The 72,089-nt window shown below is 42.4% G+C and overlaps 3 protein-coding genes and 2 long non-coding RNA genes across 5 annotated transcripts; 2 read left to right on the forward strand and 3 right to left on the reverse strand.

Moving 5' to 3' along the window:
- Positions 1–10,849: 10,849 nt before the first annotated feature.
- LOC117557900 lies at positions 10,850–13,024 on the forward strand. Its single transcript, XR_004570764.1, has 5 exons — positions 10,850–11,030; positions 11,190–11,264; positions 11,973–12,092; positions 12,553–12,631; positions 12,822–13,024. It is a non-coding gene; the product is annotated as an uncharacterized LOC117557900 (long non-coding RNA).
- Positions 13,025–18,114: 5,090 nt separating this feature from the next.
- On the reverse strand, positions 18,115–33,655 carry LOC117557891. The gene is made up of 2 exons (XM_034233884.1): positions 32,950–33,655; positions 18,115–18,894 (listed from the first exon to the last, which is right to left on the reverse strand). Exon 1 carries the CDS (start codon positions 33,643–33,645, stop codon positions 32,977–32,979), a length of 669 nt encoding a protein of 222 aa, XP_034089775.1. The 5' UTR covers positions 33,646–33,655; the 3' UTR covers positions 18,115–18,894; positions 32,950–32,976.
- A 7,457-nt stretch (positions 33,656–41,112) lies between these two features.
- Positions 41,113–47,789, reverse strand: LOC117557887 (low choriolytic enzyme-like). Its single transcript, XM_034233878.1, has 10 exons — positions 47,738–47,789; positions 44,109–44,200; positions 43,955–44,024; positions 43,331–43,394; positions 43,086–43,241; positions 42,062–42,182; positions 41,797–41,975; positions 41,543–41,624; positions 41,305–41,429; positions 41,113–41,223 (listed from the first exon to the last, which is right to left on the reverse strand). Coding segments are annotated over exons 1-10 (912 nt in total). The 5' UTR covers positions 47,759–47,789; the 3' UTR covers positions 41,113–41,221.
- Positions 47,790–49,712: 1,923 nt separating this feature from the next.
- On the forward strand, positions 49,713–50,583 carry LOC117557869. Its single transcript, XR_004570761.1, has 4 exons — positions 49,713–49,788; positions 49,888–50,005; positions 50,219–50,297; positions 50,498–50,583. It is a non-coding gene; the product is annotated as an uncharacterized LOC117557869 (long non-coding RNA).
- Positions 50,584–52,854: 2,271 nt separating this feature from the next.
- LOC117557895 (low choriolytic enzyme-like) lies at positions 52,855–56,317 on the reverse strand. The gene is made up of 9 exons (XM_034233895.1): positions 56,234–56,317; positions 56,080–56,149; positions 55,456–55,519; positions 55,211–55,366; positions 54,187–54,307; positions 53,922–54,100; positions 53,238–53,319; positions 53,000–53,156; positions 52,855–52,950 (listed from the first exon to the last, which is right to left on the reverse strand). Exons 2-9 carry the CDS (start codon positions 56,146–56,148, stop codon positions 52,855–52,857), a joined length of 924 nt encoding a protein of 307 aa, XP_034089786.1. The 5' UTR covers position 56,149; positions 56,234–56,317.
- Between the last annotated feature and the right edge of the window lie 15,772 nt (positions 56,318–72,089).

Below are 72,089 nucleotides of genomic sequence, written 5' to 3' on the forward strand. Positions count from 1 at the left end.
TTGAACCCCATCATACTGACCGCCGGCTGCCGTGTGTTCGTAAGTATCAATGATGCTCAATTTAGAAAAATGAGTCCAATTGTGTATAATTACAAGTGGTTAGTGGTTTATAAGTGGTTAGTGGCTTTTAAGTTGTTGAAGTATAAATTATAGCTTAATATAGCCAGACATCATAAGAATAAACAGTGATAAACATGTGCAAAAGTATGTTATTCCTTTGTCTGTAATTATTTTACCAACAAAGTAGCTATTTTACTTGCCCCCTCAAGACATAGGTATTGAGGGGGCATTGCATACCTATTGCAAATAACCATATATTTACAGCAATTACTGACAGATATGTCACATTACTACAGGCTTGATGGTGTTGTGTTTATTTATTTTTCAAATGTGTGCTTCGACTTTAATAGCAGCACCAGCTTTCTTTTATTAATGCATTCATAGATATGAGCTTCTGATCTACTGAGAAAGAAAAAGGTTAACATAAGAAATAGTTTGAAGAGATATCTGCTCACAAGCTTATAACTTAGTGATATACTATGTTTAGAAAATCAAGTCATTATTTTCAGCATGTAACCTTAGTGTAAATGTATTGATCTTATTTATTTTCTTCCTTTCCAGGCACAGTCCACTTCTATTTCATTCACCAGTCTTCTCGATGGTGGACTGAACTACTGCAACCTCTACAACCTGCTGTCAGGTGAGTTCAGGATCACTTGTCAACATGTCTCCACCATGCATGCTTAACCTTTTGTTTCTCCACAAAACAGTAAGAAAATCCAGTTATTTTTTAAAGTACATTTGTTAAATATGGGTTTCTATTATCATGCACACGTTAATAAACTTTAAATTTAGAGACATTAATGGTTTATCAAGGTCTATGAATATTAAGCATAATTAATATAACAAAATGTCTGATTGCAGCGAGCGGCCTCATCTCATCCCCCAGACTTCATGGAGATGACCAATGAATGGGCTTGCCTGGGCTACGGGCTCGCCTCTTGTAAAGCCTGACAATCCTTAATTGTTAAAATAATAAAAAATTAAACATTCATGTCATGATTTTTTGACATTATAATTGGAAAGTGGTTTTCCCTAGTGTCTCTAACTAATATGTGAAATATTCAGTGAATACCTCAGAATTCAGAATAAAAAATGAAAGGCAGTGAAACTTCAATAAATGTAATTCTCTGTGATCTGTGTGTCCGTTCGTATTCTTTTCTCCTGCAACTTGGCATGGTGAGGGATCCATCCATTGAACAATAATCTAGTTTGATCTTCTCTACTTCAGCCAAGTTTGCCCAAATGAACTTTTCCAAATAGCTATACAATAACAGGAATATTATTGTTTGTTTAAAAACAATAGAGTTTTAACAGGCGGTGTAATAAACCTCTCTTCCTGTCTCCCATGGCTTCCAACTCTTCAGTTTTGTTCATTTATTCGTAAGTTATGTTTCTCTGGTGAGAGGTCTACGTCTTTCATGCCAAGATTTTTTGAAAAATCCATAAAAAATAAAGCGCGGTCTGCAATGTGTTGACAAGGTAACGCTAGCCATTACTCTAGAGCAGGGGTTCTCAAAGTTTTGATGAGTGAGGGCCAATTTAGGTACCCAATATTGGATTGAAGAAAAAACGGAACACAAAATAATTCCAAAACAAATCCTTTCTTTATTGTACTAACCAATTACCGCAACTCGTGAGATGCCTAGTTGCCATGCAACCAGTAGTCTAGCAAACTTTCCACAAGCTGTCATTCATAATTTAGAAATGACAACCCAGGGGGCGCAGTTTTACCATTCTTAACCCTCTGGAGTCTAAAGGTATTTTCTCGATTTTTAGATGTTTTCTTAAATCACCTTTTAAATGTATTTCTTCTAACATGGCACCCCATGTGTTAAATATCAAAATGTTCAGGACAATCTCTGGTATTGCTATATATGCATATTGCTCACCTTAGAGCACTGTTTGATGAGATAAGTAGCTCAAAAGCTTAAAATGTGAAATCCAATTTTGGAAAATCTTCAAAACTCTTGTGAAAACACAAATTTACTCATGTGATCACATTGTTTTGGTGTTTTAGATTTGGTTACCAAAGTCCTAGGATCACAAAAGCAGTGCAATATTTGAATTACACTGTATATAAATGTGTTATTCATGTCTAAAATGAAAAACATTAAATTCAAATTTTGAGTAAAATATGTTTATCACTCTACTTTCACCAAAGCAGGGACTGCGATACATTAGGACTGAATAATGACTTCATATTACATACCAAGGTTCATGTGATGTGTACAAATACAAATTGAGCATTCAACCTTTTTTTTTCAACCAACAATTTAATATAAATATGTTTTTTTCAACCAACTATTTATATAAATATAAGAAACTGGAAAATCTCACTATTTACAATATTGAACATCAGAACTTTCAACCAACTATTCATTATAAATGTCAAGACAGTGTCAAGGTCTTTGTCTGTCTTCCAAGACAGTGGGTCTGGCTGCTGTGTAGGTGGGGGTGATGGTGCATGGGCTGCTGTGTAGGTGGGGTGTACAAGTGCTATACGAGACCTCCACGAGACCTCCTTGCTGGCTGGGTTGAAGGTGATGGCTGTGGTGGAGCCTTTGTGCTGAGGTGTATCTTGACCTGGTGGCAGCCACATGGAGGTGGAGGCTGTGTGAGTGATGGTCTGCTGCCTTGGTGGTGATGGCTCTGGTGAAGGCCCTTGAGCCACAGTAGATCTTGACCTGGGGGCCGGCACAGATGGATGAACGCTGGATAAACGCCGCCTGTGTAGGACAATAATTACAACACATTTTATTGAAATAAAGTTCAAGTAAAATGTTGCTCAAGCACAAATAACAATGCACACATCAAATAAAGTTTGGGAGGTTGCAGAAGGAGTCTCTCACCACACACACACACACACACACACACACCACACACACACCCACACACACCACACAACACACACACACACACACACACACACACACACACACACACACACACACACACACACACACACACACACACACACACACACACACACACACACACACACACACACACTTCCAGTTACTTTACATTCAGTATAAAATCACAGACACACATATACATAGGCTACATCTGATTACAAAGTCTCATCTGTACAGGACGGTAAAATAATAACAGGCACACATATAAATACATCTATGACAAAGTCTCATCTGTACAGAACAGTATGATAAAATAATCGATGGCAAAAACTGTCACTGTAAATGTCTCCGTTGTGGGACGAATAAATGATTAATTTAAATCATCTACACATGTAATCTCACTTTTACACACCAAAATAACGTTAACACAGAGTAAACATTTGCTAATGGAGAGTCTATTTTGTCCAATAAAAAGTTAATGACTATCGATAAAAAATATATATCAATAAACCTATTGTTCATTTTCGCGGTATTCCCCACACATTACCAGTACACTATTACTGTAATATTTACACTTACCCATGTCCAAATGGATCCTTGTTGTTGTCTTTGTATTCTTCTTCTTCTTCAGAAGAGTCGAAGACTTCAGGTTCTGAGGCTCTATCTTCACTGCTGCTAGCGAAAAAAAACTCTAGCGAAGTCGGCAACTGTAACGTTTTTTTAGCCATTTTATCTGTCTCTCTCTCTCTCTCTCTCCTAAAGGAAACTGATGGGAGACACGTGGTTTATGTTTTTTTTACATGGTGGGTAGGCCCTTAGTGATTTCTCGATGTCCATTGGTCATTTCAGACCATGATGGCTGCCGGCCGAGATTTCCTTGACGGACACACAAATCCACCAATCCCACACAGTGTAAAGTCAAGCTGCTTTGAGCGGCCATATTGGCTGCTGTGCCCTGGTTACAGTCTCACAGGAGATACCGCTGGAAAGCTACTCATTCTAATTATTACTAGATACAACCATGGAGGATTAAAATATAACGCATGCATTTCAGCGTGTCACATTAACTATCGCGGCCGCCAGAAACATTTCCGAAGGCCGCCATTGGCCCGCGGGCCGCACTTTGAGAACCCCTGCTCTAGAGTCTAGACTCTGGAGCTATTTCAGTCCAAACCACTTTAGTCAAAGAAAATGTATTTAAATCTGCAGTAAGCAACATCTGCTGTATGGCTTTGTCTTGACAGATTCCCGCCTTTCCAGATGCATACATGCATGCCTAAGGCTAAAAGAGCAGCAGCAAAATGACCCCCATAGGGTACAGAACAAAGCAGGCATCAATGACAACAGAAACAACATTAGGGCCCAATCCCAAACCACTCCCTCGACCCTACCCCTCCGTGATGGAGTGAACTCCGTCTGTAGCCACACTCGCAGCTCAACGAGGCTCCCTCCTGTCAGATGGAGGGAGTAAATACAGCAGCAAGCTTTGGGACGGCCTCCCCTCTTTCCGGCAGAAACAGGAAATGCCGTAACTGTATGTAACAACGGTTTCAAATCAGCATCTCTTAGACAACAAGTTTAAATTAATAACTCAAATAAAACTCCAAACATCTTTCATTGTGTTTCAAAGCTCTTTTAGTTTTAAACCTGATGTTTATAAGCTTCTTAGTTTTTGCAACGGTCTGTAAATATCACAACTTTATAATAAAATGCACACATTTACCTTTTTCTAGACTAAACACAGGTATGATCCTAAGTTAAAAACATATGAGGTTATCATGAGATTGTTAACATCGCAATTTATCAGTGGATGTTTGCTGTAACTACTTGTAAACAGCGTGTTTCCTGACGGACACACACAGCGTGACTCCGGTCAGGTAGAGACCGGTCTCAAGTCAGCACCGCTGCAGACTCGCTGTTTGAGGGCTTGATAGCCCACTCCCCCTCCACACTCGTTGCTTTGGAACAGCCCTCAATATGGCGGACCCTCAGCGTGAATGCGCAAACGGAGGGGTAGGGTGTAGGGGTAGGGTGTAGGGGGCGGTTTGGGAATGGGCCTTAATGTGTCAAATACAGCATGAAAGAAGGAGGAGCTGGGGTGTAGGTAGTTTACTTAGTAGCCTGCAGAGGAAACAGCCATTGTTTGAGGTTTTTGAGACCCTACAACAGGGGTGGGGAACCTTTTTCCTCTCAAGGGCCATTTCAATTTTTACAATATCCTCAGAGGGCCGTACAAATTATTGACCTCTGCTTAAAAAAACTAAAATCACAGCCCATTCATTTCAGGCTGTGCAAAGAAAAAGCAACCTCTTAATCCAGATATCTGCATGCACGTGCACGGTGTGGCATGACCACCAAAACAGAAAGATATGGACACAAGATGTGTGCAAATGTATTTAGTTTTCTATCCATGTGAACATGATTTAAGTGGGGGGGGGGGGGGGGGACTAACCTTCTCTAGGGGGGTCCGGGGGGCATGCTCCCTAGGGAAGAGTATTTTTTAAATGTTGAAGTTAAAAGCATCAATCTGGTGCACTTTGAGAGCAACATTAGGAGATCTATGGATACATCTCTCAACACCCAGATGAAACAGAACTGTAAGCAGATTTATTTTTCTTTATGAATATTTACAAATCACTCTCCTTTCAAACTGTATTCTTCTTTATTAATAACAACTTATTTTACTGTCATATAGTATTTTGTACCTGTTTACTTTATTCTCTTATTTTTTGATAACTATAATGATCATATAAAGATGTGCCTTTACCTCACTGGTTGGAGAAAAAGCGTCTTGTATTCGTTAGCATAGCTAGCTAACCAGATGCTAATAACAACAAAGTTATTGACTGTATGATCAGTGTGACAGATGAACAGATCACCACTGGGCTTTCAACTAAAGACACAGCCACGCAGGAACTGCAGCATGTGTACGGCTCCTTATGGTAACTGCAGTTTCTGAAGTGCCGGAGCGGCGTTCTGGTGCTCTCCGTCAGAACTGCACCCGTCAGTCGAGACATATACCACGTGATGACACGCTGGGCTCGTGTTGTGTTCAAGGATCCCGACCTTGGCCAGGAAAAACAGGCACTCGCTTGTTTAATTTTTTTGCGGTCTAGATTTCTTACATTTTTTTCTTTTTTGCTTGTTTTTATAAATTACCTCGAGGGCCGTACCAAATGGTCTCGCGGGCCTTATACGGCCCGGAGGCCGGAGGTTCCCCACCCCTGCCCTACAAGGACCCCCAACACAAACAGCTCCTAGTGCAAACAACAATCACTCCAACAAGGGAGTTGTTCATCTTTGGTCTGTCATTTGTACTATATTGTAACATCTTAGTACATTTCCATTTTATGTCCAGCTATGGAAATTAAATTGCAGAGCACATCCCGATCAAACCTAGGTTAACCCTGTTACCCCCAAGTGTACAGTTTTGGGATCAACTCTGTCGGTTGTTTTGCCCCTATATTGAAAAGTACCTCACCTACAAACATTATGACAGTATATATAATATCGTTTTTTTCTCTTGTGTATGATTTTATTATCTGTGCACTGCGCATGAACCTATATGGAGCACGTGTGTACGTATGGCTCAAATCACAAGATTTTCCAATTTCAAGGACCAGAAGTCATCATAGTCATTCACAGATCAGAGGACTCCTGTTAGCCATACATGTTGGTCACAGTGACCACATGGAGAACAAATGACATGCATGAAATTATCACATTCTTCAACAACAGCAAAAAGTGGCTGATGGCCATTCACAAAGCAGGTGACTATTCAGTTTTGTAAATGACCTAAGTAAGTGTATCATAAAAATAAAGTTGTTTTTTTTTACACACATACCTACATTAATATCCAAGTCTGGCAGGGGAGATGGCATATGATGAGTCCTGGTTGGTCAGGGCTACTCTTAACTGTGAAGCTCGCTTAAAATGTTTTTATCGTTACCCTAATGCTGTCCAAAACACAACATGTGGTCTTCGTTCTGCGATGTATGGCCATCATTGACGAAGAGCTCAGTGTGCTGCAGTCTGGTTATGGAAACTGATTCATCCATAGCCTATATTTAATTACATTTTAATGTATGCCACTTACCACCCTGACAAAAAGCTCCCTGTTGCTTGCTTTGACCTCCTACATCAAGTTAACAGGTTAATTATAATACATTCATGTGAAAACTTGAAAAAGCATGTGTTTCAAGGGTTTTTGAGCAGAGCAAATACATGTTTGAATATTTTGTAATGCTCAATGTTTTATTATTGCAAACCATGAAGTTTCTCAATGATTAATAACTAGTGCTCAATGAAAAGAGAAATAATATATAACCTTTGAATGTGGTGATCGGGTGAAATCCCTGGCCTCGGTTAGTGTGACCTGAATATATGGGGCCAAATCGAAAAAAGGGACAACAATTATTGATTTTTTTAGTGATCAATAATATTCTTGAATTGGCTCACTTTAGCAGCCAAAGAGTAAATACAACCATGTATTTCTTGCTTTTGATGCCAGAATCATACCCTGAGAGCAGTGGCGGCGCCAGAGATTTTCTCTAGGGGGTGCTGTGGGGTAGCTTGACGTTTCATAGAGGGTGCTTAAACATGTAGGGTTTCCCATTAATGCACCAGCGCTACAGTTGAATTCTCTACTGCAACACTCCCCACGCACACACACACAGTGCACCCGCGACTGTTACAATGAAGGCTCGATAATCAGCTCACGGCATATAGGCAGGGGTAAAGTGCTATTTTTACAAGTGGGGAGCGGACCTCACCTCCTCTAGGAGGGTCCTCACCTCCTCTAGGGGGTCCGGGGCTAGCTCCCCCGGGAAGATTTTTTGTTAAATATTGAAGTTAAAAGCATCAATCTGGTGCACTTTGAGAGCAACATTAAGAGATCTATGGATACATCTCTCATCACCCATATGAAACAGAACTGTAAACAGATTTTCTATTTCTTTATAGACATTTTACAAATCACTCCCCTTTTAAATCAAACCGTTTGAGACCCACTGAGATAACTAGACTAAAGTTAACTATCTAAACACTGAGAGAGTCCTTTACTTCACCTGAGTTGAGGTTACCTGAGACTCTCCGTCTGACAGGAGAGAGTTCTCTCTCCACCTTGTTGTTGAAAAAGCTCCTTATATCCATTAGCTTGGCTAGCTAGCACCAGATGCTAACCACAACGATCTCCGGTAGATACCCACTGGTGCGCGAGGCGAGCTCTCTCGCGCACGCACGCACACAAAATGGCTCGTGCCACACACACACACACACAGAGCAGGGCTTGAATGAAACACAGAGACCCAGAAGTAAGCTACTTGTACTCACGAGGCCTATTATGTGCAGAATCCCTCTCGCTTTCAGTTGGTTTTGATTGAGTGTCCACACGTGGACGTTTAAGGACTAACAAACGATCAATCCATTTTTCACTTTGCTGTTAGCAAATCATTTGGCGCTCTAGCTAACAGGAAGTCACTCAAGTGTCACAAAGTAATTTAGCCTATGGGTAGGTCAAAAATCGAATGGGTGCTGGCCATTGGCCTAATCATATCACCTGTGTTGGCTTTATGTTTTTGGTCAAAAATGTGTTTGTTTCACATATGCATTGATGTAATCAATAATATTTCTAATTTAATTTAATGAAAATAATAATATTTTTTTTTTTTAAAAACACATATTTATTGGGGGTGCTTAGGGGGTGCTTTGGCAATCCTGGGGGGTGCTTCAGCACCCCCTAGCTCCCCCCTGGCGCCGCCCCTGCCTGAGAGAACAAAACTAAAGAAGTGAGAGCATGGCTGAGAGATGAAGAGAGGTTTATAAATCTATTTATGCAGATACTATTGTTTCTTCCAAACCAAAAGAAAAGTAAAAGTAATGTTGCGAAAGAAAGGAGATCTGTGTGATCAAACAAAATTATTTTACAAGGGATGCATCCATCTCAATGCAAGACACAGGAAAACCGACCCGTAATGACATTTCAAGATGTTATTGTTTTTTCTTTCCTATAGGCAGAGGTATACATAATAAATCAATACTAGTTGCATACAGCCCACCTGGACAAAACAACAAACTAATTCAAAGGATTCAAAGCTTCTTAGGCTTTGCAGGTGGTGAGTCCGTAGCCCAGACGAGACCATTCATTGATCATCTCCATGAAGCCTGGTGAGGCTCACTGCACACACACAAAACAAATGGATGTAAATTAGATCATCGAACACTCGTGCTTAACACTCAGTGGTATTTATGCAATCATTATGTATCTGAAGATAGATATTAATAAAGCAGAGCATTCTTATACATTATGATAATTACTCTTCCAAGAATCTTAAATCTATCAACCCTTAGATGCACGAGTGACTGGACCCTACACTCTTCCATAAGAGGGTCAAAATTTACCCGTATTAGAATGGTTTTTTTTGGTCACACTTGTTTAATAATTAGTATTATATTTTGGTTCACACAAGAAATATTTAATATTGAATTTTTCACTATTTATAATTTTAAACGTTTTTTTACATTTAAAAAAAAAACATTTGAACATATTGATAATTGAAAAGCACTCACTCACACACACCACACACACACACACCACACACACACACACACACACACACACACACACACACACACACACACACACACACACACACACACACACACACACCAATATCAATTTGATGACATCAAATATTTTCTGAGGTACAAAATTAAGATAATCAGACCGATAAGACCGATCTCACTCATCAGTACTCGGCCCCTCCTCTTCATCATCTACATCCTCCTCTCAGTCCCCCCCCCCCCCCCCCATCAATCCATGCCGGTTGATCAAGTTTGATAGTCCTATACTCCCCACCCTAACCTTCCATTATATCGTAAAGCGATTTTGAGTCCTTGAAAAGCCCTTTAAAAATATAATGTATTATTATTATTATACTGACAGGTAGGGATTTGGGCCCCATGAAATATATCACATTGGTTACTTTCAATGACACATGAAAATAAACATTTGGAAGCTTGTCACAATTCTGTTGCATTTGCCCCTGAAATTAGACTTTATAAAATGTTAAATGTCAGACTCATCATGAGTTAAGGTCCTTGTAATTGATTTGTTCATGGGTATGACTTATGTGTCTTGTGGTGATTATGTGACAGAACAGCCCTGATTGTCTTTAATTCCACAATGCCTCTCATTTAAAATCCTGCAAACCCTTGAGCAGTATCGCAATTCCACAAAATACACATTTTTATGCCTGGGGAATTTAGTGACAGTTGCTCTATATGAGAATGAAATAAAATTAAAGATAAATAAATACAAACTATTTATATACAGAGAAGTAAAATAAGTTAATGTAAAATGTCCAATAATCACATTTTTATAAATGAAACATGCCCCTGACATAACATTTTACCAACATTTGTGAAGAAAGTTTAGAAGTCAGCTTTCCTTTATTAGTAAGTAATACTTTTTAAGATTAAGGGCCGATTTCATCAATCTGGACACAATGTCCTGATTAGTCTTAATATTGTTAAACCTTAGTACGAACACTTTTGCTTGGAGCTACTTAGTCAGAAAGTAGAGGTGTTGATGTTACATGTTATTAAATGCAATCTTGAAGATGAGACAGCCACAACATGTCATGTTTCAGAGCAACCACAATCAAAAAGGATTTACATGTGGCTCCATGGCTAAGGGGAAAGGAGTATTGTGTATAAATGTACTGTATGTATCAGGAAAGAAGAAATATATTTTTCTGAAACTTTTCGAATCTCTTAACACAGATATAAAGACGTGAAAAAGTTGATTTTGCATAATAGGTGACCTTTAAGACAATGGTCACAAGACACAAAGTATAGGCCATTAACAAAATCAATTTCAAGGGTCCTTTGCTTGACAAGCCTGATTTTTAGTATAAATTAGCTGGCAAGTAGACCAGTCAGCATCCAGCTCTCTCAGAAACACCACTGCTCTCCAGGAGGAAGAAACCTGCTCCGTATCAACATGAAGACTCTGCTGCTGGCCTCTGCTCTCTTTGCAGGACTCTTTGTCTCTCTGGCTGCCGTCCCTGTTCCTATTCCTGCTCCTTATCATGCCTTCTGCAAAACAATGTGGTGAGTTGGGATGCTGATCTGGTTCTGAGATGTTACATGTGTTGTGTGTGTTTCATCATGAGCTGAGACAATATTTTGGTGTCAGGAAAGTAAAAAAACAGAAACTGGATAAAAAGTTGCAACATGTTACTCTGAATTGTTGTTGTTTTTTTGCTCCAGGCTCTTTGCAGGACCTTGTACTGATATCAAGACCATGTTAGTCACACAGATTCTAGCCTCCAGCCTGAGTATACGGTAAGAGCCGCTGTGCTGTTGATGATGTTTTAGAGCAGGGGTGTCCAAACCGCGGCCCGGGGGCCAAATGCGGCCCGCAGGCCATTTTGAATCGGCCCTCAGCTAATTAAAAAGTGTAATGACATATGGCCCACAATGAGCATTAGTAGTAGTAGTAGTAGAACCTTTATTTATCCAGGAAAATCAATTAAGAACAAATTCTTATTTACAATGCATTGTTCTTGTTTTATATTGTACTTCTTAAATATACATGTAAACATGTATTATACAGTATTCATGTGTTAATACAACAAATAACATTTTCTATCAAATCTAAGTTGATGAGAAAAAGCCCAATAACTTATTTACATAACAAGCTTGAAATAGACGCTTCCTATTTCCTCTTATTATAAGCAATCTGAGGCTTCCATTTTAACGAATGAACTGAATGTATCAAACCGTATGGAGATCTGTGATTTAAGCTGTTTTTTCAAGTATCAAGCATGAATTACCTACATTTGATTGATTTTGCTAACTTACAACTTAACTGATAAGGCAATATACCTCTAGTGAGCGGCCCAGCCCTTCTTATATTTTTCTGTATGTGGCCCTTGGAGAAAAGGGTTTGGACCCCCCATTTTTAGACGGTTAAGACAAAATAACAGACACCAATTCTATTATCTTCATGTATTTAATAATGTTTAGTGTAATGCTATGTTTCTGTTTCAGCTTGTGTCAGTCTTCCCTGGTTTTGTCAAAGCCAACCACACGTCCCCGAAGACCCCCGAAGGAGAGACCATCATCATCTCATTTTACCCCACCATAGTGACTGGAGGCTGTCGCATGAGTGTAAGTATCAATGATGCTCAATATTATAGCGTTAAAACAAATGCAATAAATGGTTCACTGTAAAATTGTGACTTTTTTTTTTTCATTTAACAAAACGATTTGCTTGGTGTGTATTATCTGCCCAAAAAATAACTTTCTTGTTGTCTCCTGGGAGATAAACATTGGGATTATTACCTCTGCAGCCCATTTACATGCACAAAAACCTATATAACTCACCACAGGAAAGGGAAAACTCCCAAAAGCATAATAAGGCCTCTGTAACCGATGATCTGCTGATCTACTGTATTTGAGAAACAGAAATTCACAAGAAAATAATAATTTGAGTAGAATTGTACTCACAAACTGTCAACAAACTATTATTATTGAAGGGTTAATCTATATTTGAAACCAAAACTAAGGCCATCAGTCACTGTGAGTAACTTTCGGACAAATCTATGTTGTGTATTTCCTTACTCACCAGGCACTGTCCAAATCTAATGGATTCACCAGTCTTTTCGATGGTGAACAGAACTACTGCAACCTCTACAATCTGGTGTCAGGTGAGTTCAGGATCACTCCTCAACATGAACTGTCTCCCCCATGCATCCTTTTCTCTTTGATTCTTTTAAAGCTTGACACCATTCAGGATGATACATTGTCATGCTTGCACTTTTTAAAATGTATATCTGTTTAATGAATGTCATTGAGTATAATGAATGTAATTAATTTGTGTTTGTTTGTGTCTTGTAGCGAGCGGCCTCATGAAAGAACCAGGCTTCATGCAGATAATCAATGAATGGGCTTGCATGAGCTACAGACTTGCCACCTGTAGCTAAGCTTGCTTCACCAAATCATGTTGGGATTTGATATATTTGATTTGGAAATGGTTTTTTTTCACCTTACTTATGCATGCACCCTTAAGAAAAAAGACCAATAAAATATATTGCAACTGATTTTGCTTCTTACTCCTTTTTTATTTTCAGAACAAGTATAGGAATCTGTTATTTGTCCCACAGTTAGGAAATGTGCATTATTACATGAAATTACCAGTGCAAATAAAAGTAATAGATAAGATGAGTACGCTAACATTTTGAATAGAGAGAAAAACAGGTAAATAAAATAACATAAAATAAGAACATACACTGAACAAAAATATAAACGCAACACTTTTGTTTTTGTTCCCATTTTTTATGAGATGAACTCAAAGATCTAAAACATTTTCTATATACACAAAATAACCATTTCTCTCAAATCTTGTTCACAAATCTGAAAAAATCTGTGATAGTGAGCACTTCTCCTTTGCCGAGATAATCCATCCCACCTCACAGGTGTGGCATATCAAGATGCTGATTAGACAGCATGATTATTGCACAGGTGTGCCTTAGAATGGCCACAATAAAAGGCCACTCTGAAACGTGCATTTTTGCTTTATTGGGGGGGTCCGAAAACCAGGCAGTATCTGGTGTGAGGGGTAGGGTTAGGGTAATGTTGTGAATCGAGTGGCCTGTGTTCGTCGTCCATTACATACGCCTGCCCATACCCCACCACCACCATGGGCCACTCGATGGATCCTCACAATCCTTCATCAGTTTATCAGGGGAGTAGAGATACTGTCAGACATTGTGAAGGAAATTATTTACAGAAATCTCCTGTATAATTTAAACGTTAGTCCCTGCACAACACTGTATTTCCCTGTGTGATGGTGAACATCTCTTTCTCTCTCCCCTGACTTCTAGTTTAGGGAATATTGTTTGCCTCCAGTGCATTAGGTCCAGCGTTTTTGTGCAAAGAGCTTTTTAATAATCATAGTTAATCATACCCTGGTTTGAATATGCCAAGCAGTACACATTTCATTGGTCACTATAATTTCATGTGAGATAAGATCACAACAAACTATTCATATTCTCGTTTTGGCTGTCTTTACCGGGTCACAGAGTGAAACAAAATTGAATATTCTGGCAGATACAAACCAGGCTAGGATCTATCTGTGATTTCTTAACAGTTTTTGGGAGAAGAAAAAACGTTGGCCTCTCGCTCGAGGGAAAAATCATATCATGAGAGCAATTGAATAAAACCTTAAGAGGTAGAAGGCAAGGGAGACAGGACTGCGCACTCTCCAGTTTTTTCCTCAAACCCAAAAGAAAAGCAAAAAGATTTTCTTAGAGAAAAGTGACTTATAGATAAAACTATTTTTTGTTCAAGGTGTGGCTCCCATGTTCAGTTGCAAAAAAGAAACGAAGCATAATGAAATGGTAACATTTTATTGTTTTACCCTACAGTCAGAGGTATGTATAATATATAAAATAATAGTTATATACTTGGGCAAAACAACATTTACAAATTCAAAGGACTCTCAGTTGGTTCGGCTTCACAGGTGGCGAGTTTGTAGCCCTTGCAATTCCATTCAGTGGTTATCTCCATGAAGCCCGGTTCTAACGGGAGGCCGCTCGCTGCAAAAAAATAAAATAGACCAAATTAGATCATTCTAATCAATAATGTCTTTAAATGTTAGATTAAAAAAGTTGAATTATACCAATATATACATTTGTGAAAGCATGCATGGGGGAGAGTCTTCATGTTGATAAGTGATCCTGAACTCACCTGACAGCAGGTTGTGGAGGTTGCAGAAGTTCTGTCCATCATCAAGAAGACCGGAGAGTCCAATAGAAGTGGACTGTGCCTGGTAAGTAAGCAAATAAGATGGTTACATTTACATTGAGGTTTACAACTATCATGACTTTGTCAGTGTTTTTTGACACATTAACAACAAATAAACAATACCTTGTCAAAAGATTTTGTCTATTTTCCACATAAATGATTTTCTTCTGTCAACCGATTTCTTTGTCTTTTTCAAATTTTTCTGTAGCTTACGGAGCCCCCGTACGTCCCTCTGAGCTGAGTTATTGACAGATTCGAATCTCGCAAAGTCTTTGCGATATCTCGCAAAGGTTTGTGCGAGATCTCGCAAAACATTTTATTTTTTTTTCAAATGTTTTTTGTCTTCTCCATGTCCCCTAGGGGGCTCCGTAGTAGCTCATCAATTAAAATGCATGCATAAAAAGAAGCTGGGGTTCTTTAATTATGAGCGCACAAAGTGAAATATCACCTTCTATAACAAGCATGTGAAGCCTGCAGTTACAATGAACAAAAATATAAACGCAACACTTTTGTTTTTGCTCCCATTTTTCATGAGATGAACTCAAAGATCTAAAACATTTTCTATATACACAAAATAACCATTTCTCTCAAATATTGTTCACAAATCTGAAAATCTGGGTTAGGGTTAGGGTAATGTTGTGAATCGAGTGGCCTGTGTTCGTCGTCCATAACATACGCCTGCCCATACCATAACCCCACCATGGGCCACTCGATTCACAACATTTACCCCAACCCTACCCCTCACACCAGATACTGACTGGTTTTCGGACCCCCCCAATAAAGCAAATGCACGTTTCAGAGTGGCCTTTTATTGTGGCCAGCCTAAGGCACACCTGTGCAATAATCATGCTGTCTAATCAGCATCTTGATATGCCACACCTGTAAGGTGGGATGGATTATCTCGGCAAGGAGAAGTGCTCACTTTCACACTGGACTCATTGGGGTACTACCCCTTGATCATATCATGCAAGCATTCATCCACTGAGAACTTCTATAAACGTAGCCGGCCCCGGGGCAGCCCCTACCTGAATGCGCTCGCATCTCACCGTATAAAAGGAGGCCTCGCCTCCTGACTGTCATCCTTTTCTCTTCAGCAAGCAGGATTGAACAACCTGAGCAGTAAGACGAGAAAAGAAAGAAAGAAGAAAAGCACTGGACTCACCACTCGAACACCGGACCTGTCCGACATGCCCCTGGCCTAATCGCGGGGGCTGATCCGCCACCGCCTGTGCTTCCAGTGCCTGGGGCCGGACCACGCCGAGGACGGCCTAAGCCTGTCGCCGGCCTGGCAACCACTGCCGGATGATCCCTCGTTTGGCCGCCGACATCGTGGGGATCATTTTTCCGGTGAAGTTTGGCCCGCCGGAGGAGGCGGAGGTACAGGACCTCGAGGTGGTGGAGATGGGTGAACAGGATGACGAGGGTGCCATTCGTGTTCGCCATCCCGAGGGACCGGGTGGGCCACGTTCACGGAGGAGGAAGACAAGGACGCCTCGTTGTCTGGTACTTTCGGGTCCGGCGGCCAGGAGGGTCCAGCACAGGTCTGCGTGTCTGGACTTTCCGGCAGTGATGACCCTGGCGGCGGAGCGTGTGGGCCCTACCGCTCCCCCCACCACTGCCACCCGAGGCCAGTAAGCCGCCTTCGACAGGGGTTTTTACGCCCGGTGCATCGGGCACAGCCAGCCTTCGTCTCACCCCCGTTGCCAGATATCAGGCAGTGTGTGGAGGCGACGTGGCGGCAAGCCATTGACGAGGAACGCCCCAATAGCAAGCCATAAATTAAAAAATTAATTTATATAGCGCTTCTCATCTGCCAAGACAAATCTCGAAGCGCTTCACAACAAAGGACACTGATACAATTTGAGAGATTAAAAAATAAAATAATAAATAAAATAAAAGTTGGAGATAGCGATAGATAGAAATGGCAGTACTCCAGGTGTATGTTAGCAGATTTAGACTTAAACCTTTTGTCTCCTGCAGCAGAAAGGTGAATAATCTCAGCAGTTCAAGTTTAGCCATTCATCACGGCGTTATTTATTATAGGCACACATCTCAAGAAGCTTGAGGACAGAGAGAGAAGGGGCGTGACTTCCAACGGTCTTATACCCCAGGTAGTGACATCACAATCATGTGGTACAGCCCTAACCAATGAACACAGTTAGTAGTCGCAGCTACTTACATAAACAATATATGGTACACAGTAATACATGGAGTCATACACTATACATGTTATATCTCAACACTCCCACTTATGAATTATGTGCTTACTAGTGCTGTAGCGACTCGACGTCGACGCGCCGACTTCAAAATATCGTCGACGACATATTTCCGCGTCGACGCGTCGCTACCACACACGTGGGTCACCCAAAGCAACAAGCAGTTCGCAATCGCACTTCAAACACAATGGAGACTGAAACGGCTACCTCCTCCTCCTCACAGGATTGCGCACGAAGCCCCCAAACGAAAACATCTCGCCCTAGGTCTTCAAAAGCATGGGAATATTTTAAAGTTAGTCCAAAACGCAAAGATATTTATATATTTATATCTCACTGAGACTGCTGCATAGCCTAGGCAGAAGCAGCAGCTAGCTGTGGTGGCTACCATTAGCAGCTAGCATTTGCTCTCCGATTTTTACATAAAATGGAATTATGGATTATAAATTCAATCATTTTTTTATACATAGACGTTAAAAACCTATGGATTAACCGATTCAGCGCGTTTTTCTCATTTTAATGCCATTGAACACGTCTTTTGATCAGATTGACAACTACGGTGGTGAGACGATCTCCCTAGAAGCTCTGTGAAGGTACGTGTTGTGATGACTGTATTTGCTTCCCCTGTCGCGAGTCCGGATCACTCAGTGATGATACTATATACCTACATAATCTGTGGAGTCTCAACTTTAATTGGATATATTGTATGTGCAGCTACGATAAGTAATAAGGGTACTTTTATCTTGAGTTCTGTGCCAATGTCCGTTAGCATTTTTCGCTCAGGGGTCATTTAGATGCTTCTTATGAGACTTGTGTTTTGTTTTGGTAAACGTGGTTTGTATCGTCAATTAGCTGAGATTATTTCCGTTAATCTGGTATAACACATTAATAGGTTCTTAAATATTAAGATCCCCTGAGACACAGTATCGTGAAAAAATTTTTTTTTACATTACGTTTTTTTTATGAATTGAACAACAGAAAAATAATCGTTAGATTAGTCGACTAATCGATCAAATAATCGCCCGATTAATCGTTTTCAAAATAATCGCTTCCCCCCAGCACTAGTGCTTACTGTTTACCTGTTCATATCTAATCAATAGGGATGCTCCGATCGATCGGTCACCGATCGATATCGGCCGATATTCACTCTCTACCGATCGATCGGTGCCCTCTAAACATGCCGATCGCGAGAGCCGATCGCATGACGTAAAATGATGACGTGAAATACATAACACTTTTTTTCTCTGGACGCGGCAAAATAAACTGACAAAATGGCTTCACCAGTCTGGCAATATTTCAAGGTGTCCGAAACGGACATTAAAATAGCGGTATGCAACGAGTGTGCAGCAGAAATCCCCCGTGGTGGAACAAAACAACGACAATTTAATACCACAAATTTTATTCGACATTTGAGAGTTCATCACATTCAAAATATACGGCGAGTATGAAAGGCAAGCCCGCGCTAAGTCAGTAAAACCTCCGTCATCCACTCAGTTGACAGTGAGTGAAACATTTAAACGGCAGGAACCCTATAGCAGGGACAGCAAGAAGTCAAAAGAAATAACAGAAAAGGTAATGGAATTCATTGGACTTGATCAGCAGCCTCTTTCTGTAGTGGAGGATGCCGGGTTCCGACAACTTATTACCACCTTGGATCCACGCTATATCCTTCCAGGGCGTAAATATTTCACAGACGTATGTATGCCTGCCGCAATTATACCAAACAGTTTATACACACACATAGACAGCATTTTAAAGGACAATGTCACATCAGTTAGTTTTACCAGTGACATCTGGAGCTCGAGTGCATGTCCCATGTCCATGTTAAGTTTAACTGCGCACTTCATTGATCAGGACTTCAAACCACACAACGTTGTTCTTCAGTGTCAAGAATTCCCAGGGTCACACACAGCGGAGGCTCTGGCTGCTGCATTCCGTGAGATGTTCCGATCCTGGGGAATTCCCACATAAAAGGTCCACGTTATTCTAAGGGATAACGCAAAAAACATGGTAAAGGCCATGAAGGATGCAGATTTACCCAGCCTACCCTGTATGGCACACACACTCCAGCTCGTTGTGAACGAGGGAGTATTGTCACAGCGAAGCATTTCTGACATGACAGCTGCAGGGAGATGGATCGTCGGTCATTTTAAACATTCACTATTAGCATACTCACGACTCCAAACTATTCAGCACCAACTTGGCCAACCTACAAAAAGACTACAACAAGATGTAGCCACAAGGTGGAATAGTACTTTGTATATGCTGCAGAGTTTACTTGAACAGAAACGGGCACTATCTGCTTATGCAGCTGACTATGACCTGCCTTCAACGCTCGCCAGCCATCAGTGGAAATTGATTGAAAATATGTCTTCCCTCCTCACACCATTCAAAGAGCTAATGCAACAGATCAGCTCATCAACTGCATCTGTTATACCATCCATTAGAGCTCTTACGCGTCTCCTTGAGACAACAACAGCTGAGACGGACCATGGCGTGAAAACCTCAAAAGCCACCTTGTGGAAGCGATCCAGAGGCGATTCGGTGACATGGTCTCAGCGCCTGTATGCAATTGCCACACTTCTGGATCCGAGGTGAGAAAACAAATAGACCTAGGCCTACTTCGTAAATATGTATGTTATGCAGGCCAAATTACATAAAAATAAGTATGCTATTGGTAAAAGGAATGCTATAGGTTCAATTTTCTTAGAATTAATTTTTTTTTAAAAACACTTAAGAGTTGTGCAATGTAGGCTATATATGGCTATAAACCTGCAAATAACCTAACCTGCAGAAATACATAAAATAATAATAAATAATAATCTTTTTTTCTGTTTCCTTTTTTTGGTTAAAAAGGTACAAAGACCGATATTTCCCAGACGCACTCAAGCCACAGCTACGTGTTCTGCTTTTGGGTATCCTGGCCACCCGTTCAGACTCCAGCCCAGAACAGCATGAGAAACGTTCGGAGGCGAGCGGCTCCGAGCCCCCGGAGAAAATGACCCCGAGTTGGCACTTTGCAGGCTATGTATGAGGAATTACTGCATGGAGATGTGGAACATGGTGCTTGGCAGCAACGACAGCAGTCAATACGCATCGCAGATGAATCTCTACTTGTCAGAGCCACTTCTCCCACGAAGCGGACAGCCGCTTGCTTTTTGGCAAGACAATAAAAGCCGCTTCCCTGCCCTCGCAGAAGCTGCACGAGCCTACCTCAGCGCGCCGTGCACAAGTGTAGATAGCGAGCGACTTTTCAGCACAGCAGCGAATGTTGTAGATGAAAAGAGGAACAGGCTAACTTCCAAAAATGCGGAGATGCTTATATTCATCAACAAGAACTTGCCGTTGATGCGCATGAAGTAGGCCTAAAGAATAGCCACGTCAGGTTGTAAAAACATGTAGGCCTACATGTTGAGGAGGAATGTTTTATATTATTTGGCTATAGTCTTTCGTTGTTTCCATTTAAATATTGTCTACATTTGAAGTAGGCTTATTTTTTGAAAGGCCCTGTATTTTGTTCCATCTATTGAAATGTATTTGTTGTTCCTTCTATTGGCATTGATTTGTATTGCCTTTATATAGGCTATAATGGTTTCTTTTGATTTAAAAAAAGTGTTGCGCAGTGCACATTTAGTTTTTATTCCATAGGAAGGCTAACATATTTGCTATAGAGGCCTACTGCACTTTAGCCGAGCATATGGCTATTATTATTAGTTTCTTCAAAATCTACATGCCCTGAGAATGGAATGTTGGATATGTTCGTTGCCTTCCGATAAATAAACAGTTGTCAATTCATGCTTTCTCAGGTCTTAATTATATTTCTGCAATGCTGTGTTAAGAATAGTTACTTTTATTGCTCTAAATAGTAGTGCTGTGGGGAAACGATTATTTTGAAAACGATTAATCGGGCGATTATTTGATCGATTAATCGGGGCGATTATTTGATCGATTAGTCGACTAATCTAACGATTATTTTTCTGTTGTTCAATTCATAAAAAACGTAATGTAAAAAAAAAAATGTTCACGATACTGTGTCTCAGGGGATCTTAATATTTAAGAACCTATTAATGTGTTATACCAGATTAACGGAAATAATCTCAGCTAACTGACGATACAAACCATGTTTACCAAAACAAAACACAAGTCTCATAAGAAGCATCTAAATGACCCCTGAGCGAAAAATGCTAACGGACATTGGCACAGAACTCAAGATAAAAGTACCCTTATTACTTATCGTAGCTGCACATACAATATATCCGATTAAAGCTGAGACTCCACAGATTATGTAGGTATATAGTATCATCACTGAGTGATCCGGACTCGCGACAGGAGAAGCAAATACAGTCATCACAACACGTACCTTCACAGAGCTTCTAGGGAGATCGTCTCACCACCGTAGCTGTCAATCTGATCAAAAGACGTGTTCAATGGCATTAAAATGAGAAAAAACGCAGCTGAATCGGTTAATCCATAGGTTTTTAACGTCTATGTATAAAAAAAATGATTGAATTTATAATCCATAATTCCATTTTATGTAAAAATCGGAGAGCAAATGCTAGCTGCTAATGGTAGCCACCACAGCTAGCTGCTGCTTCTGCTAGGCTATGCAGCAGTCTCAGTGAGATATAAATATATAAATATCTTTGCGTTTTGGACTAACTTTAAAATATTCCCATGCTTTTGAAGACCTAGGGCGAGATGTTTTCGTTTGGGGGCTTCGTGCGCAATCCTGTGAGGAGGAGGTGGTAGCCGTTTCAGTTTCCATTGTGTTTGAAGTGCGATTGCGAACTGCTTGTTGCTTTGGGTGACCCACGTGTGTGTAGCGACGCGGAAATATGTCGTCGACGATATTTTGAGTCGACGCGTCGCTACAGCACTACTAAATAGTAAATATATAATGTATGCTACAGAGTTTCCGTCAGAAAGCTCTCCCGGATCTCCGCCCGGTGACACACACTTCAAGTTAGACCTAACACACGTAGTCTAGCTATTTTATCTACCTTTGGAACAACCTAAACTAATTATAAATATATTTATTCTTCACTGTCGGGTCACTACTGGATCAGTGAGCTGCACGAGATACGGGCTGTCAGAAGAGAGAGAAGAGGGGGAGAGAGGAAACGAGAGCGCAATTTTGCTCATTTCTCCCGTGTTATTATTATATATTTATATACAGTCTATGGATATATTATCCAAAGTTATTAGTTAATGTAAACTTGAATAATGTACTTCATTTGAATGTAATAATTATGTTGTCTGTTTGTGGAAGCGCCAGTGAATGAGCCCCATTAACTGAGTTTTAAACATCACTTTAAAATGGAAGATCCCGCCCGCTCACTCGATTGGTATCGGCCGATACTGATTCCGGCGATCGGCCCCAAAATTGGCGATCGGAGCATCTCTACTAATCAACAAAACAAAAACATGGTACAAATGATTTAAATGTGGGCTTCTTCCACACATTTTACACACCAAACATGATCCCTTCAAATTTCCTCAGCTTCAGTTTGGATACAGGCTTGGTCATCACATCTGCAACCATTTCGTCTGTAGGACAATAAAGCAGTGTCATCTTTCCCTGCCTTATGGTGGACCTAATGAAGTGGTACTTAATATCCACGTGTTTACACCTTTGTCTACACACAGGATTTTTAGCAAGGGCTATTGTCCCCTGATTGTCCTCGTTTACAACTGTTTTCTTATACACGTATGTGTCTATCCCTTCCAGTAGCTGCTCCAAGTAAATACACTCCTGTATTGTTAGAGCTAGAGCCATATACTCAGCTTCACATGTGGAAAGCGCTACTGTAGGCGGTTTCTTGGTTTTCCAAGAGACTAGTGAGCTGTCCTTACTCATGCTCACACAATACCCTGTCATACTGCGTCTATCTGTTTTATCTGCAGCCCAATCAGCCTCACTATAAGCCTGTAGGCCTAGTTTCTCGCTGCTCTTTCTGAAACAAAGCTGTTTGTCTGCAGTACCCCTGAGATAACGCAAAACGTGTTTTACTGTAACCCAATGTTCATCTGTCGGTTCAGCAAAATATTGTGATAACTTGCTTACCACGAAACATAGGTCTGGACGTGTACAGGTAGTCAAATAAATTAGGCTACCAACAGTAGGGCTGTGCGATTATGGCAAAAATCATAATCACGACTATTTGGGTCAATAATTGATATCACGATTATTTTGACGATTATTCATTGACCATTTATTGAACTTTAAAACAAATAATATTTTACCAATAAACAAGATCAACAAATATGTTGGAGCACACTTCCAAAAACATACTAAACATATATTATTAATATGATAAATAAAATAAATTAGACCAAAATAAATGAAATCAAACATGTTGCAGTGCACTGTCACAACCTACTGAAAACTCCTTAACATATAGCCAACATGTTGGTTCAACATATTCAACATATTCCACTCAGTTAAACGTTGAAGGCTGGCCAACCGTCATGGTCCAGAAGTAACAGGAAATAATGTTGAACTACAATTTAAGACCAAATAAAATGTTTTGGCCACCATGGCAAATGCTGGTAGGGCTGCTCATGTCATCTCTTAAAGATTTTTTGCAAGAAAACACCAGCCTGTTTACATGGTCTGGTTTTCAGAGATGAGCGCAGGCAGGTGACAATATTGCCACCTGTACTGAAGACCCTCAGCCACGCCCCGACACAGGGGGTGACGCCGGCCAATCACAAAGCTTTGATGCATTCAAGTGCATTATTCTGGCACAGGAAGATTATGTTACAGGACATTAACGATAAAACAGAATATTGTTGTTCTATTTTTAGACACATCTCGCGATCGACTGGTTGGGCACCCCTGGGCTAGACCATAGGTCCGTTGTGGTGGCAAAGTAGTCAGCTGAAGCCACATCTCTCTCAACTTCCCCACGGCATTTGTCACATAATACCGAATGAAATAATACCGAGACAGCATCGCGTAACGCTTGTCCAACGTGTTGACAAGTTGCTTAAAGCCCTGGTTGCTAACAGTGCTAACTGGGCACATATCTTTAGCGATGTGAAATGTAATGGCACCTGTAATATCTCTGTGAGCTCGTCGCGTAGGCCGTTGCTCTGTACAATGCGTCCTGAATCGATGACTGTGATGATGTTGTGGATGAAGTCGAGCGGCATCTGCTTTTTGTTGTATTATTGCCCAGTCGTATTGCACTTTGTGGTTGTATTTCAGATCATTAAAGAGATTGGTTGTGTTAGCGTGTGGTGCCAACACAACCTGGTAAATCCTGCACTGTAGGCCTACTTTATTTTGCTCCACGTCGGACTCCTGAAAGCCAAAGTACTTCCAAATAGTGGAAATAGTTGTACCCTTCTTTTTAACGAGTTGCTGCTCTTGTTCTGAAATCTGCGCTTGCGCTGAACACTCACAACACATGTCACTACTACGTGGCCGAGTGGGCTTTTAGGGAGGGGTGAAGCGCACCCAGCTAAATAATCGTATTTTGTCAATTATGCTGTTTTCATAATCGTCGCAAGCCATAATCGCGAATAAAATACGATTAATTGCACAGCCCTAACCAACAGCCTCTGTATTTCTTCACATCCACCATTTTAGGTGCATCTTCAGTGTAATCTAACTTTTGGTCACAAGGTGTGTCCCTTACCCCATTGGTTCCCAAACGGTGTGCCGCGGCACACTAGTGTGCCGTGAGGCAAGTCCGGGTGTGCCGTGGGATTTTGTGACAACCATACATTATTATTGCAATATACAACTACACAAAAATAATTATTTTTTAATTTACTATCAGTACTTTGTAGGTTTATATGTACGTAATGTGCGCGACTTGCGCATCCACATCTCCACGTGCAGTGCTGCATAAACATGGCTGAGTCAGCGATAACTTTCGAGGGGTGGAGGTATGCCCATTATTTTGAGTTCGTCCGAAGAATAGACAGGAATGTGACGATGAGGTGCAAACTGTGTCCAGGCCAGAAGCTGTTATCCACTGCTGGAAACACCACGTGGTCAAACCTTAACACACACCTGCAAAGAACACATGCTAAGGTGAAGCTACCGCACACGCTATTTGTTGTTTGTTTATATCACGTAGTCTGTTCTTCTTCTCTGTCTTCCGGTTGTTGCCTGTTTTGAATGACAAATACACACTACCGCCGCCTGCTGGTAAGGAAAGTTATTGCCACTCACGCATGCGCAGTTCGTACGTGCTCGGCGAGTAAAGTAACGAGTTACTTTACATAGATAGTAACAAAGTAGTGTAATATATTACTTTTTAATAGCCCTAACCCTTTTTAAAAGTAATATATTAAAACAAATTAGTAACGACCCCATCTCTGGAGTTGGCGTTATCTACTCTGGTTTACATGAAGAACAACAGGAGGTCACGGCTCTCTGTTGAACAGGACTTGCGAATGGCCCTCTCCTCAGTGCCACCAAGGATTAAAAAATTCTGCGCGCCCCGACAGGCACATGTATCTCACTAATTTGTAAGTCGGCAAAATATTTACAATAGCACATGTTTCAATGCTGATTGCTGAAATGTTACATTTATAATTTGTAGTTCAGGACCACAGTGCAGCTTCCTTGCATTGATAGTTCTCTGTGCTGAATTTCTGCTGAGTTTCCTTTGCCTCATTTTTAATGTTGTGACCTGTCTGGTTTAAATGAGTGTGTTGCTGCTTTGATGAAGCCTAATTTGATCAAGTTTCAAATTAATTTCTGAAATATTTCGTTAATAAATATTTCATGAGTAATATAGTTGTCTTTGTCACATTTTATTTGGCATTAGTAAATAATTATGCACATTTACAGATATTTTACATGATATGAGTGATAACACGTGTTATAAGGGCTATTTTGCACAATAGGTGTGCCTTGAGATTTTTACTTGTCCTTTGGTGTGCCTTGGGCACAAAAAGTTTGGGAACCACTGCCTTACCCTACACTCCTGCATGTCAAAACGTTCCAGTATCTCTTTTGTGATACTTTCACAGAGCCGTCAGACTGACTGAAATCCAGGCCCAGAAAATGATTTAATCTCCCTAAATCCTTCATTTTAAATTTTGTGGAAAGCATGTTTTTCACTTTCTCTAAAATCTTGGTGTTGCTGGCTGCGATGATAAGATCATCGACCCAGATAGCAATTATTACTTTCCCCTCTTTAGACTCTTTGGAGTACACGCAGTGGTCTGCCGGGTTCTGTGTAAAATTGTCATCTGTTAAGCATTCATGCAACATCATATACCAATTTCGCCCTGACTGCTTAAGGCCGTAAATTGACTTCTCTAGCTTACACACTAGCTTTTCTCCCTCTTTTACATAACCCGCAGGTTGTTCCATGTAAATGTCGTGATCGATGGGTGCATGCAGGTAGGCCGTCTTTACATCCATCTGGTGTAAAATCAAATCCTCTTGTGCGGCCTTCTGCATTAATACACGTACACTTGTCAGGTTGGCTGTAGGTGAGAACGTCTCCCTGTAATCTATCCCCGCCCTCTGACTGTATCCTTTAGCTACGAACCTAGCGTGTCCGTCAACGTCTCCCTTAACTGAATAGACCCATTTACCTCCCACTGTTTTCCTGCCCTCAGGCAATTTTGTCAGGGTAAAAGTCTGATTGTCTTCTAGAGACTTAATTTCCTCATCCATCGCTTTTCCCCAGTTTTCTGACTCAGTCGATGTCATGGCCTCTTTAAAGGTCAGAGGTACACCACAAACTGCTCTGTAACAATATAGATACTAGTGAGTGTTTTATCCTCTTCATCACTATCTTCCTGAGTATAATCTCTCAAGTACTCTGGGGGTTTGCGCTCCCTACTGGGATATCTCCCACTGTCTGAGGCATGTGACGCCACCCTAGGGTGCTGTTCGTCATCATCCTCTGGTGCTGACTGTGGAGCGTTAGTTTGTACATCTTTGCTCAGTACACTAGGCTGTGGGGCCTTTACTCCCTCTTCACAGTCTTCCTCCGAATCCTGTTCTAACCAGTGTCCGAGTCTCGCTATCACAAGTTGTGCTGGTGATAAACTTTACTAGTCTGTGCTTCTGAACCTTCTCTTTGTCGGGGTAGTAAACTAGATAGGCGGGGCTTCCCTTGTCATGCCCTACAAAATGTCCTTTCTCACACCTAGCGTTTAATTTTCCCCTGTCCTGCTGGTACGCATAGCACACTGCTCCAAACTTATGCATCCTAGCTAAGTTACACTTTTCCCCAGTCAGTGCTGAATATGGCGTAGTGCCCGTGTGCTTATTAAAACACCGGTTTCTGGTATATGCTGCTTCCTGAATGGCATAGTGTCACAGGTTTTTAGGCAGATCACTGTCAATAAGCATACATCTGGCCATTTCAAAAAGAGTGCACCAGTGCTTGAATTGGAATGAAAAAGGTGCCAGTACTCTAAAATCAGCAACTTTTTCAAGTCAATTTTATATATACAGCCCACAAACAAGAATTTGGCTACTATAATGCTGGTGGGTTTGTCTCTTTACTACTGTATATTTTAGAAAGGTTCACTGTACTTAACATTTTTTATGATAGGCAGCGGATATGGCTAAAGCTCAGTAAGGTCAATATTAACTGAAAATATAGCAATCAAAGTCTAGATCTTCTGCTGAAGACACATGAAGCAGAGACCTTTCAGGTGAGAGCCCCTCTGGTGGTGTTCAACATTAATGACAAGGAAACAAAGCTCTGGTCAGAAGCATTTTTTATAAAAAGCTTTAACAAAATTAAGTATTTCTGTACATTTTGAATGCAATCTAACTTTCCAACTCAGAAAACGAAAAACGAAAAAGTGCCAAAAGTCTTCTCACATGGCTGAGCTGCTTTGCAATATACTTCACCACTGAAGAATACAAATATGTATAAAGTAAACTATGATGCAATCTAACTTTCCAACTCAGAAAAATGATAAAGAGCATGAACAAAGAACATGTAAAAACAAATGCAAAATTTGCACAATCTAAAATGAGAAACTGTAACTGCAAGTAACAAAGTCTGAGCCATGGTAAAGAGTTACATTGAACACCAAGCTGATCAGATAACTCCCTGGTTGGTCTGAAGTCCTTCTATCTCAAGGATCTGTACAAATCGGCACATTATACCAAAAGTCTTCTCACTGGGTGAGCTGCTTTGCAATATACTTCACATTGTTAGAAAAGGCTCCAGAAGGCCTTGGGGACATCAGTATCAGGGGCTGGAGCTGGACAGGCTCTTTCATCAGCACTTCTCCTTCCCTTTGCCAGCCAGGACCTCACATACTGTTCCGGATTGAACTGTCCTAGTGATGGTCCATTACATTTAATGAAAACCAGGCTGGACAGTCAGCTGACAGAGAGAGCATTCCTTTTTGCAGTAAGGATATTGTTCATGCAGCTGAATGCCCGCTCACACTCACTAGTGGAGACAGCGATGGTTCGGACTGCTTTCAGTAGAGGCTCCATGGCAGCAGGTGTACGGGATGCCCTGGTTTCCTTGTATTCGCGAAAGCCCTGAACAGTCTCTCTTCTGTCCACTTTCAGCACTTCGCACAAACGTAGCACCTCTACGTCCCCATACTGTACGTCTAACTCCTCTTCAGGCCAACTTCCAGGATGGATAACTTTCATGTCCTGGATTAGCTGATTGTCCCGGGCCTCCCGGCCATGTAATGGGATTTCTCTTGTGCTGACATGAGAGGAGGTTGTGGAAGTCATTCTGTGTCTCAGATTCTCTACCATACTGCGGAAAAACTGACCTGCATGAATCTGTACAAGCCTGCCATTCTCACGCAGGGCAACACCCTTGAAGGACTTCTCAGCTAGAGCTGTATGAACTGTAGTCATGTGTGGGCCAGGCATGGTGACCATGGATTCAAAAACTCGTATTTCTCGAGTTAAGAGCCTATCTGCTGTAGGCAGTGTCATCTCTCTTTTTTGGAGTTGCCGAGAGAGGTCGCTGAGCTCTGTGAGCGCATCGTACATCAGTCCCAGATTGCTGACAAACGTTGCAGATATGAGCACATCATCCAGGCCCTTGTACTTTGCTTTGTCTCTGGAATCCCTGCTCGTGTCGTTTGCAGCATTTGTGAAGTGATCATGAAGCCAGTGTGCGAAAAAGTACACGTCCCACCGTCCGGGACGTGTTATTTACAATATCGGACAAGTAGATCTTTCAATTGACTTGTCCGGCGGACAAGTGACGTTTTTCGGCCTGATTTATTGACAAATTATTGATACATTCAGTTTACAAAAGGCAGAACTCATTCGCAAATTGTACGTGTCCGCCATTGTTTGTTTAGAAGTGTTAGTTTCGGTTCTGCTTGTCGATTCCTAAGGAAATGCATCTCGCCGCTTTCTGTACAGTTAGACGGGGCGGGAAGTGTAGCACAGTGGCAGGGTTGGGAAGCAAAACACGGTTCCGAGTAGGAACAAATAACAATTGTATCAGCTGATCGCTGCACGGTGCAGCTCAGCGTCTCTCTCTCTCTCTACACACAGCGGATCCGCTGCCCGATTAACAGCCTCATCTTTGTCAAACTTTCTTATTTTCTTTCTCTAACACATAATGAAGGTTATTAAGCGTTTTAACTCCTATGTTGTTAATATTGACCACCATTTCCTTTATGAAGTAAAGCAACCTCCCTGTCTGTGTCCTCACATCCCCGGACCCCCAGACTCAGAGGAGCACAGGGATGTCAGTATTGTTTATGAAGCAGGGTATATAAAGTACATTATTGAAATGAAAATACTATTTATTTACTTTTACAAACAGTGAGCAGCTGCAGCATGTGTATTGCAGGACATGTGTAAGCGTATTTGAGTTGTAGAAAAGCGCTAGGCCTATACATCTAATGTGTCATTATTATTATTATTAGGTTATGTCCTATGTGTTGGACATGTGTGGTTGGACTTTGTCTCACAGGCAGGTTGCAGTGTAACATCAGAGGAGACTGGGCCAATTGTACATTCTCAAACTGCACCACTTAGAACTAACTAAACAATGCAGAGATTATTTTTATATAAATTGTATTCAATAACCGTAAGAAATGCAACAGTATGAAGTGATTTGTAAATAGGAATACAGATTTGACTTAATCTTTTCATAAATATATTTTTCTCCCAGTTTGACTTATTTTTACCCTCTCAAAGAACCGAAAATAACCAGAATCGTTCAAATCCAAACGATACCCAACCCTATGTGTGATGCAGTAAAATCTTACCGCTCACTTACGTTAGCGGTATCGTAAAAACTGTGGGAAAATGTAAAATACGATGACGAAGAAGAAGATTCCAGTGGCCCCAATTTTTGTCCATTCTGGACAAGTGAAAAATGTATTCGGACAAGTAAATTGCCAAACTCACTTGTCCATGGACAAGTACTCTCTAAAAACTTTTTCTCACACTGGAAGCACTCGGTAGTTTTCCCAGACTGCTCTGACGCTCCTTTCACTTGAAGCCACCCAGCGGATGGACAAAACACGCCCTATCACCAGGAGACGCTGTCCGACTGCTTGCGCACACTGCGCTAACTGCCTCTGATTTTTGGGGGAGGCATGGAACAAGGAATAGAGTTTGTCAAAAAAGATCTGGAAATGATTGAGCCCTGAGACCTCCTTGACCACATCCCCAACTGCCAGCTCTAGACGATGATTGGAGCAGTGCCACACAAACAGGCTTGGGAATTTACTACACAACTGGGTAGCAACGCCTGTTCTCTTCCCTAGCATGACTGAAGCCCCATCACATGCAAAAGAAACAAAACCCTGACCTAAAAAGTCCTCGTTAAAATCTCTTCCAAGACACTCCATTAACGCCTTTGTGATGTCATCAGCCGTTGTTCCATCCAACTCGATCAGCTCCCAAAAAAACGTTTCGGGCTCAGCATCAGCTAATGCTGAGCGTAGACACACAACAAGCACCGTTTTACCACTAATAGTGGTAGATTCATCGACCAAAACACAGAGTTTTCTTTGGTTTTCTGTAATGTCTTTTGCCATTTTTTTCTTCAGCTCATGAGCTATGTGGTCGATGATTTCGCCACAGGTTTTATTGGAGTGCAAAACCCTGCCCACGTTCAGCCCATTCAGTTTCTGTACATTCAAATCAATTGGCATGTCTGTGAATGGCCGGCTATGTTTGCCAATTTTATATGCCGTTCGAAAAATTCTGATAGTGGTGTCTAATTCAGATTTATGCATAGACTGCACTTGATGTTGAATAGTTTCACATGAAGCAGATGTAAGGATGTCAGCAGCTTTTACATGGGCTTGTGATTCTTTATGTTCTTTGATTTTTTTTTCTCAGGCTAGCTTGTTGTTTGCCCTTGTCAACACCGAAATGAGACACTGCACACTCAACCCATTCAGTTGACAGTTTCAGTCCTTGTCCAGTGTGTATTCCCAAAGATTTGACATCTCTGCATATCCGACATCCTAGCTTCTTATCTTTAAGAAGGAGCCATGCATTGGTCTTGCAAAAATATTGCACCTGGTCCGTTGTCCAGCAGTCAGGTGCATCGCTTTGCCCGGTGTTGGTGGTGGCAGTTGCGCCAGCAGCAGCTAACGTTAGAGGCTCTGGAGGAGGCGGCGGAGCTAGTGCTAATGCTAATGCACTAGAACTTGGAGCAGGAGGATCAACCAAAGAAAGCTCCCCAACAGACACAATTTCCAACACAGGCACAGCATTCTCTGTATTTGAAATTTCTTCCGGCGACAACCGCTGTCTTTTTGCACTTTTATTAATCCACGCTAACATTTTAGAAATGCTAATTTGTGACGTGACTTGCTTTCCTTCTCTCGGGGGCGTGCCTGCTCTGTTCTATCACTCTACATAGCCACCCACTGGGTGGGAGTTGCACTGCATAAACACAACACACGTGCATCTAGGTATGTAAATTGTAAAGCATTAAAACATGGTTTTACTAACAGTTTTCAGTATGTTGTTACTTCGGCATTATTATTATTATTATTTTGAAACGTGTATTACTATTAAATCACGGTCAAATAGGTTAATTTTGACATAGTCGTTTCCACCACAGTATTTACATGGAGAAGATAAGTCCCGCCCCCTCTCCAGCACGTTCTGTTTGAATGACAGGAGTAAACAGCTGACAGCCGCTGTGAAACTCCAGCGGTTAGAGCGATGAGAATGTCCGTTCGGCACCTCATGACGCATCTACTGAGTACCGGGCGGCTGTATATATATATATATGGATATATAATAAGAACGACGGGAGAGTGTTGAGTACTGGCACGGTGCATGAGTACCGGAGTACCGCCAGCATGCCGGTACTGAGCAAGAAGTGCCGGTACTCCATGGGTCAGAACCAGAAGTGCCGGTACTGCGTACCGGTGAGTACCGGCCCAATTCCAGCACGGGACAGCTGAAAGAGAAGGGTGCACTCAGTGCACCCTTCTCTTTCAGCTGTCCCGTTTTGATGTGGGGAATAAGGACAAGACGTCTCATGTCTGATCTTGTTCTTTCTCAATAGTGTCTGAAACTCCTTACTAGTGAACTCGGTCCCATTATCTGATCTAATGCATTTCACAGTCCCATAGGGAGCTACATCTGCCAGATACTTCTCAGTGGCTTGAACTGCATCACTCTTCGCTTTCAGGAAATAAACAAACACTGCCCCTGTACACACATCTGTAAATGAGTGCATATACTTGAAGCCATTTATGGACTCGTTATTAACTGGACCAGCTAGATCAGTGTTCACCAACTCAAGTGGTGTGTTTGCTTTATCGGTTGGATCTCTGTTTCTTGTTTGGGTAAACTTTCCCTCTATGCATACTGTACAATCTTTATCAGGCTTACGCTTTGTACCCTTAATATGCATACCAACAGTTACATCCTGCAGCTTCAACACATCCTCATAATTATAGTGACCCATAATCTCATGCCACGTTTGGATATCATGGCTGACATGACACTTATCTTCAACATCACACTGTTTGCAAATGGTACATTTTCTTACATACATAAATGTACAACTTGGTACCATCCGGTAACATCAGAGCATCTTTACCTTCGTGTCCGTTAGCTGTAGCAGACTTCACGGAAAAGAGTTATTGGGGTACGATGGTATGTATAGTGCGTTCCGCAGAGTCACTTTACACCGTCGTCCCTCGCTGTCTATCAGACACATCTCTGCTTCTCCTCTGCCGTGCGCCACCCCGAAGGTGCTCCTCCCGTCTGCCAATTCCATGCTGTGTCTCTCCGGCTTGAAGGTGCTGTCAAAAATCTTGAATTTCTTCTTATCGTTGATGATGTGAGACGACGCTCCCGTGTCCACGATCAATCCTTTTCTGTGGGTCTGTAGTTGTTGTCTCTGTAGGCTGGTCTCTTCAGCTCGCACTTTGAGGGTGTAGTCACCTCCTCCCGCAGCTTCTCCGGTACCACCTGGCATGCTCGCGCACCGAGCGGCATCACCGCGGTCCTTCTTTGTGCACCCCTTGCTTTTACAAAAGCTACACCAGACTTTCTTTCTGAAGTGATCTTTTCGATGGCCTTTCTCTCCGCATCGCCAACATGTGCCGACGTGTTCTCCGCCGCCATCGGGGATTAATCGTTTGGCGGGCTTTCTCTTTGTTGCTGCTTGGACCCTCAGCACCCTCTCGCTCGTCTCGTCTGAGGCTGGGGCTGAATCTTCTGAGGCCTCGAAGTTCCTCAACTTCGCCTTTAACTGTCCCAACGTTACTTCACTGTCACCGTGTGTCACCATTAGAGTGAACGGCTTGTATTTTTCGGGTAGGCTAATCCCCGCATAACCATCGCTATCATTAGTCCCTCACTCGGTGCTTCTCCCGCGCTCCTGAGTGCCGTAATGATCTGCTCAGCTCGGATAATGTACTCTGTTACCGTCTCATTATCAGCTTTCTTCAGCGCAGTCATGGTTATATACAAGGTGACGATCCTGGGTCTGCCTTTTCCAATATAGTGCTCCCTTAATATTCTGAGACTTTCTCGGCCCTTGTCCTTAGTGTCTCTGAATATCAGGCCTAAACTGGTATTGTCAAGTAGCGGCGCTAACTTACAATAGGCGTCAGCATTGAGCCCTCAGTGCCGCGGTCAGCTCTCCAGCGGGTGCTCGAATGATGGTATCATTCAATCCCACTCCGTGCATGCAACACAGCATCCTCTCTTCCCAGAGCTCATACTCTTCTGCTTTCCCGTCAAACGTGGGCCACTTGCTCTTCCTCGTGGTTCTATTCGCCATGGCTTTTTCGCTTGTAGCTTCAGTAGCTTAGCTTAGGTCCTCGTTAGCTTAGCTTTAGCTTCCCTCGGTTCTCCCGATGCTAAACTAGCTACTCCTATGCTAACCGTGCTAACAGGCAATCTTCTCGCCTTGTTATCGCACGTGCGCTTCGAACTGTAGAATAATTCATCGCATCTGGGCCCATAACCTGTTAGCAGATTTAGACTTAAACCTTTTGTCTCCTCCAGCAGAAAGGTGAATAATCTCAGCAGTTCAAGTTTAGCCATACATCACGGCGTTATTTATTATAGGCACACATCTCAAGAGGCTTGAGGACTGAGAGAGAAGGGGCGTGACTTCCAACGGTTTTATACCCCAGGTAGTGACATCACAATCATGTGGTACAGCCCTAACCAATGAACACAGTTAGTAGTCGCAGCTACTTACATAAACAATATATGGTACACAGTATTACATGGAGTCATACACTATATATGTCTGTATGTTATATCTCAACAGTGTACCATGCTCAAAGTTTATTGGAAGGCCTGCCGAAAGAAGAGGGTCTTAACCCTCCAGACACAAACCAGACACAAACTGGCTGAACTCAGGCAGCTATTCATGAACGGTAAGGCAAGCATATTATGCTTTTCTGAGACCAAATTGGACAATTCCATTACAGATTCAGAGATTGAAATTGAAGATTATCTTGTAGTGAGAAGGGACAGGGACGTGAATGGAGGTGGTGTCTGCATGTACATACATAAAGACACCAATTTCAAAAACCGAACTGACCTGCATCATGAAAATATTGAATCTGTGTGGGTTGAAATTCTTTTTGACAATGCTAAATCTGTAATAGTCGGGACAATCTATAGACCACCGGAACAGAGTGACTTTTATGATACATTAGATGGGTGTTTGGCTGATGTGGGGGATGTAGAGACAATTATTATTGGAGACTGGAACACGGATATGCAACGTAAAGACACGTCCGTCTTCAAGTCCTTCAGTAGGATTTGTGATCTGCACGGCTTCAGCCAGCTAATCACCCAACCCACCCGGGTATGTGAAACAACACAAACTACCATTGATCTCATTCTGACCTCTGACAAGTCCAGGATCTCCAGTAAAGGGGTTATAGCATGCGGGTTAAGTGATCATTATATGATATTCTGTACCCGCAAAAAGCTAAAACAAAGGGCCGGCTGTCACAAAACAGTCATATCTAGAGACCTCAAAAACTACTCTAGCGAGGCCTTTAACCTAGAACTGGAGAGCCTGGACTGGTCAGATGAGCTCAGTGGTACACAAGTTGAAGAAACATGGCTTGGTTTCAAAAACAAATTCTCTGCAATACTCAATGATTTGGCCCCCCTAAGAACAACCAGGGTAAAAAATCGCGCTGAGCCGTGGATGCACTCCGGCATATTGACCGCCATGAAAACCAGAGACAAAAAATGCTCTGAGTTTCATAAAAGTCAGTCAATGCTTTCCAAAAGCACGAGCAGTGAACTCCAGGCCCACGTGACTGAACTCAAAATTGAAAGAAACAGACTAAGAAATGACGTAAGCTCCATGATCAAAACTGCCAAAAAGAATTTCATCAATATCAAAACTGAGGAAAACAAAAATAAACCCCGTGAACTTTGGAAATTACTCAATAACCAGCTTGGCTGCAGTAAAAAACTCAAAACGAAATTTTCTAACTTAAACATAAAGACAGATAACAGGCTCATCACAGACGAACTGGATGTGGCCAAGTACTTGAACATTTTTTTCACAAACATAGCCACAACTCTTGTAAATAAATTACCCTCCCACTCAGGGCTTTTTGGAGTAGATCACATCATGACCTACTACAAAAACCTAGGGGTACGCAAAGATGATTTCAGTCTAGCAAGGGTAACAACAGCAGAGGTACTCATTAAACTGAGCGCCCTCCAACCTAACAAGGCCACTGGCCACGACAATATCCCCTCCAAATTCCTCAGAGACACAGCAACCACCATCTCACCAGTCATAGCTCACATAATTAACCTCTCCATAAAACAGGGAAAAGTACCCAAAGACTTCAAAATTGCAAGAGTAACCCCCCTGCACAAAAAGGGCAGCAAATTGGACCCAGGCAACTACCGCCCTGTTTCTATACTTACCTCCATCTCGAAAGTCATGGAAAAAATAGTATATGAACAGGTCGAAAAGTACCTCGCGGAAAAGAAACTAATCTATGAATTTCAATCTGGCTTTAGAACATCCCACTCCACTGACACATGCCTTCTTTATTTGAGCGACCACATCAAACAAGAGGTGGACGAGGGCAAGTACTGCGGCATGGTGATGCTGGACCTACAAAAGGCTTTCGACACTGTCAATCACCCCATTCTGATTGACAAGCTAAAAGCAATTGGTTTTGATAAACTATCGGTGAGCTGGATGCAATCCTACCTGGAGGGGAGAGAACAGATGGTGGAGGTAAACGGTACTCTGTCCCCCCCCCCCTCCCAGTGAGCTGTGGTGTTCCACAAGGAAGCATATTAGGTCCGTTACTGTTCCTAATTTATGTAAATGACATGTCATCAGCATGTGACTGCAACTTTTTCCTGTTCGCGGACGACTCAGCCCTGCTGGTCTCTGGCAGGAACAGGTTGCAGGTTGAAAAAACCCTCAGCTCCGAGCTCGGCAGAATCTGCACCTGGCTCGCCGATAATAAATTATCATTACACCTGGGTAAAACAGAGTCCATTCTCTTCGGTTCGAAACATAATCTCAGCAAATCCGACGACTTCTCAGTTGCAGTGGGCGACATTATTGTCACAAGTAAGAAGGAAATTACATACCTAGGATCTATTCTTGAGGCAAACCTCTCCTGTGACAAAATGGCATCCAATGTAATAAAAAAAGTCAATCAAAGAACTAGATTCCTATACCGGATCTCCTCTCTGGTAAACAAAAACACCCTGAAAACTCTGGCAGGAGCACTCATTCAAGGGTACTATGACTATGCTTGCACGTCATGGTACCATAGCACCTCCAAGGCGCTAAAAATAAAACTTCAAACATCGCAAAATAAACTGGTCAGACTACTGCTTGACCTTTCATCTAGAACCCACCTCACCTCTGCCCACTTTGACAACCTAGGATGGCTTAGAGTAGACGACAGAGTACAGCTACTTGCAATGGGCCTGGTCTACAAGATCCACTACACCTCTATGGTACCCATGTACATGTCAAAATTCTTCCCAAAGGTCAAGGAATACCATGATCATAACACCAGAGGGAGCTCCACAAATCATGTGAAACCCAGATTTGGCACAAAAAAGGGGGAATACACGTTTCGCAATTATGCCACATCAAGGTGGAACGCTCTTCCCACAACTGTAAAGGAAAGTAAAACTATACTTACCTTCAAAACCTCTCTTAAAGAGCACCTTTGGGGGAGAGCATTGCAAAACTGGCCCCGGTAATGGTACAAATCTCAACCTGTCATTCAATGGACAGCTTCCCCCCCATCTATGTATATACTCGCATTTTAGACTCTGTTACTAACTGTATATCTGTAGACTTGGTATGTCTTAAATGTCCGGTTAGGATGTATTAGAACGAAATCTAAAATGAAAATTGTAAATAAGCAATCTGTATGTAAAAAACCACCTGTATGTAAATTGTAAATAAGCCATCTGTATGTCTTATATGTCTTAAATGACATGATGAATTGGAAATGGGGGACCCTGATGTAAACAAGACGAAAGTCTTTCTCTGGTCTGCATCCCCTTAACAATTGTATGTTTTGAGCTGTACTGTACTGTACCCAATATACAAGCTGTTAATAAACGTTTCAATCAATCAATCAATCAACCTCTTAAGCCCCAAGCCTGTTTTTCAGGTTTCAGGCTCGAAAATGACATTCCCAGAACAAATGACCATATCTTCCCTTCTAAAAGGGTTAAATTAATAATATTTTTTCTCAAAGTAATGATAAACCTGTAAGTTGTATGTAGAAAAGTCAGAATCAATATAGATGTTTTTTATTTTAAAGAAAATTCAGATTGAACATGGTAAAAAACTGTAAATTATAGTGTCTGTCCAAAAAATATGTTGTACTTATAGTGAAAACTCACCTTGGATGATGGGTTAGTAGACTAAAAGCTTTAGGAATCCAAAGCACAACATATAATAAGTACCCTGTATCAAGATTGATGCAAAACAAGTGATATTTGACCTTTGTAGACACCGGTTTTGAAGACCTCAGTGGAAGGGGCAGATATCAGCTGATCTGGGAGGGAGTTCCAGAGGGCAAATGAGCAGAAAGATCGGTCTCCCATTGTTCGGAGACGTGTGCGGGGGACCATTCAGGGCTTTGTAAGTGAGGAGCAGAACCTTAAACTGGATCCTGTAGTGGACTGGGAGACAGTGTAGTTGTGCAAGTATGGGGGTTATGTGTGCGGACCTTTTTGCACTGGTGAGAACTCTGGCTGTACTGTTCTGGACAAGTTGTAGGCGGTTGATGGATTTGGCTGGGAAACCGGAGAGGAGTGCATTGCAATAATCTAGTCTTGAGAAGACAAGTGCATGAACCAGTTTTTTGGTGTCATCAATTGAGAGTGAGGGCTTCAGTTGGGAAATGTTTTTCAGGTGAAAGAAGGAGGTCTTGGTGGTATGTTTAATGTGGGCTTGGAAAGGCAGAGTGGGGTCAAACCTTACACCGAGGTTGGTGACAACAGAAGAGAGAGAAAAGAGCTGACGATGGTCAGCTCTTTTCTCTCTCCTCTGTTGTCACCAACCTCGGAGGGACTGATGTTGGCGGCCTTGGCAAGCTGGTCGGTGGTGCCTATCAGGATTGCCTCCGTCTTGCTGCTGTTGAGCTGGAGGTAGTTGGTGGTCATCCAGGAGCGGATGTCTTCCAGGCAGGTGTTTAATGTTTGGATAGTATTGATGGTATTGGGTTGTGTTTTGATATAGACCTGGGTGTCGTCAGCATAGCAATGGAAGTTGATGTTATGTTGTCTGATGATATGACCCAGAGGTAATAGATAGATTAAAAACAGGATCGGCCCCAGCACTGAGCCCTGTGGGACTCCGCATGTCACTGCGGTGTTGTCAGACCTGGAACCCCCCAGAGACACCTGGAACTTCAGGTTGGTGAGGTAGGAGGAGAACCACTTCAGAGCCGTGTCCGTCACCCTGGTGTAGGTCTCGAGGCGGTGGAGGAGGATGGTATGGTCTACTGTGTCGAAGGCTGCACTCAGGTCAAGTCGGACCAGGATGCTGGGTGACCCAGAGTCGGCTGCCATCAGCAGGTCGTTGGCTACTTTTATTAGGGCTGTTTCTGTGCTGTGTCTCATACATTTTATTTTCAGTCAGATGAGACCTACCATGGCAGGTATCATCAGGGGTCAGGGCCGCTCGGACACGGCGTGTCCCGGCGGGCCCCCCCTCGACGAGAGCCTGGCGGCCCATCTGCTTCCGCAGGCAGCTGGTTGGGCGGAGGGAAAGAAACCTCTGCCCCTGCGGCAACACCTTAGAATATTTGGATAAAATGTTCAGGCTCGGGCACAGATGGCGGCTGCGGCGAATAATCTCGGCGTGTTGGGTGTCTCCCTGATTACCCCTCAGACGGACACCCCCGCCCTCCCGCCTCAGGACGGGAGCGATTATCCGGACCGCTGCATTGGTCAGATGAATAATCTGATCCATGGGGTGGCTGCCGCAGCGGGGCGGGTGATGTCCTTGGCCACAGTGGCGTTACGCCCTATCCAAGAAGGACCGAGAGGATCTCCTTGGAGGCCCCGTGTCCACGGAGGGGCTTTTCGGGTCGATAACATCGGTCACTCAGCGCTTTAGCCGTCTAGAGGAGGAGAGGGTGCCGCTTAGCCGCATGCTACCGCTGGCTCTTCCTCAGGCGCCACAGCGCGCTCCTCTACGGGCTTCCCTGCAAGCGAGGGAGTGCAGCGCGATGGCGAGACGAAGGGAGAGGCGCCGGCACGGAGCTCCCGTGCCCGCGGCGCCCTCCACCTCTTTGGCCCACCCCGTGGAACCAAAGCTGTCATTTGAATGGCGGTCAATACAAATTTTGAAGTTTTTGCCAATCCGATCAGAAATTTAAGAAAACCGTGGATTTTTGGATATTCAAAGAGCCCGATTACAATGGCCAGACAGGCAAACAATTACATTAAATCATTGGTAATCGACGATCGGGCTCGATATATGGTTAAATATAGCAGTAGGTGATCGATATCCATAGATGAGAGTAACATCTATGTCACTTTACGGCCCTGCCCACTTTTGGGGGAAACAACGCTGTCATTTGAATGGCGATCAAGCCTGAAGCCACAGAGCTCTTCTTTTACTATCCTTTTTTCTTATAGGAAGTACAGAAACACGTAACTCTGGATGTGTTTTAATGTTTGAGATGCAATAAATGACATATTATCTTATCTTAACAGAACTACGCCTATATTGCGTACAGCGCCCATAAACTATGCCCCCCCCCACAAATCAGGTAAGTTGAAGTGCCCCAGGGAGGGGAGGTGGGGTCAAGTGTCACTGACTGACAATTTTAGTGCCCTGGTTGATAGAAATTCAGAGTTTTGTTTTTGGCAAAATGTCAGAAATGAAAAACTGTTGTGCATTTTTCAATTCAAAATTATAAAAGCCAAGTCTCTCTTTATAGATGTCAAAATGAACCTGGACTCCCCCTGCGTTCAGCTCACATATGAATGAATATATAATATGTCTTCTTCCAGACTATTTGAAGGCAGAAATCCAAAATAAACATTGATGTGGTTATTTTAATAATTTTGTAGAATCTGTAGAATTATCCCACATTTACAAAAAGTTATCTTTAGCTAATGCTGAATTTGAAAAATGTAGACATTGAATTTCAGAAAATGTGTAATAATAACACCAAATATGTATTATATACAAATGAATAGGCTTAGCTGTTCAGAAAAAAACTAAAACCAATGAATGAAAAATGAAAAGAAAACGTGGTACGTTAAAGTAACTTTATTGTGATGATTGACTCTGCAGCTTCTGTTGTTGATAGAGCTTCAGGAGACAGTATTCCTCTGATCCTGAGTCAGCACACATGGACAGCTTCCTCTGTAACAGTGAGAGGAGGGTTAGGTCAAAATGAGTGTGTAGTACAGACACAAGTGATAATGTGGTCATGTGGACACTCACAGCACTGGTAGAGAGTGTTGAGTCTGGCCTTATCATTGCGGCTCATCTCCTTAGCGTTGCCAAAGGACACGTTGGCGTTAGGGATGGGGACCATGGTGGGCTGGCCATTCTTGGAGAAGGCAGTCCTACAAGAGGACAGAAAGCAGTTACAGTGAGCCACACACACACACACACACACACAAACACACACACATGCACACACATAATCAAACACACTGTGACTTCATGTTGTTCTCACCTGAAGTACTGCATGACAGAGTTGTAGTCATAGGGAGTGCCCTGGTTCAGGGTGGAAATCTTGTTGAAGTTGTGCTCCATACCTAGAAACGATACATTAAAGAAATGTGTAATTACTTTGGTTTGAATTCACTTTTACACAGGATAGAATCCAGCTGCTGAAGAAAATCCATCTACATCTGAATACTTGTCTTCCGTTTACCGGCTCTCCTCTCTCCTCTTTTAATCATTGTGAATAACAAACAGCTCCATTACCAGACACGACGTTCTGCAGCAGGACTCTGATGTGGTTGTCTCTGTCAGAGCGGGTCTGCTCGTGGTTGAAGCCCAGAGCGTGGAGCAGCTCGTGCTGGATGGTGTGATGGTAAAGACATCCGCTGCGGGCCAGAGACACCACCTGCTTTCCACCACGACGGCCGACAAAGGACCAGCAGCTGGACAGAGTGAGAGGTGAGTTAAAGGACACTGAGGTGTGAGGAAAGCTTTGGTCTCCAACTCTTTGACAACATCAATTTCTCACCCATTCTGGGACTCGATCTGCAGCCAGTCACGGTCGTTGCTCCTGCTGGGTCTGAAGCGGATGCAGGAGAAGGAGGAGAAGGACTCCAGTCCACGGGTGATGATGGCCCTCTCGCGGGAGGCTGGGAGGAGCATAGCACACAATATTTAGCTTATTTAAGAGCTTTTATTTTCTTGAAATTACATCACAGGTATGCTCACTACAGCAGATATTCTTTCAAATGGAGTGTAACAACAATTCCTGAAGGTTTGCATTATTTAGTGCCTACAAACCCATACATGGTCAAATGAGACAGGAAACATGGGATTCAACAAAACCATTCAGATTTGCCTCCCTTCTACATTACATGCAGGTTCAGTACTGAATATCTCCATCCAATTTATCCATAATTTTAAGCCAATCAGAGCAGGTTTGTGTTTATACAAACTTAAAGAGACAGGCGCTAAAACGAGTCATTTCAGATGGAGAGTGAACGTAGGTATTTACAGTCAGACATTAAGAGAGACAGATTATATGTTTTTTCAACAATAAAACATGTAATCATGTTCTAGTAGAAACCCCAAATTTAGGAATGCATCTAAAAATCAGCATTTTATGTGCCCTTTAATTGAGTTATGTCTAGTTATTTAGAGTCATTTATCCCTGATAGTGATTCCAGTTTAAATGAGAGGAGTTTCTGTTTGCTTGTTTAACGCATTTGTTGGCGTAGGAGAATAAATAAATTACATAAATAACTGTAATGATACTCCTAATTCAAAGGGTCTTCCCACCTTGGTGATATCATTTTTGTTTCTGAATCCTTATTATGTTTGACCTTTCTAATCAGTTTTTATTTGTAGTCTGTCATGTCATGACTCCATGGTTCCTGGCTTAGTGGACCGATTACAGTGTTGTATATGAACCCTTCTCCCCTCAGTCTCACTCTCAAGCCTTTTTATAAGAGATGCTGCTACAGGAAGCTGCATTAAAAGTGGAAGCCTACAGGATACAGACAGACATTTTAGCCTGGCTGTGTGAGACTTACAGAAGTTGTTGGTGATGTAATAAGGAATGTAGACCTTTCCATCACTGTTCTTTAGCCACTTGCAGCCACGGCTGGTGCAGGGGTCGGCGTTTCTCTCTGCCTCGTTGTCGATGGCGATGTCCAACTCAGTCAGGATGGGCCCATTGTCGGAGCGAACTGAAACACATCACACAGCATCTTAAACTCCTTCTGAGGATATACTGATAGAAGACGAGGAGCATGGAGGTGCAGCAGCTCACACTCACCCAGATCTTTGTTGGCTCTCTCCAGAATTTCAGACACAGAAAGCTCCTCTGATTCCTTCTCTGCAGAGAGACATCAACAACACCATTTTATTTTGTGTAAAAACACAGCAGCACAAACTGTGCATGTAAAGACTTGAGGTCTGATCATTAGAACAGATACATACCTGCCTGCAGGTTCAGCGTGGGATTAGAGGAGAGAAGACAAACACGGTTTAAATTACAGCTAAAACTTAACAGAACAATATTTTTATAAAATAACCACTGTGTCTTAAGGCACGCCACTACAGGCAAAAACATAATTTGTTATACGCTGTATGGGCTATTTTGCTTATTTCAGACTAGTTGTGGAATCCAAAATTCACATTAATAGGTTTTTTTTTGTTTGACAAAATTATTTTCGTGCAGATCAGGTATCATCATCTGTGACAAACTTCTCTTAAAAAACTAAAAAGTAGTGCATAGATCATACATAATGGTCAGCTCAGCAGATTTAAAAAAAATTATAAAACGCATCTCCCAGCAGATGGGAAGATGAGTGGCTTCATATAATATACAAGAATCCTTTCATCAAACATGCATTTTAACATGAAATATGAGCAGATACCACCCTGCCATTGCTCCTACCTCAGTGTCGGCCCAGCAGCAGGCAGACAGCAGCAGCAGAGCGAGAGCGGAGAACCTGAAGACAGACATCCTGCAAGACACACACAGCTTCACTCAGCGCACAGACACACACAGAGGAATAAACACACTGAAACAAAGTGCACAATGAACTCACCTTGGATCCTTGGTGTGGATTAGTGCAGAGGAGGTCTCTCGCCAGCTTTTTATATACGTTCGGCTGTGTCTGTCAGTCCAAATATGGAGTATCTGAGTACAGCAAGTCACAGAATCAGCTAAACTCACAGGCTTATCTGCAATGTACAGTATGTTCTATACATATACAGGTGGGAAATGAACAGCTGTCAACAATTCAGTTGTCAGCATTTAAGTATATGTATGAAATGAGAATGTCTACGAAAGAATAACCTGCAATTACACAATTACATTAACTGTGCATTTTTCCATTGCAGACAGATCAGTTAATTAAATCTCAACATATTTCCCTAAAGGTTCATATAAAACTAAACCGCATTAGTAGTTCTGTTATAAAAACAAATATTGAAGAGAATAAATGTTTATAATAATAATTGCAAATGATATTTATTGCTACGGTTAAAAGAGGCTGGATGATATTGTAACATTCCCAAAATGTTTCTGCATCTGAAAGTTGTTTGTGTGCTGTTCTGTGTTTATTGGACACACCTGGACTCTGATTGGACAATACATTGATAATAGAGGCATACTGTGAATAGCAAAGGCATATTATCTTGGGCAAAATATAACACTCTTCATGGTTAGGAAGTATTTTCTGCATATTTAATAATGTATCTATCTACATTGCCCATTGTCTGGGCCCCTATCTCAAGATTCCAATAGCTTATTGGGTTTCCCATTTCCCATTTCTCCATTATGTCTTATGATTGATCTTATATTTGGATTTAAACTTGTGTATAAATAAATACAATTAAATGAAGGGATATTTAATTTTTCTGTTGTGAGGGAAAGGTCGGTTCAGTAAATGAAATTAGACATGCGTTTTATTAAACTGTTAATATAAATCCAGTACCATGCTGTCATGAACGCGCGGTGTTGTTACGTGTACGCAAATTCACGTGCTTAATGTGAACGAGCCTTTTGGGCGGCGTGGTCAAAGTTGCGCATGCGCTATGAGCGCACATACGGGTACTTCTCAGGCATGCCGGGTAATCTGTGACGTTTCGCTCTCTCAAAAGTTGGGCCATTTTGTCATCATGCGCTAATGAGCAACTCTCATAGGAATGAATGAGGCCCCGCCTCCCACGCTGTATCCAGTTCTTATTATACATCCATGGGCTGCTTCTCAGGTCGATTAAATGAAATCCTTGCTTCCCTCACTTGCGTCGTTTCCCTGCGTTTAGTCCCTCCCACCAGGGAAGCATGGAGGGACGCAAGGAAACCACGAGAAGCAGGGAAATGAGTTTTAAGAGCAATGGGACGTCCTTTCCTCCGGAGCGTGAGGTGAAGCAACGTCCGTTTGTGATGACGCTGCACAGCTGTTCGTCTGGCAGCAGCCAGCTCTGTACCCATTATTTCCACAAACACCCCCGCCTCTGTTAGTGCACATTTACTGACATAAACATTAGTATCATCTGTTGTAGATCCAAATACATGAAATAAAATAAGAAGTCATTCTCAAAAAAGATAAACGCCATTCTTAAAATGTATTTAAACGAACAATTTGATTAATATTGATTAGAGTGCACAATAGGAATACAATTATTCAGAGAACAAAAACAGATATGTTATCTATCAAAACCCAGTTAGATTAACATTCATTGGATTGCACACTTTGTTTGTTTGTGTGGAGCAAATTAATATTTTAAATAGTACTTAATGAATGACTGAATGGAAATGACAATAAATGAAAATGTGAAACGAAAAAAGCGATCATGAAAATGTTTCCAATAAATTAATAAAATTATTTTTGACCACTTTGTTGTTCAGATATATCTCATATTTGTAACTAAATGATACATTAATTGAAACAAAACACGGTATAAACTGAGGAGTGAGTCCCGTGAGGTTCATGTATTTTCTTCACTCCGCTGGGGTATTGCTCTCATGTCAAGAAGCATCAGATCAGTGCATGCACTGCCTCGTCCAATCAGTGAGCGATACACAGTAAGGGGGCGGGATGAGTATCTGAGGATTTCATCGGAGGATGGTCTGGTGGTTCCTCGGTTATCGCTCCTCCATGATCGCTCCTCGCTCCTCGGTCCTCCGGCAGAAATAAGAGCCATGGGACGGTACTCAAGATGGCGCAGGCAAATCAACTTCCGGTGAGACCGAGGACCGAGGAGCGAGGAAATGAAAATAGTCGACCTGAGAAGCAGCCATGATGGTCTGCAGCGGTGCTGATTTGAGACCGGTCTCTAATGGCGCGTTTCCACTGCAGCGGGGTAGCCCCGTTTAAGCGTCCCTAAGCGTCCTCGCTCTGGCCTCGGGCTGCCTCGCTGGCCGGCCCAGGCCGTGGCGCATTTCCATTACAGTTTAGGACCTGGGGTAGCAACGCAGTATAGGCGGGGCGATCGGCTTTGTTTTTGTTCACATTTCGAGTTGTTCCGTCGAGCTCCCGCTGGATTTGATCATCCTCAATGAGATGTAGGAACGTCGTCACCTCCTCGGTCGACCACGGTGTGCTTTTCTTATTAGACGTAGCCATTTTTGTAGCTCATCCGTTTACAAAATGATGTTTATAAAAATGCTGCAAGCTTGCTTCTAGATATATATGCGACGCTAGGGATGAACTCGCGCGCAATCTTGTGACGATTCTCTCTGACCAATCAGCAGTCGAGAGTGTTGACGTCACTAGTTCAGCCCTGGCCCTGTTCTGAGGGAACCACGATTTTATGAGACCGGAAAAAGAGGGAAAAAGTACCCGCTGGCCGGTACTAGGCTATATGGAAACGCCACCAAAAACCGGCCTGGCCGCTTGAGGACGGTTAAGGACGCTTAAACGGGGCTACCCGCTGCAGTGGAAACGCGCCATAAGAGGCTTCTCAATACTCAAATTTCCCCTCCTCGACTCCCCTCCTCGGTTCCCCTCCTCGAGACTTAGACCCGCCCACAGGAGATGCGAGCGGAGGACCGAGGAGGGGAAGCAGCAGACGTTTAAAGAAATGAGAACTCCTCTCCTCTGAGCGGTCATTTTAAAGAGACGTCCATTCATTATTAGTGGCAACAGCTGCATCAGCTGTCGAGTGTTTTGTCATAGCGCTGTATCTCTGTTAGATTAGCTGAACATTGTTCCCCCACATATTTAATTTGAATTAATTGAGAGTGCGGTATAATGAGACAATAACAGGCTACATATGCGGACACACACACACAAATATATTTATATAAATATATACAATTTAAAGTATGAGAGCACTCTCATAATAACGTAACACAATCAGAGACTGGATATATCCCCCCCCCCCCCCTCTCTCTGGTCGCTGAAATGGGGAATTGAAATTACGGGCCAAAAGTTGTATTTACAAGTAGGCCTATTAAAAGTAAGCAGAGGACACCAAACCAACTGAGACCCGTCTGTCCGCCGCATTTACGCACTGTACAACACACACCTACACACTGTACCACACACACCTACAGCTCCAAAAGCACAAGCCGTTGTGTATTTTATTATGTGAAGCAATGGTCTTAGAAAAATATCGACTCTTTGTTTGTAGATATCTACTAAACTACAGCAAATAAAGAGAGTAGGCCTGCTATACTGAGTGATATATATTATACACACTGCTCTGCTTTCTGCATGGACCTTACAGCTGTTCTCTCTGGAAACATTGCGACGCGATGAAAGCAGTTTCTAAAATAATATCCAGGGGATGCATGCATAGCTATCATTGGCTGAGATAAGTCCGGCCGTGCGTCACGCCTCCACCGTTCCCGGAAATGCGTCCGTGGAGGAGCCGTGGAGGAACCATCAGTGTATCCTCGGTTATAGCTCCTCCAGAGAGCCTCCTCGACGCTCGATGCTCGGTCCTCGGTGTGCATTTAGAGAAATTAGATGTCCTTCAAAATGGCGCGCTGAAATTCATTTCCGGGTCACTACCGGAGGACCGAGGACCGAGGAGTCGAGGAGGGGAAATTTGAGTATTGAGAAGCCTCTCTAGTCTCTACCTGACCGGAGTCACGCTGTGTGTGTCCGTCAGGAAACACGCTGTTTACAAGTAGTTCCAGCAAACATCCACTGATCAATTGCGATGTTAACAACCTCATGATAACCTCATATGTTTTTAACTTAGGATCATACCTGTGTTTAGTCTAGAAAAAGGTAAATGTGTGCATTTTATTATAAAGTTGTGTATATTTACAGACCGTTGCAAAAACTAAGAAGCTTATAAACATCAGGTTTAAAACTAAAAGAGCTTTGAAACACAATGAAAGATGTTTGGAGTTTTATTTGAGTTATTCATTTAAACTTTTTGTCTAAGAGATGCTGATTTGAAACCGTTGTTACATACAGTTACGGCATTTCCTGTTTCTGCCGGAGAGAGGGGAGGCCGTCCCAAAGCTTGCTGCTGTATTTACTCCCTCCATCTGACAGGAGGGAGCCTCGTTGAGCTGCGAGTGTGGCTACAGACGGAGTTCACTCCATCACGGAGGAGTATAGGGTCGAGGGAGTGGTTTGGGATTGGGCCTAAATCACCTGATTGGGTTTGTCTGACCCCGGAAGGGCACATTTTTTTGCATATGTTATTTGCTCCATGTGGTGGATATCCCACGCTCTCTGAATCCAGCAGTTATAGGTGGGCGTTTCTGTTTTCAACCATTTAATGATGCACTTCAGGGCCGCTGTCAATACAATTCTTAATAGATATGTCTTAGACCTCCCTTCTAGACCCTCAGGTAAAACTCCCAGTAGATCCACAATCGGATTTAGAGCTAGATTTAACTAAATTAAAAAAATACACACGTTCTCATGCAACTTCCTGTATGAAGTCGTGTAATATGTAATTTTATTTTTGAAATAATGTTTTGTATTCTCATAGGTTGTTCCAGTACAATAGAGACGACTAATATGTTGAAGCTCTCTTAACTTTGAAAGATTGCATTTAAAAACACTCAAAAGCAGCGCCTCTGTTCAGAAACTGTCACCTTTATCGTGTGCAATACCAATCACACTGTAAACGCTGCCATTATTTGAAAATAAGTTACAATGAACACAGTTGATATTTAGGTTTAAAAATAACCACATTATGTCCAGAATAGTGAACTGACCCCTTAATGTTAAAAAGACAAATGATGACTTTATGTCTTAATGTTAACTGATTTGAAATGTATTGAATGTGTTAAATGTTATATATTTTGTAATACAATGTGCATAGGTTTGTTACGTGTCAAAGTAAGAGGCATTGTATCTAGTAATTTGGGACAAAGAGCACAAGACCCACAAGGGATGCTATTAACAAAATCAATTTCATGGTGTATAACAAGCCTGATTTTTAGTATAAATTAGCTGGCAAGGGGACCAGTCAGCATCCAGCTCTCTCAGAAACACCACTGCTCTCCAGGAAGAAACCTGCTCCGTATCAACATGAAGACTCTGCTGCTGGCCTCTGCTCTCTTTGCAGGACTCTTTGTCTCTCTGGCTGCCGTCCCTGTTCCTACTCCTGCTCCTTATCATGCCTTCTGCAAAACAATGTGGTGAGTTGGGATCGCTGATCTGGTTCTTGTAGCTTTTTGGTTTCAAGCATGAATGTGTTAAAACTGTTGCTTCTTACTTTCTAGGCTCTTTTCGATACCTTGTGCAGAAATCAGCAGTCAGCACCAAAGTAGTTGCACAGATTCAAGCCTTCACTCCTGAGTATATGGTAAGAACCACTCTTTGAATGATGTTGAAGACCATTAAAAAAAGGACATACATCAGATCTAGTATCATAATTTAAGTAATGAATACTTTTCTTTTTTAGCTTGGGTTAGCCACCCCTCTGACTATCAAAGCCAACCACACTTCCCTAAAGAGCCCGAGGGAGAGAACATCGGCTTCACATTGAGCCCCACGTGCTGACCGGTGGCTGCTGTGTCACTGTGAGTATCAATGACGTTAGATGGTCTTCTGCTGTGTTTAATTTTTTAGGTTCCAACTTATGGGGGCTCATAACTAAGTAGCTTCAGCTTTGTATTTATGTGTGCATTATGAGACAAAAGATCGACTCCATATATGTCTTGATAACCACCAATAAAGCATGTTATGGCAGTGTGTAACCCTTCTAATCAATGTATATCTCTTTTATTTATCAGGCAATGTCCACTTCTCTTGGATTCACCAGTCTTCTCGACGGTGGACTAAACTACTGCAACCTCTACAACCTGCTGTCAGGTGAGTTCAGGATCACATATGAAGTGTCTCCTCCACGCATGCTTTTCCTTTTTATTTCAAACAGACAGCTTTTTGGATGATCATATGCTTCTACCTTGCTTTATTCAAAGCTGAACATTGATTTTGTGATTGCTACTAAGTATTGAGCATAAGTGTCGAATGATCTATTATAATCATTTTGTGTTTATTATTGATTCTAGCGAGCGGGCTCATGACTTCATGGAGATGACCAATGAATGGGCTTGCCTGGGCTACGGACTCGCCACCTGCAAAGCCTAAAGCCCCTGTCACACTGTCCCGAAATTGACACCCGATGGACACACGAATATGGAATTGTGAATTTCGCACGAAGATGGCCCCGAACCACACACGAAGGCAACATTTACATTACATTTAAGACATACAACTGCAATGAAAGTACCAAAAACAATTATGTTACAGTAATATGATACTGTACTGATATCTTCAGACTTTGTTCTTTACTTTATCCGTCGTTATATTTAGAAAATATTACGTTTTCTCCGTAATGTTGTTTCCATAACAACAACAACTTCCTGTCAACTGTCCTTCAAAATAATATATTATATCCTTTTTAGTTTCACAGAACACAAATTGGGTTATTTACATAATATATTTACATGATTTTGTTGTGCAATAAAACAACCCGATGGACACACGATAAAGGAAATGTTCAAATTCGGCTCTGATCGTAGCAACATCGGGCCATTCGTGAGGGCATCTTAAGCCATCGTATGACCACCGGTGGAGTTTCTCAGGCTCCGGCAGCAACTTCGTGAGCGGTGGCAAAATCTTTGGCATGTCAAAAAATTGCCGAAGGACCTTGCGAAGGTTCATTTTCGTGTTGAATTCGTGTGTCAATTTTGCCCTTCGTAAGGCCATCGTGAGGGCATCTTTTTATCATCGGTGCCATCGGGCATTCGCCCCGATCAGAGTGAGGGTGAATGCACCGATGATAACACGAAGATGACACGATTTGACAAGATGCCCTCACGAGTGCCTTACGAAGTTGCCGCTCACGAAGTTGCTGCCGGAGCCTGAGAAACTCCACCGGCGGTCATACGATGGCTTAGATGCCCTCACGAATGGCCCGATGTTGCTACGATCACAGCCGAATTTGAACATTTCCTTTATCGTGTGTCCATCGGGTGTCAATTTCGGGACAGTGTGACAGGGCCTTAAGAAGCTGCACAATTGAAACTGTTTCACTACATCATGTGTTTGAATTTGACATGTATTATTTTCTCCTTAGGACGACTAATGTATGCCTCCTCTAGAAAATCTAAATAAATGGTTTTGATTGTAATAAGATTTTTGAATATGTCTATTTTTACCAGACAGTTTTAGACAGATCATTAAAAGGAAATCAAATCAAAGTTTATATATATAGCCCAATATCACAAAACACGTCTGTCGCAGTGGACTTTACATATAAAAATAGTAACATTGTAAACAATAAAATTACAGGAAAATAATTAATAGACAAGGCAGAGTGTAAAATACAAATAGAAATAAAATGAATTAAGATTAAACAAAACACAATAAAAAATACATACATGACATAGTTGTTCATCATTGGCGCAACAATACAAATGTATCGGATCATTTCTTATTATATTGCCCAATGGTAACATATACAAGGAAAACATAATGGGTCCAAGGACAGAACCTTGCGGCACTCCATGTTATACTGTGTTTTTTATGGAGAATTAATTGTGAGCATAAACAAACTAAAACTGTTCTGATAGATATTACCTAAACCAGTTTAATGCAGTACCTTTTATTCCAATTAACATGGAAATACTCCTGAGTGAAGAGACTTGTTTATTATATGAAGGAGATCTGAGGCCATGCAATGAAAAACATTTTTGAAAAAGCCTGTTGGTATAGTGTCAAGGCAGCAGGAGATGGATTTCAGATGTTGTATAATGTCCTCTAGGTCTTTGTCATTGATCAGATGGGATTGTGTGTCTTTTAATTTATTTTAAGTGGACACAGGGACAACACATTTCCTGTACCTGAGGCACTTACTGCTTGTTTGATTTTCTGAATGTTGTCAGTGAAGAAGGAAGCAATTTTAGTGCAGGCCCTGGTTGATAGAAGTTCAGAGTTTTGATTTTGGCAAAATGTCAGAAATTAAAAACTGTTGTGCATTTTTCAATTCCAAATTATAAAAGCCAAGTCTCTCTTTATAGATGTCAAAATGAACCTGGAAATTTTGTTTCGCCCCCTGCGTTCAGCTCACATATTGATGAATATATAATATGTCTTCTTCCAGACTATTTGAAGGCAGAAATCCAAAATAAACATTGATGTGGTTATTTTAATAATTTAGTAGAATCTGTAGAATTATCCCACATTTACAAAAAGTGATCTTTAGCTAATGCTGAATTTGCAAATGTAGACATTGAATTTCAGAAAATGTGTAATAATAACACCAAATATGTATTATATACAAATGAATAGGCTTAGCCATTCAGAAAAAAACTAAAACCAATGAATAAAAAATGAAAAGAAAACGTGGTACGTTAAAGTAACTTTATTGTGATGATTGACTCTGCAGCTTCTGTTGTTGATAGAGCTTCAGGAGACAGTATTCCTCTAATCCTGAGTCAGCACACATGGACAGCTTCCTCTGTAACAGTGAGAGGAGGGTTAGGTCAAAATGAGTGTGTAGTACAGACACAAGTGATAATGTGGTCATGTGGACACTCACAGCACTGGTAGAGAGTGTTGAGTCTGGCCTTATCATTGCGGCTCATCTCCTTAGCGTTGCCAAAGGACACGTTGGCGTTAGGGATGGGGACCATGGTGGGCTGGCCATTCTTGGAGAAGGCAGTCCTACAAGAGGACAGAAAGCAGTTACAGTGAGCCACACACACACACATAATCAAACACACAGTGACTTCATGTTGTTCTCACCTGAAGTACTGCATGACAGAGTTGTAGTCGTAGGGAGTGCCCTGGTTCAGGGTGGAAATCTTGTTGAAGTTGTGCTCCATACCTAGAAAAGATACATTAAAGAAATGTGTAATTACTTTGGTTTGAATTCACTTTTACACAGGATAGAATCCAGCTGCTGAAGAAATATCCCAATAACCTTTTTAATGTATTTTAGGACATACTAAGCTCTAACATACCCTATTTAATATGATGTATACAGTAAGAGAGCAAACCAGCAAATCCCAATATTTGAGAGGCTTAAAATCGCAGTTTTTGCCATATTTCATAAGAAATATTTTAATAATTAACCTGTTGTGAAAATAGTTGTCAATTATTATTTCAGTTGTTGTAGATCTTGTGATATTGTTGCCCTTGTAGTCCTCCACTATTCACTAGGGAAGCAAGAAATGACCTTCCCTAGCTTTAAAGAGCGGCAGAATGTTGTTAAGGACAATAAGCACGGCAGATTAGCAGAATTGTCTAATATCAATGTGTTTGCATGTTTGTCAGGTTGTATTTTTCACGTCATAGTACACAAAGTATCTGTATATATCAATCATTACACCTGCATGTTTGCATGCCTGCATCTGAATACTTGTCTTCCGTTTACCGGCTCTCCTCTCTCCTCTTTTAATCATTGTGAATAACAAACAGCTCCATTACCAGACACGACGTTCTGCAGCAGGACTCTGATGTGGTTGTCTCTGTCAGAGCGGGTCTGCTCGTGGTTGAAGCCCAGAGCGTGGAGCAGCTCGTGCTGGATGGTGTGATGGTAAAGACATCCGCTGCGGGCCAGAGACACCACCTGCTTTCCCCCACGACGGCCTACAAAGGACCAGCAGCTGGACAGAGTGAGAGGTGAGTTAAAGGACACTGAGGTGTGAGGAAAGCTTTGGTCTCCAACACTTTGACAACATCAATTTCTCACCCATTCTGGGACTCGATCTGCAGCCAGTCACGGTCGTTGCTCCTGCTGGGTCTGAAGCGGATGCAGGAGAAGGAGGAGAAGGACTCCAGTCCACGGGTGATGATGGCCCTCTCGCGGGAGGCTGGGAGGAGCATAGCACACAATATTTAGCTTATTTAAGAGCTTTTATTTTCTTGAAATTACATCACAGGTATGCTCACTACAGCAGATATTCTTTCAAATGGAGTGTAACAACAATTCCTGAAGGTTTGCATTATTTAGTGCCTACAAACCCATAAATGGTCAAATGAGACAGGAAACATGGGATTCGACAAAACCATTCAGATTTGCCTCCCTTCTACATTACATGCAGGTTCAGTATTGAATATCTCCATCCAATTTATCCATAATTTTAAGCCAATCAGAGCAGGTTTGTGTTTATACAAACTTAAAGAGACAGGCGCTAAAACGAGTCATTTCAGATGGAGAGTGAACGAAGGTATTTACAGTCAGACATTAAGAGAGACAGATTATATGTTTTTTGAACAATAAAACATGTAATCATGTTCTAGTAGAAACCCCAAATTTAGGAATGCATCTAAAAATCAGCATTTTATGTGCCCTTTAATTGAGTTATGTCTAGTTATTTAGAGTCATTTATCCCTGATAGTGATTCCAGTTTAAATGAGAGGAGTTTCTGTTTGCCTGTTTAAGGCATTTGTTGGCGTAGGAAAATAAATAAATAAATTCAATAACTGTAATGATACTCCTAATTCAAAGGGTCTTCCCACCTTGGTGATATCATTTTTGTTTCTGAATCCTTATTATGTTTGACCTTTCTAATCAGTTTTTATTTGTAGTCTGTCATGTCATGACTCCATGGTTCCTGGCTTAGTGGACCGATTACAGTGTTGTATATGAACCCTTCTCCCCTCAGTCTCACTCTCAAGCCTTTTTATAAGAGATGCTGCTACAGGAAGCTGCATTAAAAGTGGAAGCCTACAGGATACAGACAGACATTTTAGCCTGGCTGTGTGAGACTTACAGAAGTTGTTGGTGATGTAATAAGGAATGTAGACCTTTCCATCCCTGTTCTTTAACCACTTGCAGCCACGGCTGGTGCAGGGGTCGGCGTTTCTCTCTGCCTCGTTGTCGATGGCGATGTCCAACTCAGTCAGGATGGGCCCATTGTCGGAGCGAACTGAAACACATCACACAGCATCTCAAACTCCTTCTGAGGATATACTGATAGAAGACGAGGAGCATGGAGGTGCAGCAGCTCACACTCACCCAGATCTTTGTTGGCTCTCTCCAGAATTTCAGACACAGAAAGCTCCTCTGATTCCTTCTCTGCAGAGAGACATCAACAACACCATTTTATTTTGTGTAAAAACACAGCAGCACAAACTGTGCATGTAAAGACTTGAGGTCTGATCATTAGAACAGATACATACCTGCCTGCAGGTTCAGCGTGGGATTAGAGGAGAGAAGACAAACACAGTTTAAATTACAGCTAAAACTTAACAGAACAATATTTTTATAAAATAACCACTGTGTCTTAAGGCACGCCACTACAGGCAAAAACATAATTTGTTATACGCTGTATGGGCTATTTAGCTTTTTTCAGACTAGTTGTGGAATCCAAAATTCACATTAATAGGTTTTTTTTTGTTTGACAAAATTATTTTCGTGCAGATCAGGTATCATCATCTGTGACAAACTTCTCTTAAAAAACTAAAAAGTAGTGCATAGATCATACATAATGGTCAGCTCAGCAGATTTAAAAAAAATTATAAAACGCATCTCCCAGCAGATGGGAAGATGAGTGGCTTCATATAATATACAAGAATCCTTTCATCAAACATGCATTTTAACATGAAATATGAGCAGATACCACCCTGCCATTGCTCCTACCTCAGTGTCGGCCCAGCAGCAGGCAGACAGCAGCAGCAGAGCGAGAGCGGAGAACCTGAAGACAGACATCCTGCAGGACACACACAGCTTCACTCAGCGCACAGACACACACAGAGGAATATACACACTGAAACAAAGTGCACAATGAACTCACCTTGGATCCTTGGTGTGGATTAGTGCAGAGGAGGTCTCTCGCCAGCTTTTTATATACGTTCGGCTGTGTCTGTCAGCCCAAATATGGAGTATCTGAGTACAGCAAGTCACAGAATCAGCTAAACTCACAGGCTTATCTGCAATGTACAGTATGTTCTATACATATACAGGTGGGAAATGAACAGCTGTCAACAATTCAGTTGTCAGCATTTAAGTATATGTATGAAATGAGAATGTCTACGAAAGAATAACCTGCAATTACACAATTACATTAACTGTGCATTTTTCCATTGCAGACGGATCAGTTAATTAAATCTCAACACATTTCCCTAAAGGTTCATATAAAACTAAACCGCATTAGTAGTTCAGTTATAAAAACAAATATTGAAGACAATAAATGTTTATAATAATAATTGCAAATGATATTTATTGCTACGGTTAAAAGAGGCTGGATGATATTGTAACATTCCCAAAATGTTTCTGCATCTGAAAGTTGTTTGTGTGCTGTTCTGTGTTTATTGGACACACCTGGACTCTGATTGGACAATACATTGATAATAGAGGCATAAACTCTACTTGAAAAGTATTTAAGGTTTGTTTTGTCACCTGATTGGGTGTATCTGACCCCGGAAGGGCACACTTTTTTGCATGTTATTTTTTTCATAATGTTATTTGCTCCATGTGGTGGATGTCCCACACCCCTGGATCCAGCAGTTATAGGTGGGCGTTTCTGTTTTCAACCATTTAATGGTGATGCACTTCAGGGCAGCTGTCAATACAATTCTTAATAGATATGACTGAGACCTCCCTTTTAGACCCTCAGGTAAAACTCCCAGTAGATCCACAATCGGATTTAGAGCTAGATTTAACTAAATACAAAAATACACATGTTCTCATGCAACTTCCTGTATGAAGTCGTGTAATATGTAATTTTATTTTTGAAATAATGTTTTGTATTCTCATAGGTTGTTCCAGTACAATAGAGACGACTAATATGTTGAAGCTCTCTTAACTTTGAAAGATTGCATTTAAAAACACTCAAAAGCAGCGCCTCTGTTCAGAAACTGTCACCTTTATCGTGTGCAATACCAATCACACTGTAAACGCTGCCATTATTTGAAAATAAGTTACAATGAACACAGTTGATATTTAGGTTTAAAAATAACCACATTATGTCCAGAATAGTGAACTGACCCCTTAATGTTAAAAAGACAAATGATGACTTTATGTCTTAATGTTAACTGATTTGAAATGTATTGAATGTGTTAAATGTTATATATTTTGTAATACAATGTGCATAGGTTTGTTACGTGTCAAAGTAAGAGGCATTGTATCTAGTAATTTGGGACAAAGAGCACAAGACCCACAAGGTATGCCATTATCAAAATCAATTTCATGGTGTATACTCATAACAAGCCTGATTTTTAGTATAAATTAGCTGGCAAGGGGACCAGTCAGCATCCAGCTCTCTCAGAAACACCACTACTCTCCAGGAAGAAACCTGCTCCGTATCAACATGAAGACTCTGCTGCTGGCCTCTGCTCTCTTTGCAGGACTCTTTGTCCCTCTGGCTGCCGTCCCTGTCCCTGTTCCTACTCCTGCTCCTTATCATGCCTTCTGCAGAACAATGTGGTGAGCTGGGATCGCTGATCTGGTTCTTGTAGCTTTTTGGTTTCAAGCATGAATGTGTTAAAACTGTTGCTTCTTACTTTCTAGGCTCTTTTCGATACCTTGTGCAGAAATCAGCAGTCAGCACCAAAGTAGTTGCACAGATGCAAGCCTTCTGAGTATATGGTAAGAACCGCTCTTTGAATGATGTTTAAGACAATTAAAAAAAGTACATACATCAGATCTAGTATCATAATTTAATTAATGAATACTTTTCTTTTTTAGCTTGGGTTAGCCACCCCTCTGACTATCAAAGCCAACCACACTTCCCTAAAGAACCCAGAGGGAGAGAACATCGGCTTCACATTGAGCCCCACATGCTGACCGGTGGCTGCTGTGTCACTGTAAGTATCAATGACGTTAGATGGTCTTCTGCTGTGTTTAATTTTTTAGGTTCCAACTTATGGGGGCTCATAGCCTTATACTGTTGGACTCAGTACTAATTGGACAGGAGGGGAGTTTGACAAAGGATTACTCAAAAAGTACACAGTAAAAGTACTTGATTGTACTTGTGGTAGTAGTCAAAGTAGTACTGAGTCCAACAGTATCAATTTCACTAAGAACTTATTGCAAAAAAATCATTGTATCTCTCATCTGTTAGGATCTGTCTGTGTTGTTGTTTTGTCTTGTTTTTTTCTATCTTTGGTTTCCTGTGTTATTTTGTAAAGTGTTCACCCCCGTTTCCTGCCTGTTGCTTTTTGTCTGTTTCCCTCCCTGATTACCCGATTGTGTTCACCTGGTGCCTCTGTGTTTTCTCCTCCCTCCTCACCTGTCTCGTGTTTGTTTGATTAGTCCTGGGTGTATTTAAGTTCTGGGTTTTCTGTCTCTCTTTGTCGGGTTGTCTTGTGTAATGACCAGTTCATCGGTGAGTGTTCCGTTCTGTCTTTGTGTATATCTAGCCTTGAAATAAAGGAATTATTTTTACTCTAATCTGCATTTGGGTCCTGCTTCCTGCACACGTAACATTACAACCCGACCAAAATATGGGCCCAGCAGATCCTTTTGAGCAGGAGCTATTGGAGTTTTCCTTTGCTTTGGATGACTGCTCGTATCGATGGTTGGGAGCGTCCAGGGTTCAGCAGCGAGAGGCTGTTCTGGCAGAGGCACGCCGGATTACTATGGAGAAGCCAGGCTTGGTTAAATTCTTATCGGGCAGGATTTTGGATTTTCTCACGGTGTGTTATCCCCTGCCTGACAGCCCCAGGCCTCCCAACTCCCGTTTTGATACCACACGCATCAGTGTGGTCCGTCTGGCGTCAGCCCCTGCTTCTCACCCAGTGTTTGCTACAGTTCAGGAGCCATTCGCTGGTACTCGTCTGGCCTTTGGAGGTCCACGGAGTCTCCAAACGGCTCCTAAAGGAAGGAGTCGCAAGGCCAGGTTGGCAGCACGAGCCCAAAGGGCCAGGGTTCCAGAACCAGTTCAGCCCCCAGCAGCCATGGTTACAGCCCCAGTACAGGCCCCAGCAGCCATGGTTCCAGACCTAGTACAGGCCCCAGCAGCCATGGTTTCAGCCCCAGTTCTGGCCCCAGCAGCCATGGTCCCGGCCCCAGTCCCGGCCCCAGCAGCCATGGTTCCAGACCCAGTCCCGGCCCCAGCTGCCATAGTCCCTCCTCAGGTCACTTTCCTAGTCCCTTCTCTAGTCCCTTCTCCAGTCCCACCTCTAGTCACTTCTCTAGTCACTTCTCAAGTACCAACTCTAGTCCCATCTCTAGTCCCTACTCAAGTCCTTTCTCAAGTCCTTTCTCAAGTCCTTTCTCAAGTCCTTTCTCAAGTCCTTTCTCAAGTCCTTTCTCAAGTCCTTTCTCAAGTCCCTCCTCTAGTCACTTCCCTAGTCCCTTCTCTAGTCCCTCCTCTGGTCCCTTCCCGAGCCCCTTCTCTAGTCCCTTCTCTAGTCTCTTCTCTAGTCCCTTCCCTAGTCCCTCCTTAGGTCACTTTCCTAGTCCCTTCTCTAGTCCCTACTCAATTCCTTTCTCAAGTCCTTTCTCAAGTACCTCCTCTAGTCACTTCCCTAGTCCCTTCTCCAGTCCCCCCTTTAGTCCCTCTCGAGTCCCCTCTCCAGTTCCCTCTCGAGTCCCATCTCGAGTCCCCTTTCGAGATACCTCTCAAGTCACCTCTCAAGCCCTCTCTCCAGTCACCTCTCGAGTCTCTTCTCGAGTTCCTTCTCAAGTCACCTCTCAAGTCACCTCTCGAGTCCCCTCTCGAGTTCCATCTCTAGTCCCTTCTCAAGTCCCTCCTCTAGTCATTTCTCTAGTCCCCTCTCTGGTCCCTTCCCGAGTCCCTCCTCTAGTACCTCCTCTAGTCCCATCTCTAGTAGCCTACCTACTCAAGTCCCTCCTCTAGTCAATTCCCTACTCCCATCTCTAGTCCCTCCTCTAGTCGCTTCTCGAGTCCCCTCTCCAGTCCCCTCTCCAGTCCCCTCTCCAGTTCCCTCCTCTAGTCCCTCCTCTAGTCCCCTCTCGAGTCCCCTCTCGAGTTCCCTTCTCTAGTCTCTCCTCTAGTCCCCTCTGGAGTCCCCTCTCTAGTTCCCCTCTCGAGTCTCCTCTCGAGTTCCCCCTTGGTTCCCCTCTCGAGTCTCCTCTCGAGTCCCCTCTCAAGTCACGTCTCAAGTCCCTACCCAATGTCCTGGTCCGTTGGAGGTTCCGCTGGGGGTCCTACCAATCGTATGTCTGTCCCGTTGGAGGTCCCGCCGTCTACTCTCCTGCCGGGGGTCCTGCCAGCTCCTTGTCCTGTCTCGTTGGAGGTCCCGCCGACTACTCTCCTGCCGGGGGTCCTGCCAATCCTATGTCCTATGCCGTTGGAGGCCCCGCCGACTACTCTCCTGCCGGGGGTCCTGCCAACCCTGTGTCCTGTCCCGTTGGAGGCCCCGCCGACTACTCTCCTGCCGGGGGTCCTGCCAACCCTATGTCCTGTCCCGTTGGAGGTCCCGCCGTCTACTCTCCTGCCGGGGGTCCTGACAACCTTGTGTCCTGTGCCGTTGGAGGCCCCGCCGACTACTCTCCTGCCGGGGGTCCCGCCACCCCTGTGTCCTGTCCCGTTGGAGGCCCCGCCGACTACTCTCCTACCGGGGGTCCTGCCAACCCTTTGTCCTGTGCCGTTGGAGGCCCCGCCGACTACTCTCCTGCCGGGGGTCCTGCCAATCCTATGTCCTGTGCCGTTAGAGGCCCCGCCGACTACTCTCCTGCCGGGGGTCCTGCCAATCCTATGTCCTGTGCCGTTAGAGGCCCCGCCGACTACTCTCCTGCCGGGGGTCCTGCCAACCCTGTGTCCTGTCTCGTTGGAGGTCCTGCCGTCTACTCTCCTGCCGGGGGTCCTGCCAATCCTATTTCCTGTGCCGTTGGAGGCCCGGCCGACTACTCTTCTATCGGGGGTCCTGCCAACTAGTGTTAATTTCGTCAGCTATTCTTTAATTTAGTTTTAGTCTTAGTCCTGTGTTACATTTCCTTTTTAGTTTTAGTCATATTTAGTCACCTTCATCCTGTTTTTATTTAGTCAAGTTTTAGTCGACTAAAAGTCTGAGCATTTTAGTCTTATTTTAGTCAAAGCAAACTAATTCTTTTAGTCTACTTTTTGTCAATGAAAACTGTTGAGTCTTTTTTAGTCATCAGATTATATAGAACATTTCAGTCAAACTAGTCTAGCCAAAACCAATATTTTGTCATTTTAGTCAAACGTATTTCACAATAAGATTATATCTTGTCCTTATTTGATGAAAAACACAGGTTGAATGATTAAGAAGCTTTGCAGAGAGTATCTGCTCAGGTTTGTGGTGTTTTTGTGTTATGGCCACATTGCTTCCCTTCTGATAAAACAATGCATTCGCTTTTTTTCTCCGCCTCATTGTACCGAAAATGGGCCTAAATATCACATTGTTTCTTTCTCCCAAGCAGTGGTGGCTTTAGACTTTTTCGTTGTCAGTCATTTTGACGGACAGGATTGTAACATTTCCGTCATAATCCATTATTATCCGTCGAGTGCACAATTTATCAATCACTCGCGCTGACGGGGGGTATTCGGTTAACGCGAGTGCGACCACTGCTCCCAAGCCCTGTTGTTGCCATTTTATTTTCTGTTAAATAAGGTTAGTTAGACCATGAGTTAGACCCGAGTCTTCCTGACAGTTCACAGTGTGCCGCTGCCCGGTGTAATTCAAATCTACCACCGCGCGCAGCACAGACACACAGCTGCTGCCCTGCCGCAGCGCCGGAAATGGAACTGCTTGGAGAAAAACTGACTATCAGAGATGTAACGTTATCTTTGATAATATTTAGTCTCCTCATTTTTCGTCAACGAAAGTAAAGAGAGATTTTGGCATAGTTTTTATTTAGTAAACTACATTTTCGTCTCGTCACTTTTCGTCAACGATATTGCATGAGGATTTCGTTGCAGTTATTGTTTACTGCCGTCGGTGCTGTCTCGTCATCGTCTCGTTTTCGTCATGGAAAAAAAGGTCGTTGACGAACATATTTCGTCATAGTTTTAGTCAACGAAATTAACACTACTGCCAACCCCATGTCCTGTCTCGTTGGAGGTCCCGACGACTACTCTCCTGCCGGGGGTCCTGCCAACCCTTTGTCCTGTGCCGTTGGAGGCCCCGCCGACTACTCTCCTGCCGGGGGTCCTGCCAACCCTTTGTCCTGTGCCGTTGGAGGCCCCGCCGACTACTCTCCTGCCGGGGGTCCTGCCAACCCTGTGTCCTGTCCTGTCCCGTTGGAGGCCCCGCCGACTACTCTCCTGCCGGGGGTCCTGCCAACCCTTTGTCCTGTCTCGTTGGAGGTCCCGCCGTCTACTCTCCTGCCGGGGGTCCTGCCAACCCTTTGTCCTGTGCCGTTGGAGGCCCCGCCGACTACTCTCCTGCCGGGGGTCCTGCCAACCCTTTGTCCTGTGCCGTTGGAGGCCCCGCCGACTACACTCCTGCCGGGGGTCCTGCCAATCCTATGTCCTGTGCCGTTGGAGGCCCCGCCGACTACTCTCCTGCCGGGGGTCCTGCCAACCCTGTGTCCTGTCCCGTTGGAGGCCCCGCCGACTACTCTCCTGCCGGGGGTTCTGCCAACCCTTTGTCCTGTCTCGTTGGAGGTCCCGCCGTCTACTCTCCTGCCGGGGGTCCTGCCAATCCTATGTCCTGTCCCGTTGGAGGCCCCGCCGACTAATCTCCTGCCAGGGGTCCTGCCAACCCTTTGTCCTGTCTCGTTGGAGGTCCCGACGACTACTCTCCTGCCGGGGGTCCTGCCAACCCTTTGTCCTGTGCCGTTGGAGGCCCCGCCGACTACTCTCCTTCCGGGGGTCCTGCCAACCCTTTGTCCTGTCCCCTTGGAGGTCCCGCCGTCTACTCTCCTGCCGGGGGTCCTGCCAGCTCCTTGTCCTGTCCCGTTGGAGGTCCCGCCGACTGCCCTCCTGCCGAGGGTCCTGCCAACTCCTGGTCCTCTTCCGTGGGGAATCTTGCCGACACCTGTCCCACCGGCTCCGGATCCTGTCCGGTCGACACCGGCTCCTGCCCGGCCTCCGGAGCTGTCCGGTCTTCGCCCTCGAGCCCGGCCCCATGACTCTTCCTGCCTTCGCCCTCGGGCCCGGCCCCCTGACTCTTCCTGCCTTCGCCCTCGGGCCCGGCCCCCTGACTCTTCCTGCCTTCGCCCTCGGGCCCGGCCCCCTGACGCTTCCTGCCGCTGCCTTCGCCCCTCCATGGTCCCCACCTTGGACTCTGTCTTGCCCCCGGGCCGTCCGCCCGAGTCCCCCTTTTTGGACTCTGCCTTGCCCCCGGGCCGTCCGCCCGAGACCCCTTCCTGGTCCTCTGCCTTGCCCCCGGGCCGTCCGCCCGAGACCCCTTCCTGGTCCTCTGCCGTGCCCCTGGGCGGTCAGTTCAGTCCCGTCCTCCTGACCCCCTCCACCCACCCTGGTGGCTTAGTGATGCGTCCCTCCTCCGGACCCCCTCCATCCACCCTGCTTGAGGTTTTGGATTTTTGTTTGTTTTGGGACGTCTGGGATCCGTCCCTTGAGGGGGGGGTACTGTTAGGATCTGTCTGTGTTGTTGTTTTGTCTTGTTTTTTTCTATCTTTGGTTTCCTGTGTTATTTTGTAAAGTGTTCACCCCCGTTTCCTGCCTGTTGTCTGTTTCCCTCCCTGATTACCCGATTGTGTTCACCTGGTGCCTCTGTGTTTTCTCCTCCCTCCTCACCTGTCTCGTGTTTGTTTGATTAGTCCTGGGTGTATTTAAGTTCTGGGTTTTCTGTCTCTCTTTGTCGGGTTGTCTTGTGTAATGACCAGTTCATCGGTGAGTGTTCCGTTCTGTCTTTGTGTATATCTAGCCTTGAATTAAAGGAATTATTTTTACTCTAATCTGCATTTGGGTCCTGCTTCCTGCACACCGTAACATCATCAAAGATAGCAGAAAACATGCATTATTGTACTCAGGGGTGGAGTTTGACAGGGGATTACTCAAAAAGTACACAGTAAGAGTACTTGATTGTACTTGTGGTAGTAGTCAAAGTAGTACTGAGTCCAACAGTACCAATTTTATTAAGAATTTATTGCAAGAAATAGTTTTCTCTCATCAATGATTGCAGAATACATTATTTAGTGTACTCAGGACAGGATTTTAAACGAGTATTACTCAAAAAAATTATATTAATATAGTAATTGTATTTGTGGTAGTAGTCTAACAAGTACTGAGTCCAACAGTACCAATTGTATTAAGAATTTATGGTAAAACATATTTTTATCGAAAAATAACTGTTGGGTTTATTCTCATCGAAATGCCCTTGCTAATTCTAAACATGTGTTCCTCTTTCTTGCCGGGCTTCACGGAGATGACCAGTGAATGGGCTTGCCTTGGCTATGGATTTGCCGCCTGCATCACTTAAACAAGCTGCCAGTTGTATATTTGTAGCTTGGTTGTGTAGCATTATTACATACTTATTATATACCTTTGTATTTCTATCCAGGGGGTCATAATAACGCCCTCTGCTCTGCACATCGGTGTCATGTGTTTGTTCATTGTTATGTAACATACAATTCATGACAAAATGAAACAAATAAAGACAGTAAGTGAGATATTTATAAATGCATTTGTGCAGGTCTGTAAGTATGATGTGTTCTGTGTTCTGCATGTTCAGTGGATAAATATCTTTCTGTCATCTGCATCATCAGATTATGAATTCACACACATTTTAACCAGCTTTTATATTCTGTGAAATCATTATATTCTGCATGATGGTCATTCACAAGTCTTATGACTATTCTTAGTTTCTTTATCGTAAAGGGAGATCACAGGATCAGGAGGCTTGACAGTCAGAAGAAGACACCTGGGGATGGCTTACATAAAATAAATATACTGTAATGCAGACTAAAGAAAACATGTGACTTGTGACATTCACTGACACAAAATATTCCGCTTGAATCAGACCAGAAAATCACAACAAGCATGAAGCCTGGTCAGCTGGAAATAAAAATCTATTGATATGTTAAACTTACCCAGAAATAAAACTATAGTTAAAGTAGAGACCTGGGCCTGAAAGCCCACAAACAAACACATGACTAATTGCTAATAAGCATGTCCAATGTTGTTAACTAGCACATTAGTCCACACCCACCTTCACACAAAGCTACCACTACCAGCAGAGTCACAGGTAAAGTTCCTCTCACTGATCAAATAACACGAGGAACACAGTAAATATACGTTTTTCTAAATCAATAAACAAGTAGACATAACATGGTTTGTCTCTCTCTTAACATTAAATAGCATTAAAAGACGGGCAACGTGCACAAAAGATTGAATGTATTGTCATTATACATTCTGTCTTCAAGATAATCAAATAAGATATCATTTGTAATAAACCGGTGACCAACTTCACTTGGAGGCAGCGAGCTAAATGAGGGCAGGAAGTCATTCAGGACAACAAATAAAATGAGGCACAAATAATTGTTTTATAGTTTTTAAAGGTCTTGTGGACAGCGTGACAACAGCAGGGTGTTATGCAATTGTTACACTTCACAGTTATTCGCATAGCGTTCATTTGTCTAACCCTGTTTGACTGTGTCTCCATAGGAGGAAGGAAACAGGACAGACTCAACCATTACAATCACATCAGCAGAAGAAGACAAAGGGAGGTTTATAAATGTATGTAACATTTATCTTGATTTTTTTTCTATCCTTCTATGAAATCAATGTGTCAATCAAATTTTATTTTTCTACCATAGCCTAAACTTTACCCTTACTCACCTGGCATAAAAAAGGAGTTGGTTGCTTGCATGTGACTTAAATCTAGTTTTACTTGCCAAATGAAAAGCACTAGGAAATGGTATGCCCAATAAGAGTTCTCATCACATTTTCTACCACAAACTTTCGGCTCAAAGTAAAGTTTCCTGTCTGTAAGGCTTGTAGTTTCAATATCAACTTTCTTTGACTTATTAAATAATAGCATCCTATGACTAATTTCCTCGACGAGCACGTCAAAGGTGCACAATATTAACTGCTTCAGAAAATAGAAAGCCAAACTTCAGGCACATCCACACTGAGCAAAGGTGAAAATGTCTTTTATACACTGAACAAAAATATAAACGCAACACTTTTGTTTTTGCTCCCATTTTTTATGAGATGAACTCAAAGATCTAAAACATTTTCTATATACACAAAATAACCATTTCTCTCAAATATTGTTCAAAAATCTGTGATAGTGAGCACTTCTCCTTTGCCGAGATAATCCATCCCACCTCACAGGTGTGGCATATCAAGATGCTGATTAGACAGCATGATTATTGCACAGGTGTGCCTTAGGCTGGCCACAATAAAAGGCCACTCTGACACGTGCATTTTTGCTTTATTGGGGGGGTCTGGGGGGGTCCGAAAACCAGGCAGTATCTGGTGTGAGGGGTAGGGGTAGGGTTAGGGTTAGGGTAATGTTGTGAATCGAGTGGCCTGTGTTCGTCGTCCATTACATACGCCTGCCCATACCATAACCCCACCACCACCAATGGGCCACTCGATTCACAACATTACCCTAACCCTAACCCTACCCCTACCCCTCACACCAGATACTGCCTGGTTTTCGGACCCCCCCAGACCCCCCCAATAAAGCAAAAATGCACGTTTCAGAGTGGCCTTTTATTGTGGCCATTCTAAGGCACACCTGTGCAATAATCATGCTGTCTAATCAGCATCTTGATATGCCACACCTGTGAGGTGGGATGGATTATCTCGGCAAAGGAGAAGTGCTCACTATCACAGATTTTTTCAGTTTGTGAACAATATTTGAGATAAATGGTTATTTTGTGTATATAGAAAATGTTTTAGATCTTTGAGTTCATCTCATGAAAAATGGGAGCAAAAACAAAAGTGTTGCGTTTATATTTTTGTTCAGTGTAGTTTAGGGTATCAAAGTTAAACGTTTTGGAAATGTTTATTTCAACCCAAACGTGGGCTTTTTCAGGGCGTGACTGAAATGAGGAATGTTTTTCTTCCTTATAGAGTGTCTATGAGGCTTAATACACCAGTATATCACACAATACAAATATTTATTTCATGATAAATATTCTGTAGCTCATGTAGGAAATAAGTTGCTTTAATAAAAATAAAAGAAGAAAATAAAATCAGCAAATACTGGAACCAGTTAACAACAAATTAGTTTCCTCATTAAGACCTGTTTTTATTGATTATGTCCGTTCACTTGTTTGCAGACAGATGAGTGAGTGTAATTTTAATCCTAATGTTGTCATTAAGTAAACAAATATTGTTGATATCTATTAATTAGAATATGATCTCCCTATGAGGTCTGCTCCATGTTTTTATATTATTACATCCAATGTGCTACACAAACAATCGTTTTCAAAACAGAAGTACAATAATGGAATTTATTCAGAACACAATGAAAAGTTCCTGTGCTATATAGAAAGAAAAACAACGTTTTGTCTTTCAAAATGTAGCTTTTATTTAGCAAATCCATGTAAATCCTGTATAACGGGACGGAAACTTCAACCATGACACAAAATGCACATTTCAGATTCTGCTATAATTTGCAGGGAGAAAGTTCAACTCCAAGGCAGAGCCATTCGTTAGTGAACTCCATGAAGCCTGGAGCTTTGGTGAGTCCACTTCCTGTAACAGCAAGAAAATATCTTGAACTATAACCGTTAAAAACCACAGATAGGGACATTTCAGGACTGTGCTGACCCAATTATGCAAGAGTATTGGTCACATTTAGACTAAAATTGATATCAATTTATTTCTCAGTTATAATATCACTTGTGTGTGAAAACCACCTACCTTGAATAACATTGTGGAGGTTACAGTAGTTGGTGCCGTTATCAAACAGGCTGAACCAGAACGCGGATATGGATGAACCCTGACCAGCAAACAAATAATAAACATGATTGTTAAATTTGTTAGGAGGTTTATTTAAAAAAGCTACTAATTAAGATTTAGTATTTAGTTAAAAAGTATCTGTCTCACCTCGACGTGGCAGCCCATGCTCATCGCTGTGGGGATCATGTTGAAGTTAACACTCTCGACCTGGCCGACTGCAGAGGTGTGGTTGGCCTGAATTAGTTCTGGAGTCACTGAGCTCAGCTGGATTAGAAACACAAAAATAAGTTATTGCAGTTCTTTAATAATTATGACATAGTTCATTCATGTGCCAGCCTTCAAAATAAACCTGTGAAACTACATGTATCTTCAAGTTTCTCACCTTGTAAGAGCCCATGGCTTTAATCTGAGTCACGAGGGCCATGTTAACTTGATCACATGGCACTGCAAGCAACCTGGGAACAAAGGAGTGTCAAATATGTCAACTTCTTAACTGACTATCTGTATATTTATTTGCCTATATACTGTACACCTTTTGGGGTTTTATTGTCACATTTTGCATTATAGCTTAATGTAGATCCCCTGCATGAACACACAGTCTGCATAAACCATCAAATAAGGAAACACATCTTACTAACACTTGATCACAAATAGATGAAGTCTTACCAGACAATTCTGCAAAAGGCGTGTGTCATTTCAGTTGGTGCGCCATTTATGACGACGCACATTCCCAAAAAGAGAGTGCAGGCCACAACCAAAGTCCTCACAGCCATGTTGAAGTTTGTTTCTCGTGCCAGAGTTCTCCCAGACTGTGTGAACGTTTCTGCTTCAGGTTTATATAGAAGACTGCATGAAAAGGAACAACTGGCAGACCATTGGCTTGTCATGCGGACCCGTGGAAAAGTGATTCGCTTGACACTTCAGATGAACTGCATGGCATCTTTCATGCCAGCAAGGTTGGATTCGACAGCCTGGATTCAGCAGTGACTGTGCCAACTAAGAAAATAACCAATTTAAGTCTGTACTTTCTGAAACATATACCAATAAATGACAGGTTTTCTTCTTATTCATTTGTTCGACTATGCTCAAAATGGAGTTTATTCTTAAAAGGATAATTTTTTTCGTTTTTAAGACCAACCACTGCTCAAGATGAGACTGATGTTTACATTTATGTTACACTTGCTTCATTTTGGACCAAATAAAAAAGGATATTTCAATGTTGCTGATTCACAGCTGCTAAGAACTATTAATCAACTCATTGTTTGGTTGATAAAATGTCACAAATGAGTAAACATTCTAAAAATATATTTAATTTACCCAAGAGCCAAAGATCAAATATTTCACACTCCAAAAGTCCTCTTCTATATTTATATATAGAAATTCTATATGTGAACGCCTGTGTGTTGTTAAGTCTAGAGATATTTGGGCTAAGGTCCTTAGTTTTTAATCTTCTTCAAACTTTATTTGTGATGGTAAATTGGTTTTGCAGAATAGTGTGCAACAACACAAGAACATGAAACAACATTAGTCAGAGTAGCACAGACGCAGCAGCACTGCATCAATGAATGAGCAAATTCCTTTGAATAGCAGTAAGAACAATAAATGACATCCTGTCAGCTCCATGCATAGAAATACAACTAGTAACTCAGTGATGTTTGAATGCATATTTTTGACATCACAGTGCAGTACTTTGAAAAAAGGTTACAGTACAGTAACTTCAAAAAGCTCTTACACCATAAATCTCAAATGTAAGGGTAATGATCACATTTTCTTTTCTGTTTTCCTGTCCTTTGAAAACATGTGGCTCTGTTTAAACTCCATCGTTATCAAAAACGAGGTTTGCAATTCATCACAATGTCATTGTTCTTCTAATACTGTTATATCTTAAAAAGACATGCCTATTAATTTACAATGATTTAGGCTCTAGACAGCCTAACCAGCGTGACGATAGATAAAAGACCAGAAACAACAAGCAGAACACCACAGTCAACCACTGCTGGCTTTTATTGTTATTTATGTCATTTAAATTGACTTAAATCACCCCAGTCCCCCTCAGGCAACAGCAGTACTGTGTGCATGCTTCTGCTCATAGATAGTGGGCTACAGTGGTAGAGTATAACAACATAAATGTACCCAAATACTGTACTTAACAACACATGTGGGGTATTCTTACTTTATCTGAGTATTTTCTTCTCAAGCCACTTTATATTTGAACTAAATATTTCAGGCGGAGATATTGTACTTGTTATATAACTAGAGAAATGTCCTTCAAGAAACATTTTCAATTTGTACTTTAACTAAAGGTCTGAATACTTCCAACAATTAACAAAATGTGATATTTTAATACCAAATCAAACTTCAAAATAAGTGCCTCATCTCTGTCTGCAGAGGGCACCAGACCACAACACTCGGACGGACATGGAAGTCATTCAAAGCCTCTGTCAGTGCAGAGATATCAGGCTCTTTCTCCTTAGGTAGCAAACATTGTCTGCCTCAAATTAAGTGCGTAGTTGATGAAAATGTAACATACATGTTCAAATACATAAATGCAGATTAGAACAAAGAAAATGCAGTATTTAAAGTGAGTTCAGTTGTGATAGTTGGCATAGGCCATGCTTTCAAAACATGTCCAAAAGCTGATGGCTCTTTTAACTGCCTGAAAAAACATGGTATCTCCAATAAGCTCCAGTAGAATACATTAAACTTGAAACTGTGTAAAAGGTCCCATGCCATGGCCATTTCTACTGATCATAATTCCATTGTTGAGGTATACTAGAATAGATTTACATAGTTCAATGTTCCAAAATCACATTGGTTTCTCATACAGCATCTCTGTATAGTATGTGTATTCACTCGTTGTCCTAAACGGCTTGTTGGAGCTCCTGCCCCCAGATGAGAATGCTGCGTGGGGTCTGGGTGCCGTGTTGGCGGGACGTTGCACGGCTCGCTGCTGCAAGGAGCGGACAGTGTGAGCTGGGTTCATTTCCTGCTTGCTGCGTGGGGTCTGCAAGACAGCGCGAATGGACGCAGGAAGGAGGGGGGGTGCTAAGGGGGCTGCAGCACCATCTGCGAGGCTCCACTAGCACCTGCACCCCCCCCGCACCCCCAAACGCGGCGCACCTACAGAAGTGTAAGCGTGCCACAGTTTCGCCGCTGAGAGAGTGTGTGTGTGTGAGGAGCTCCACGGATTGGTCCATTTGGGTATGGTCACGTCACTGTACCCAGGAAGAAAAAGACAAATCTCCAACGAGGCGTTATGGGGCAGCATAGACAGGTCTTTTCTGTGTTCGAGTTGTACTCGCTACAGGGTGTACTTTGAGGGTTTGTGACTTTGCAGACCGTTTACATGCAGAAAAACCTTCATAACACACAAGGGGACGGGTAATAACCAGAAAAGCATGACATGGGACCTTTAATGTCTGAGCTGTGTCTCAGGAGGCCTGCCCACATGGAAGACGTGGTTTTTAGTCATCTCTCTCCCTGAGAAGCTCCCTGTGTCTGTCTGACACATGTCAGCCGTACAGAGAAATGGCAGTGACGATATCCCATTGTCACTAATGAGGAACCCTGCAGGGTGATGGCGCTCGAGGCTTATGAGCAAGAACACACTTTGTTTTCAGTTTAACCTTTTTATTTCACAGGACCTCATGGTCTGTGTTTGCTATTAACTGAACCTTGAGGCCCTGGCTTGTGGAGAGTTATTTCAAGTTTTAGCTTCAGTATTGAATGTGTTGACATCATTTGACCATAAAAGTGACCAACAGCACACTAAACATACGGATCAAGCATAAGAGACTTTATTTATAGAGCACTTAAACAGCCAAAAGTGCTCTACATACATGCAAAACATAAAATAAAAAGGATGATAAGTGTTTAAAATGAACTAGAAAATACACAA

The sequence above is a fragment of the Gymnodraco acuticeps genome, unplaced genomic scaffold (genome assembly GCF_902827175.1).
Source record: "Gymnodraco acuticeps unplaced genomic scaffold, fGymAcu1.1, whole genome shotgun sequence".
Lineage (NCBI taxonomy): Eukaryota > Metazoa > Chordata > Actinopteri > Perciformes > Bathydraconidae > Gymnodraco > Gymnodraco acuticeps.

Excerpts from the sequence above, each read along its gene's own strand:
- LOC117557895 (XM_034233895.1), bottom strand. The coding sequence starts at position 56,148 with ATGTCTGTCTTCAGGTTCTCCGCTCTCGCTCTGCTGCTGCTGTCTGCC. Across the intron at positions 54,308-55,210 it reads TTACATCACCAACAACTTCT|CCTCCCGCGAGAGGGCCATC; the intron begins GTAAGTCTCACA and ends TGCTCCTCCCAG. Across the intron at positions 53,320-53,921 it reads GCTGCAGAACGTCGTGTCTG|GTATGGAGCACAACTTCAAC; the intron begins GTAATGGAGCTG and ends TATCTTTTCTAG.
- LOC117557891 (XM_034233884.1), bottom strand. The coding sequence starts at position 33,645 with ATGGTGACACACGGTGACAGTGAAGTAACGTTGGGACAGTTAAAGGCG.
- LOC117557887 (XM_034233878.1), bottom strand. The coding sequence starts at position 47,758 with ATGTTTCCAGAGAGAACAGCT. Across the intron at positions 44,025-44,108 it reads ATCCACACCAAGGATCCAAG|GATGTCTGTCTTCAGGTTCT; the intron begins GTGAGTTCATTG and ends TGTGTCTTGCAG. Across the intron at positions 43,395-43,954 it reads GCTGCTGGGCCGACACTGAG|GCAGAGAAGGAATCAGAGGA; the intron begins GTAGGAGCAATG and ends TGATGTCTCTCT.